General features: G+C 47.8%; 1 pseudogene across 1 annotated transcript; it reads left to right on the top strand.

Annotated features, from left to right (window-relative positions):
* Window positions 1-19,815: 19,815 nt before the first annotated feature.
* Window positions 19,816-71,136, top strand: LOC144278208 (uncharacterized; annotated as a pseudogene). Its single transcript, XR_013348543.1, has 4 exons — window positions 19,816-21,977; window positions 46,764-46,781; window positions 61,658-61,762; window positions 62,124-71,136. The product of XR_013348543.1 is annotated as an uncharacterized LOC144278208 (transcript).
* Window positions 71,137-72,089: the final 953 nt, after the last annotated feature.

Below are 72,089 nucleotides of genomic sequence, written 5' to 3'. Positions count from 1 at the left end.
CCTATACATTGTATTGTACTTTGGAGGTCGCATGAGAGATGGAGGATCTTGTCCTTTCTTCCACCAGGGAGTGAGCAGCCAGAAACTTCTAGCTCCCAGGGAGTGGTGGGAAGCACAAGCTGCCATGAGAAGTGCCCTCCGTATGTATGAGTCACAGATGGAGCATCCCCAGGGCCGGAGCAACCACTAGGCGGTCACCTAGGGTGCCAAGTGGTTGGGGGCGGCCAAAAGCACGCTCCGGAGAGGCAGTGGAGCGGAGGTGAGCTGAGGCAGGGGGGCGTGGGGAGGGCCGCCTGCAGCAAGTAACGGGGGGGTGGGGCGCGCAGGGTGGCACACTCTGCTTCTCTGCCTCCCAGGCTTGCAGCGCCAAACAGCTGATTGGCGCCGCAAGCCTGGGAGGCAGGAGAAGCGGAGCTGCGAGGCAGAGCCGAGGTGAACTGGGTGGGGAGCTGCTGCATGGTGGGGAGCTGCTGCATGGTGGGGAGCTGCTGCATGGTGGGGAGTTGCCGCGTGCGGCTCCCTGGGCTGAGGGGAAGGGAGGAGGTGGTGGGGAGTTGCTGCACGGCTCCCCTGCCCCAGGGGAGGGAGGGGGAGTGGCGGCTGGGAGCTAGCGGGGGGGGGCCTCAGGGCAGGGGGCGGAGCTGCCACAGGGCTCCCGGGTGGAGGGGCGGGCGCAAGGTGGAAGTTTTGCCGAGCGTGCAAAACATACTTGCACCGGCCCTGAGCATCCCTGAGCTGTGTTGCCGCTGGGGTGACCCCTTCCAGGACTGGGGACAGTAGGTTACAGTGGAGTACCCTTACCCACCCCCTCATCAACTCTGCTTCTCCTTCCTGGCCTACATGCCTCAGTTTCCACCTCTTAAACCACTTCACTTCATCTCCTGCTCCCCTAACTCAGGCACTCACACCCTCCCCCAATCACCTAGATAAAGCCCCCTAATCCCTCTCATTCCCTTCCCCCAGGGCACCTGCCCCCGAATCCTCCTTATCCAAAAATCCTCTCATCTCCCCGATCCCCAGCATCCCTCCTGCTCCTGCCCATTCCCATATCCCCTGAGCGGGTCCTAAAGCAACCTGTCTCCACTTCAACCCAGATGGGCCTAGCCACAACCCAACATCCTGAAACTGCCAGGAGCCCCAATCCCTCTGCTTATCTCCCATCTGCCCCCCAATTGACCGTCAGCCTAAATCCTCCTCTGGACGCCCCCCTCCGTAAGCCAGCAATCCTCGGCGTCCATCCACAGCCCCCACTATTGCCATGTGCCCAGCTAAGGCTCGCTGGGGGTGGGAAGGAGGTGGAGGGAAGAAATGAAGCAGTGCCTTGTGGGAGATGGAATGTGCCCCGGCCTACATCTCCCATCAGCCACCACAGAGCCTTCGGCACCAATGGGAGAGGCAGTGTCCGGTGCTGAGTGCCTTGTGTTGGGCAGGAGGCGCTTATGGTATTACAGCTTCTGTTTGCAGGGCGGAGCCAGAAATGGAAGTAGCGGGAAGAGGAAGTGATATCAGCGGTCTGGAAACCAACCGCGGTCCACTAGGGGACTCGGCTTCGTTCTGCGCAAGTCGCTTCCATCAAGTGTGAGGTACCCTGGGAGTTGTTGTTTTCAAAGTGCTGCCTCCTGGGTATGTTGGGTACCGGCACGTCTCAGCCAGTGCCCCCAGCCCGCCACAACCGTCCCCAGCCCGCACCCCACACCCCCGCAACCTTCCCCAGCCTGCGACCCTGTCCCCCGCCACGTCCTAGTCCGTCGCAACCTGGAATGGGAGAGGGAGGCAGGGATGAGGGCAAGATTAAACGCACCGATAGAGCTCTATGTAGTGATGGTTCTTGCTTCACTTTATTAGTTTGCAGAGGAATCGTCCAGGAGCCTTAGCTGGACGAGAATATGGCAGAAGTGGACCTGAGCAGCCTGGACATCCTTCTAAGAAGACATGAACAGTCCTTATGTTTCTGCCTTCTGCATAACTGGCTGTGAGTAGGAGGTCAGTGCTTTCAGTTCCTCATCTGTACTTGCTGTAGTACTCTTCACAGGCTGTGTGCTTCCTTGTTGGGTACAAGGCTCTGAAATTAAGGCTGAGGAAGTGACAAGAGTCTCCTGAACAAAGTGACCTTTTTGGGTGCCGTTACTGTGAGTGCCTTCTAGTTGCAGTTGTAAAGTAGTAAAGGGAGATGGGTTGAGGGCGGAACCGTGGGATACGGGAGATGTGAAATGAAGAGACGATGTGACATTGCAGATGGGGATGCAAATATTTTTTGCTTTCCCCCCACTCTGCTGGGTTTTATACCAAGGAAAAAGAAGTCACGCATCAGAGTCTACTAACCTCATGCGATGGAAAGCGAGCGAGAGCGATGAGATCCTGACCATTGTTGATGCCAAGCAAAAGCCACCAAACTGGGAGCGAAACAGTTGCTACTGTCAGTGAGATAAGTGTCTGTTTTAGTGATTGCTCTGCTCACGGCCCACCTTGCTCTTGGTAGGGAAGCCCCATAAGGTAGGGCTGGGTTTCTAAGAAAAGGTTCCCGACTAGCTGTGGTTACGAGGGAGACAAGATCCCCAATTTTAGGGGCTTATAATTTCTCTGGCCAGGAGAAGTGTGTCCTATACAGCAGAAGGTTGCATCTAGGAGGATGACTCCAGGTGTTGATTTGCTTGTCTTCCTCCCATGTTTTTCTCTGTCTCTCTCTCTCTCTCTTCTCTAGTGTGTTGGCCAACTTTCTCGCTCTCTCTCTCTCCTCTCCTGTCTTTGTGCCGTCTCCCTTCATAGGACACGGGTAGCTTCCCACAGGTGAGGTCTCGAGAGCCAGGGAGAAGTAGGAGGGGACGAAAATCATGCAGGGCAGTGGGTGCGAGAGTGGAGCAGTGACTGTCTGTGTTAACTCAGTCTCTGTTCATCAAGTGGGGCTGATGCAGATGGGATGGAAGAGGGAGGCAGGGCTGAGAGCAAGATTTCAAGGACCAATAGAGCTTTGTTGAGTGATGGCTCATGCTTAGTTTTTGCAGCTGCTCTCACAGAGGAATTGTCCAGGAGCGCTAGCCGGAGGAGAAATGGCAGCGGTGTACCTAAGCAGCTTGGCCATCCTTCTAAGGAAACATGAACTGTCGTCAGCTTTCTGCCTCCCGCTTAACTGGCTGTGAATAAGCGGTCAGTGCTTTGAATTCCTCGTTGGTACTTGCTGTAGTATTCTTCACGGGCCATGTACTTTCCTGTTTGGTACAGGGCTTTGTGGCATTAAGGCTGGAGAAGGGACCAGAGTTGTGCTGTGCAGAGTGACTAGTTCGGTTGCCGTTGCAAGGGGCTGCTTTTTGGTAGTAATGCTAAAGGTGTAATGAGAGGACGGTTGAGGGCGGAGCCCCGCTGTGTGGGAGAGACAAAAAGAAGAGCCAATGTGATGTTGCCGATTGAGATGCTAACTTATTTGTTTTTTCCCCTTGTGTTGGGTTTAGTACAAAGGGAAAAGAAGTCACGCGTCAGAGTCTACTGCCCTCATGCGATGGAAAGCGAGCGAGAGCGACCAGACACTGAGCATTGTTGATGCCAGCAAAAGCCGTCCATTTGGGAACAGAACAGCTGCCACTGTCAGTGAAATAAGTGTCTGTTTTGGTGATTGGTCTGCTTGCGGCCCACCTTGCTTCTGGTAGCGACATCCCGTTAGCTGGGGTGGCTTTGTAAGAAAATGTTCCTGACTAGCCGTAGTTACGAGGGAGACAAGGTCCCCGTTTTCAGGGGCTGCTCATTTCTCTGGCCAGGAGCAGTGTATTCTCTGCACCAGAAGGTTAGATCGAGGAGGGTGACTCCAGGTGGTGAGTTGCTTGCTTTCCTCCCATGTTTTTTTTTCTCTCTGTCTCTCTTCTCTAGTCTGGCCAACTCTCTCTCTCCTCTCCTCGTGCTGTCTCCCTTTGTCAAGGTTCCTTCCCCACTCTTAACTCTAGGGTACAGATGTGGGGACCTGCATGAAAACCTCCTAAGCTTACTTTTACCAGCTTAGGTTAAAACTTCCCCAAGGTACGAACTATTTTACCTTTGGCCCTTGGACTTTTGCTGCCACCACCAAACGTCTAACCGGTATTATTATTATTAGGAAAGAGTTCCTTTTGGAAACATCTTCCCCCCCAAAGTCCTCCCAAACGTTACCCCCCACCTTTCTGGGGAAGGTTTGATTAAAAATCCTCACCAATTTGCATAGGTGACCGCAGACCCAAACCCTTGGATCTTAAGAACAATGAAAAAGCATTCAGTTTCTTAAAAAAAGAATTTTAATAGAAGAAAACGTAAAAAGAATCATCTCTGTAAAATCAGGATGGTAAATACCTTACAGGGTAATTAGATTCAAAACATAGAGAATCCCTCTAGGCAAAACCTTAAGTTACAAAAAGACACAAAAACAGGAATATCCATTCCCTCCAGCACAGCTTATTTTCTCAGCCATTTAAAGAAATCAGAATCTAACGCATCTCTGGCTAGATTACTTACTAAGTTCTAAGACTCCATTCCTGTTCTGTCCCCAGCAAAAGCGTCACATAGACAGAGAGAGAGAGAGAGGCTTTGTTTCTCCCTCCCCCCAGCTTTTGAATGTATCTTGTCTCCTCGTTGGTCATTTTGGTCAGGCGCCAGCGAGGTTATCCTAGCTTCTTAACCCTTTACAGGTGAAAGGGTTTTTCCTCTGGCCAGGAGGGATTTTAAAGGTGTTTACCCTTCCCTTTATATTTATGACACCCTTTGTAAGACAGGGGCAGGCATGCTAAGTGTTCATCCCCACAGGCTATGTCTCGGGAGCCACGGAGAAGCAGGACGGTACAAAAACCATGCAGGGCAGTGGGCAGCAGAGTGGAGCGGTGACTCTCTGTGTTACCTCGGTCTCTGTTCATTGAGTGGGGCCGATGTAGATGGCATGGAAGAGGGAGGCCTGGATGAGGGCAAGATTTCCAGCGCCAAGAGAGCTCTGTATAATGATAGCTCATGCTTGGCTTTTGCAGCTACTCTCACAGAGGAATTGTCCAGGAGCCCTAGCTGGAGGAGAAAGTGGCAGAGGTGTACCTGAGCAGCTTGGACATCCTTATAAGCAGACATGAAGAGTCCTCCGCTTTCTACCTCCTGCTTAACTGGCTGCGAGTAAGCGGTAAGTGCTTTGAATTCCTCATCTGTACTCTCTTTAGTATTCTTCACAGTATGTGTGCTTCCTTGTTGGGCACAGGGCTCTGTGAGATTACAGCTGGGGAGGGGCCATAGTCTGTTGTCCAGAATGATTATTTCGGGTGCAGGTGCAAGGGGTGCTTTTTAGTTGGAGTATTAAAGGCATAATGGGGAGGAGGGTTCAGGACGGAGCGCCGCCGTGTCAGAGACGCAAAAAGAGGAGCCTATGAGACGTTCCTGACTGAGATGGTAACTTATTTGTTTTTCCTTCTTGTGCTGGGTTTAGAAATCAAACGTCAGAATTTACTCCCCTATTTGGATGGAAAGCGAGTGAGAGCGGTGAGCCTGCAAGCATTGTTGATGCAAGGCAGGAGCCGTCCAGTTGGCAGTGAGCAGTCACTACTGTCATTGAGAAGTGTCTGGTTTGGTGAGGTCTCTGCTCACAGCCCGCCTGGCTCCAGGTAGGCATGCTCCATTAGCTGGGGCTGGGTTTGTAAGAAATGGTTCCTGACCAGCTGTGGTTACGAGAGAGACAAGGGCCCCATTTTCAGAGACTGCTCATTTCTCTGGCCAGGAGCAGTGTGTCCTCTGCAGCAGAAGGTTGCATCAAGGAGGATGACTCCAGGTGGTGAGTTGCTTGCCTTCCTCCTATGTTTTTCTCTCTGTCTCTTTCTCTTCCCTAGTGTGTTGGCCAACTTTCTCTCTCCTGTTTTTGTGCCATCTCCCTTCATAGGACATGGGTAGGTGTGCGTTCCCACAAGTGAGGTCTCGGGAGCCATGGCGAAGTAGGAGTGGATGGCAATGATGCAGGGCAGCGGGTGCGAGCGTGGAGCAGTGACTGTCTGTGTTAACTCGATCTCTGTTCATCGAGTGGGGCCAATGCGTGGATGAGGGCAAGATTTCCAGCACCGCTTTGTTTAATGATAGCTCATGCTTGGCTTTTGCAGCTACTCTCGCAGAGGAATTGTCCAGGAGCCCGAGCCGGAGGAGAAATGGCCGAGGTGTACCTGAGCAGCTTGGACATCCTTCTAAGCAGACATGAAGAGACCTCAGCTTTCTTCCTCCTGCTTAATTGGCTCTGAGTAAGCGGTCAGTGCTTTGAATTCCTCATCTGTACTCGCTGTAGTATTCTTCACAGGCCGTGTGCTTCCTCGTTGGGTATGGGGCTCTGTGGTATTAAGGCTTGGGAGGGGCCATAGTCTGCTGTGCAGAGTGACTATGTCGGGTGCCAAAACAAGGGGTGGTTTTTGGCTATAATGCAAAAAGTGTAATGGAAGAGGGTTGAGGGCGGAGCACCGCCATGTCGGAGAGGCGAAAAGAGGAGCCTACAAGATGTTTCCGACTGAGATGGTAACTTACTTGTTTTTTTTTCCCCTTGTGCTGGGTTTAGTACCAAGGAAAAAGAAGTTAAGCATCAGAGTCTACTGCTCTCATGCGATGGAAAGTGAGTGAGAGCAGCGAGCCTGTGATCATTGTTGATGCCAGGCAAGAGCTGTCTGTCTGGGAGCCGAGCAGCCGCCACTGTCAGTGAGGTAAATGCATGGTTTGGTGAGGTATCTGCTCAAGCCCCACCTGAGTCCAGGTAGGGAAGCCTCGTAAGGTAGGGCTGGGTTTGTAAAAAAGGGTTCCTGACTAGCTGTGGTCACGAGGGAGAAAAGGTACTCCTTTTCAGAGGCTGCTCATTTCTCTGGTCAGGACCGGTGTTGCATCCGCAGCAGAAGATTGCATCTAGGAGGATGACTCCAGGTGGTGAGTTGCTTTTTTTTTTTTTTCTCTCTCTGTTTCCTCCAGTATGTTGGCCAACACACACTCTCCCCCTCCCCCTTTCCTTGCGCTGTCTCCCTTCACAGGACATGGGCAGGCACTCGAGGTGTGCATCCCCACAGGCTATGTCTCGGGAGGCATGGAGGAGTAGGAGGGGACAAAAACCATGCAGGGCAGTGCGTGTGAGAGTGGAGCGGTGACTGTCAATGTTAACTCGGTCTCTGTTCGTTGAGTGGGGCCAGTGTATTTACTCCCCTCATCGGATGGAAAGCGAGTGACAGCAGTGAGCCCATGAGCATTGTTGATGCAAGCCAGGAGCTGTCCAGTTGTCAGTGGAGCAGTCGCTACTGTCAGTGAGATAAGTGTCTGGTTTGGTGAAGGCTTTGCTCATGGCCCGCCTGGCTCCAGGTAGGGGTGCCCCGTTAGCTGGGGCTCGGTTTGTAAGAAATGGTTCCAGAGTTGCATGCCTTCCTCCCATGTTTTTCTCTCTTCTCTAGTCCCTGTTGCTCCATGAGGGAAATACTTAGTGACACTGGGTGCCCGCTCAGGTTAATGCAGAAAGTAGTTCCCTTATGGAGAGCAAGGACACAGGGTGGTCACTCAGGGTAATGCACAGTTGCTCCATGAAGGAAATGCTTTGTGCGTTACCACGAGTTACCACCCAGTGTTACTCTTGTGCTATGTGGAAAATGCTTTGTGCATTGCCCCAAGTGGCCACCCAGTGTCACTGTTCCTCATTCAGGGAAATACTGGGTGGCCATTTGGTGTAATGCACAAAGCGTCACTGTTGCTCTATGAGGAAAATACTTCGTGCATTACTCAGAGTGGCCACCCATTGTTACTGTCCCTTGACGAGGAAACTTTTGTGCATTTTGTGCATTGTGCATGACGAGGTTTGTGCATTATCTGGATTGTCCACTCAGTTTCACTGTTGCTCCATGAGGGAAATACTTAATGGCACTGGGTCGCCCCTTGTGGTAATGCACACTTGCTCCACGAAGTAAATGCTTTCTGCATTACCCCGAGTGGCCACCTAGTGTCACTGTTGCTGCATTCTGGAAGTACCAAGTGCATTAGCTGGATTGGGCATCTGGTGTCACTGTCTCTCCACGAGAGAAATGATCACTCAGCCTCTGTTCATAGAGCCAGTGATGTGGACGGGATGGGAGAGGGAGGCAGGGATGAGGGCAAGATTTCCAGCACCAATAAAGCTTTGTGTAGTGATGGCTCATGCAGCCCTAGCTGGAGGAGAAGCTGGCAGAAGTGGACATGAGCAGATTGGACATCCTTCTCAGCAGACATGAACAGTCATCAGCTCTCTGCCTCCCACATAATAGGCTGTGAGTAAGTGGTCAGTGCTTTGAATTCCTCATCTGTACTCGCTCTAGTATTCTTCACAGTATATGTGTGCTTCCTCGTTACGGCTCGGGAGGGGCCAGAGTCTCCTGTGCAGAGTGATTATTTCAGGTGCGGTTGCAAGGGGTGCTTTTTAGTTGGAGTATTAAAGGCGTAATGGGGGGAGGGTTTGGGACGGAGCGCCACCGTGTGGCAGACGCATAAAGAATAGCCTACGTGACGTTGCCCACTGAGATGGTAACTTATTTGTTTTTCCTCCTTGTGCTCGGTTTAGAACCAAGGAAAAAAATCAGACTTCAGAATTTCCTCCCCTCATCAGATGGAAAGTGAGCGAGAGCGACCAGACACTGAGCATTATTGATGCCACTCAAAAGCCGTCCAATTGGGAAAGGAACAGCCACCATCGTCAGTGAGATAAGTGTCTGTTTTGGTGATTGCTCTGCTCATGGCCCACCTTGCTCCTGGTAGGGACATCCTGTTAGCTGGGGCTGGCTTTGTAAGAAAATGTTCCTGACTAGCTGGGGTTACGAGGGAGACAAGGTCCCCATTTTCAGGGGCTGGTCATTTCTCTGGCCAGGAGCAGTGTATCCTCTGCAGCAGAAGGTTAGATCGAGGAGGATGACTCCAGGTGATGAGATGCTTACCTTCCTCCCATGTTTCTTCTTTCTGTCTCTCTCTCTTCTCTAGTGTGTTGGCCAACTCTCTGACTCTCTCTCCTCTCCTCTCCTCTCCTTTCTTTGTGCTGTCTCCCTTCTTAAGACATGGGCAGGCGTGCTAGGTGTTCATCCCCACATGCTATGTCTCGGGAGCCACGGAGAAATAGGAGGGGATGAAAATCATGCAGGGCAGTGAATGCAAGAGTGGAGCGGTGACTGTTGGTGTTAACTCGGTCTCTGTTCTTCAAGTGGGGCCGATATAGATGGGATGGAAGAGTGAGGCAGGGCTGAGGGAAAGATTTCCAGCACCAAGAGAGCTTTGTGTTGTGATGGCTCATGCTTGGTTTTTGCAGCTGCTCTTGCAGAGGACTTGTGCAGGAGCTCTAGCCGGAGGAGAAAGTGGCAGAGGTGGACCTGAGCAGCTCGCGCATCCTTCCGAGGAGACACAAACAGTCCTCATGTTTCTGCCTTCTGCATAACTGGCTGTGAGTAGGAGGTCAGTGCTTTGAATTCCTCATCTATACTCGCTGTTGTTTCCTTCACAGGCCGTGTGCTTCCTTGTTGGGTACGAGGCTCTGGGATTAAGGCTGAGGAAGGGACAAGAGTCTCCTGAGCAAAGTGACTATTTTGGGTGCTGTTACAATGGGCACCTTCTAGTTGCAGTTGTAAAGTAGTAACAGGAGATGGGTTGAGGGCAGAGCCATGGGATACGGGAGATGTGAAATGAAGAGACTATGTGACACTGCAGACGGAGATGCTAATTTTTTTTGTCCCGTCCCCCTGTCTCCCCCCCCCCCCCCAATCGGGTTTCGTACCAAGGAAAAAGAAGTCAAGCCTCAGAGTCTACTGCCTTCATGCGATGGAAAGTGAGTGAGAGCAGCGAGCCTGTGATCGTTGTTTATGCCAGGCAAGAGCTGTCCATCTGGGAGCCGAGCAGCCGTCACTCTCAGTGAGATAAGTGTCTGGTTCGGTGAGGTCTCTGCTCACGCCCCACCTGAGTCCAGGTAGGGAAGCCCCGTAAGGTAGGGCTGGGTTTGTAAGAAAAGCTTCCTGACTAGCTGTGGTTACAAGGGAGAAAAGGTCCCCATTTGCAGAGGCTGCTCATTTCTCTGGTCAGGAACGGTGTTGCATCCGCAGCAGAAGGTTGCATCTAGGAGGATGACTCCAGGTGGTGAGTTGCTTGCTATTCTACCATGGTTTTTTTTCTTTCTCTCTCTCTCTCGTGTATGTTGGCCAGCATGCGCGCGCGCGTGCTCTCTCTCTCTCTCTCTCTGTGCTTGCCTATCCTTGCGCTGTCTCCCTTCACAGGACATGGGCAGGCACTCGAGGTGTGCATCCCCACAGGCTATGTCTCGGGAGGCATGGAGAAGTAGGAGGGGACGAAAACCATGCAGGGCAGTGCGTGCGAGAGTGGAGCGGTGACTGTCGGTGTTAACTCGGTCTCTGTTCATTGAGTGGGGCCAATGTATTCACTCCCTCATCGGATGGAAAGCGAGCGAGAGCAGTGAGCCCGTGAGCATTGTTGATGCAAGCCAGGAGCCGTCCAGTTGTCAGTGGACCAGTTGCTACTGTCAGTGAGATAAGTGTCTGGTTGGTGAAGGCTTTGCTCACGGCCCGCCTGGCTCCAGGTAGGGACGCCCCGTTAGCTGGGGCTGGGTTTGTAAGAAATGGTTCCTGACCAGCTGTGGTTACGAGAGAGACAAGGTCCTCATTTTCAGGGCCTGCTCGTTTCTCTGTCCAGGAACGGTGTCTCCTCCGCAGCAGAAGGTTTCATCGAAGAGGATGACTCCAGCTGGTGAGTTGCTTGCTTTCCTCCCATGTTTTTCTCTCTTCTCTCGTGTGTTGGCCAACTTGCTCTCTCTCTCCTCTTGTCTTGCTGTCTCCCTTTGTAGGACATGGGTAGGTGTGCATTCCCACAAGTGAGGTCTTGGGTGCCATGGAGAAGTAGGAGCGGACGAAAATCATGCAGGGCAGTAGAAAGGGTGCTGAAGGTACCTGAAGAGACAAAGGAACTGAGAAGGAGGAAGTCCAGGGCTGAGTCCAGACTAAGACAGGAGTCTAGTCTGTGAAGAGAAACAACTGGAAGTCTAAGCTGCAGAAACTCTTCACCTTGCCTAAAGACATTTAGGATGGGAAATTACTTCTTAAATCCAGTCTCTTTAAGATCTTTGGCTTAGTATGCATGTGTATTTGTATTTGCTTAGTAATCTGCCTTCTTCTGTTTGCTATCCCTTATAATCACTTAAAATCTACCTTTTTTTCTTTATTATTATTATTATTCAACCCAGTTTGTGCAACTTTCAATGGGGGGGTGAGGTCAAGTTGTGCATATCTTCCTCCACGTTGAATTTATGAGCGTATGTTGTATAGATTTTGCAACAGCTCAAGACAGTATTATTTTGGGTGTACTTTCCAGAGGGAAACTGCATTTGAGTGCTGGGTGATTTCCTAGCAGAGTCTTCTTGTAGAGAGCTGTTTACAGACTCAGTGTGATTCTACAGCTGCTGCGTCCCTGCTTACGTGCGTGTGCTGCCAGAGGCTGGAGAGCCTAAGTGCGCAAAACACAGAGAGGGAGTCCAGGCTAGTGGAGCAGTCAGGCTCAGTGAAATCCCAGTACATCAGGTGGCATCCCAGCAGGGGGTCAAACCTCTCCCAGGGTGGGGCCCCTGAGAAAAGACCTCTGCATCTAACTGGGGCACGATAAACGTGCGGGAATCCTTTGTTGCCCTTCCAAGGAATTGTCAGGTGCTATGGAATCTTCCTGAAGTCCAGTAACTTCGTGGAGAGCAACTTGACTGTAACAAGAGATGCTTAGTCCTCAAGTGTCTCTTCCTTCTGTATCACTGGGTGAGCTTCCTTGGTCATGCCAGTCTCGTCGTCCTCTCTAAAGCAGGCCACATTCAGCAGAGGACGTGAGCAGGCGTCTGAGAGTAGCCCTCGGCCTTTGTCTGCCCTCACCAGGTAGCACCACCCACGGCATGTGGAGGGTCCAGGACTCTGCACAGCACTCCAGACTGACCTGCTACAGCTCAGGCTCCTGGGTCCTAACCCTGCACTCACTGCCCCCAGAGGGCTCTCTCTGTACGTTACCCCCCACTGGCCACCGGGTGTCACTCCTGCTCCAAGGCAGACACCCCCTGCATTGCTCCAGATGGCCACCGAATGTCACAGCAGTGCTGTGAGAGAAAGGTTTTGTGCATTACTTTGACAGGTCACCATGTGTTACCATTGCTCTGAGGGAAATGCTTTGTGCATAACTGGGATTCAGCACCCATCCTCACTGTCCCTTCATAAAGGAAACGGTTTGTGCATTAGTGGATTGGCTACCCGGTGTCACTGTTCCTTGACGGAAATGCTTTGTGCAATACCTGGATTGGCCTCACAGTGTCAGTGTTGCTGCCTGAGGGAAATTCTTTGTGCAATACCCTGAGTGGCCACCTAGTGTCACTCTTGCTCCTTGAGGGAAATTTTTTCTTGATTACACTGAGTGGCCACAGAGTGTCACTGTTTCAAGCAACGCAACAAACTACACCGTCACACACACACACACAACCCAAGACACCGATACACATGACATTGACACACACACAACATGACACACCACGTTGCGCGTCGCACTGCACATTGTACATAGCACGCCGCACACGCACAACACATTGCACACAACACATCACACACACACAACACAATCTGTCACATGACACACAAAATGGCGCACAAAACGTCACACGACACAGACACACAACACTCAAGGAAACACACATCATATGACACAGAACGCGACACAAAAATTACCCACTAATCTCACACAAAACATGATACTGACACATAGACACACAACATGACACAAAACATCACACACAACACGTTACACACACACCACAAAACTCAAGACAACACACAGCATGACATACAACACGTCTCACATACACAAAACACGTCACACGCACATGATACCGACACACACACACACACACACCTTGACACACAACACTCAAGGAAACACACACAACACCGAGACACACACACACACACACCTTGACACACAACACTCAAGGAAACACACACAACACCGAGACACACACACACACACACCTTGACACACAACACTCAAGGAAACACACACAACACCGAGACACACACACACACACACCTTGACACACAACACTCAAGGAAACACACACAACACCGAGACACACACACACACACACACCTCACATGACGCAAAACGGCATGAAATGCAACACACACAACACGACAGGGAAAGCATCACACACAAAAAATCACACGGACGACACTGACACCCACACATGACACTTTGCACGTCACAAATTGCACACACAGCATCTCACATGTTGCTCACACAACACGACACACACAACACTACACAAAAGATCACACAGAAGACACCACACACGACACCGACACACAACACGCAAAAGTCACACGACACGCAAAACGTCACCCAACAGAACGCACACACAAAACATGAGACACGACACCAACACACACACGGCATGTCGCAAATGGCACACACAGCATTGCACGTCAAGCACAACACGTTGCATGTCACACTCGGCACATTGCGTGTTGCACGTCATGCACAATACGGACGAAACACAACAGGACACACCACACAAGTCACATGCAACACCCGACACTGACACAAACACACAAGATCTCACACAACGGCACACCACACCCACACAAGACGACACAAAAAATCACACACGACCCCGAAACACACACAGAACATGACACACAACACCTCACATGACACACAATGGTACACAACACACACACAACATCACACACGGCACGTCGCACGTCATGCACAAGTCACACTTTGCACCAACACACACAACATGACACACAACACCGAAAATGGTACACAATACCACACACCCTCAACACAAAACACAGAGCATTACACACAAAATGTCACACACACGACACTGACACACACACAACACACATGAGATGTCGCATGTCGCAAATGGCACATGCAGCACGTCGCACCTCGCACGTCACGCACAAGATGTTGCATGTCACGCGCACAACGCATTGCACACCCAGCATGTCGCACATCACACCTCGCACGTCACGCACAAGACGTCACACGTTGCATGTCATGCGCACAACGCATCGCACACCCAGCACGTCGCACATCACACCTCACACGTCACACACAACACGTTGCATGTCACGCACACAATGCGTTGCACACCCAGCATATCGCAAATCGCACCTCGTACGTCACGCACAACACGTCACACGTCTTATGTCACGCACACAAAGCGTCGCACACCCAGCACGTCGCACGTCACGCAGAACACGTCACATGAAACACAAAACAGCACACAACACACACAAGTCACACACAACACAGGGCACCAACACAAACACACAATACCTCACCCGACACACACAATGGCACACACACAACACGACACAAAGTATCACACACAAAACATTACACGCGCAACATACGGCACCGACACACACAAACAACCCACGGCACTGACACACACAACACGTGACACGACACACAAAGTGGCACACGATGCACAAAAATCACACATGACACCGACACACACATAACATGACACATAACACGTTACACACACACTCAACACAACACTCAAGACAACACAAAATGACACGTCACACATGCTACGCACGTGAGATATGCACACACACGACACCGACACACACCTCACAAGAGAGACAGAATTGCACACAAAACATCACACAGAAAACATCACACGACCAACACACACGACACGTTGCACGTCATGCAGAAGTCAGACTTCGCACACCTACAACAAGTTGCACAACCTGTCATACACGACACACAACACTCATGACACAAAATGTACACAACACGACACACAAAATGACACACAAAACATCACACACACGGCTCGTCGCACATCATACACAAGTCACACTTTGCACCGACACACACAACACCTCAAATGACAGAAAATGGTACACAATACAACACACCCACAACACAAAACACAAAGCATCACACACAATGTTACACACAACACACGACTCTGACGCACACACAACACACATGAGACGTCGCATGTCGCAAATGGCACACAGCACGTCGTACGTCGCACATATGTCACGCGTCGCACTTTGCGCGTCGCATGTCATACATCACGCACAATACGTCGCACGTTGCATGCAACAACACAGAGCATGTCGCATGCACGGTGCATGGAGCACGTCGCACATTGTATGTCACACACATAACACGTTGCACTTCACACGTCGCAAGGTGCACATCATGAACAACATGTCGCATGAAATACGAAACGGCACACAACAGAACACACAAAGGTCACACACAATACATGACACCAACACACAAACACAACGGCACAACATGACACAAAACATCACACACACCACACACAACGCAACACAGAACACTCAAGGAAACACAACACACAGAACACGACACACACAACACGTCTCACGACACACAAAGCAGCACACAACACGACACACACAAATCACACCGACACACATGACCCAACACACAACACGTCACACACACACAACCCTCAAGACAACACACAACACACGACCCGATACACACAACAGGACACACAATATCTCATACCACACACAAAATGGCACACAACACAATACACACACAACAGGACATGGAAAGCATCACATACAACACACACACACACCAAACACACATGACATGTCACACTTCGCAAATGGCACACGTCATGCGTCACGTCAACCAAAACACGTCGCACGAAACACAAAATGGCACACGACACACAAGTCACAAACAACACCCGACACTGACGCACAAGCACACATCTCACACGACACACAAAATGGCACACAATACGACACACACAAGTCACAAACAACACCCGACACCAAAACAGACGCACAAGCACACATCTCACACGACGCTTAAGGCAACACGCAACATGACATACAACACGTCTCACAAAGAACATGACACACATCACGTCTCTCACACACACACATCAGGTGACACCGACACACAACACTCAAGGAAACACAACACGACACACAAATCGTCACACAACACTACACACAAATCACACGACACAAACACACACAACACGTCACACAAATTCAACACAATACTCAAGACAACACACAACATGTAGAACACGACACACCTCACACACAATGCACACATCTCACACGACGCTTAAGGCAACACACAACATGACACACAACACGTCTCACAAAGAACATGACACACATCACGTCTCTCTCACACACACACATCAGGTGACACCGACACACAACACTCAAGGAAACACAACACACAACCCGACACACAAAATGACACACAACTTCACACACAACACACGACACCAACACACACAACACGTCTCAAACACAATGTGACATGTCACACATACAGAAACACATCTCACACATGACACGGACACACTCAAGGAAACACACAACATGACACACAACATGGCACACAACACGTCACACACACACTTGAGACACAACGGCACACAAGACACATTGACACACAAACTCACAACACGACACAAAACGGCACGCAAGACATGCTGACACACAAACTCACAAGACGACACTCAAGACAACACACACAACACACAACCTGTCATGTGAATGGTGGGGTTGTCACTGGGCAGCAGGTGCAGAGTGGGGGACTCTTGCTCTTTCAGGAGCCGGTGACTTTCGAGGGGGTGGCTGTGTATTTAATGGAGGAAGAGTAGGCTCTGCTGGACCCCGCCGTCTACAGAGACGTCATGCAGGAGAACTATGAGAATGTCACCTCGCTGGGTAAGGATTCTTGTTCCCTCGGTTCTTAGAAGGGGAAATGAAGAGTTAAGGTTCACATTGCACCCTCAGTTTTGCCTTGTTTCAGCAACACCCCTACAGGCCAATGACACACAGACTTCGCACTCGACCCTCCCCGCTACAGAACGCTTTGGGAGCAGAGCACAGGCACAGGACAGCACAAACGCTAACACCGTCTCTATGCTAAGGCAAAACTTGGGATTCGGTCCGATGTAGGGAACAGAAGCTGCCTACCCCTGGCCTGCACTCAGACACTGAGCCTACTGCGCACAGTCCATCTCAGATTTCCATAATGTCACCAACCCTTTTCCCTTCCAGTGAGGATTCCTTCCGAGTCAGTGCCTTCACTTACCCCTTACTGAGCCCCGGAGACCCCTAGCATGTACGGCACCAGCCTGCTGACGATCCTTGTGGAAAGAACACGCCTTTGTGCGCCTTTATTGATGCTACCTACACCGCTCAGCACTGAAATGAGGAATACCTGTTCCTTACAGTTTCACGTGCTCCTCTCTTCGTGGCACAGCTCTGCCCAGCTGCTCCAACTAGTCCCTCCACCGTTCATTTAAAGCTGCAGCTGGCACAGTGCACACTGCTGGAGTGAATGGGGAGAAATGCTGGTATTCAAATCTGAGGAACGTAAAACACCCAATGGCATGTTCTTAGTCCTTCTTTCTGTTAATAAATTTTTAGGCTGGGGGAGACTATTAGGTTATCTAGTTTGACCTCCTGTGTTATACAGGCTGTGGAGTTCCATCCAGTTACCACTGTAGTGTGCAGAATTCTTTGTGTTTGACAAAAACATCTTCCAGAAAGGCATCCTGTCCTGACTTGAAGACTGCAAGAGATGGAAAATTTGCCCCTTCCTTGGGTAGTTTGGTAACCTTGGCACCACCCTTCCTGAGCTATTCCCAGTGATATTTTCCAGCTCCAGGGCTAGGGGGTAGGGGTGGAGTTAAGGTTACATTGCAGGGGTGGTGTGTAGTTTAATTCTTCATTTCCTGGTTTTCAGAGGTTTTATTTTTCACCACTATCCACATGCTGGAAGGGCACGAGGTAGCACTAGGCATCCTTAACTCTGCTTAATGTACTTTATGGGCCTTTAATTTCCTTGTTTTTCTGTTTCATGTACTTTTTTGCCACTGTAATTATGTTGACACTACAGTTTTTGCTGCAATTTATGTCAGGTAGGGATGCAATTTTTGACATCGCTAACTGACAGAGCAATGGGCTCAGAGGTAGTTCCAGCACCTCAGGTGACAGGAGGGTCTCTGTGACCCAGCCCATCACAGGGGGGTCTGGTGAGGGGTAGGAAGGGAAGCATTCAGGGAGTCAGAGATTGTAGCACTTCACTGAGGCTGCTTTTGCTGAAGTCTCTAATGACCAGTCCCTAGGCGAAGCTCAGAACCAGCACTCCATCCTCCTTCTCCTCCTTGACCTGTCAGCTGTCTGATACCACTGACCATTGTCCTCGTCTTGAAATTTGATCTTCCCTTATCCTCTTCTGCTTAGGGTTAGGGTAGGGAGAAGTAGTAACTGGCTTGTTCTGCAGCATGGGATGTTTATTTTGGATATTAGGAAAAACTTTCCAACTGCGCATATAGATAAGTACCGGAATACGTTACCAAGAGAGGTTGTGGAATCTTGGTCACTGGAGGTTTTTAAGAAGAGGTTAGACCAATGGTCTATGTATACTCGGCCCTGTTTCAGGGCTGGAGGATGGACTAGCTGACATCTTGAGGTCCTTTTACCCCGTGCGTTTCTGTGATTTTATGGTTCATTATCCTAGCCCTTCACTTTGACCTTGTCTCCCTCTGGAGAATGGCGGCTTTATTTAGTAGGGGTTTTTTTAATGAAAAATATGCATGGGTCAGCTTCCCTCTCAATCTGCTTTGTTAGCCACTGAGTGTGAAGGAATGAATTCCTCTTCTGGGATGGGGATGTGATTCCTGTTGAAGTAGCATAGGCCTGTTTCCATTTACATGGAAACATTATCAAGGACTAACCACATATGTATGAAGCACACTGGACAATGGAAGTTTCCTGGAGGTTAATGTGTAATGACTGGGTCCAAGGGAAGCAGAACACGGGAACACAACTGCACTGCACTTTGGGACACAGGTACTAGGGTACAGACTGGGCTTAAATTTGCTGCTATCCAGGGCAAAAAAACAAGGCAACACAGAGAGAGAGAGAGAGGTTGCAGATTGGTCTGGAGCTCAGTCTCTTAAGCCTGAGCTGCAGTGTCTACACCAGTGGTCTGTGTACCCCTGGGGTACGCAGAGGTCTTCCAGAGTTGCTATGGAAAAATCACTCGCTAAGTCAGTACAAAGTAAAATTTCATACGACTTGCTTATGCTGATCTATATACTATGCTGTCATAAGAATAAAGGGAAGGGTAAGCACCTTTCTGTATACAGTGCTATAAAATCCCTCCTGACCAGAGGCAAAACCCTTTCACCTGTAAAGGGTTGTTAAGCTAAAATAACCTCACTGGCACCTGACCAAAATGACCAGTGAGGAGACAAGATACTTTCAAAGCTGGAGGGAGGGAAACAAAGGGTTTCTCTATCTGTGTGATGCTTTTGCCGGGAACGGATCAGGAATGCAGTCTCAGAACTTCTGTTAGTTAGTAAGTAACCTAGCTAGAAATGTGTTAGATTTCCTTTTGTTTAATGGCTGGTAAAATAAGCTGTGCTGAATGGGATGTATATTCCTGTTTTTGTGTCTTTTTGTAACTTAAGGTTTTGCCTACAGGGATTCTCTATGTTTTGAATCTGATTACCCTGTAAGGTATTTACCATCCTGATTTTACAGTGGTGATTCTTTTACCTTTTTTTTAATAAAAATTCTTCTTTTAAGAACCTGATTGCTTTTTCATTGTTCTTAAGATCCAAGGGTTTGGGTCTGTGTTCCCCTGTACAAATTGGTGAGGATTTTTATCAAGCCTTCCCCAAGAAAGGGGGTGTAGGGCTTGGGGGATATTTTGGGGGAAGACGTCTCTAAGTGGACTCTTTCCCTGTTCTTTGTTTAGCACACTTGGTGGTGGCAGCATAGGGTTCAAGGTCAAGGCAAAGTTTATACCTTGGGGAAGTTTTTTACCTAAGCTGGTAAGAATAAGCTTAGGGGGTCTTTTATGCAGGTCTCCACATCTGAACCCTAGAGTACAGAGTGGGGAAGGAACCTTGACATATGCACTGAAATGTAAGTACAATATTTATATTTAGATTATTTATTTTATAATTATATGGTAAAAATGAGCAAGTTAGTAATTCATGGTGTGCAGTGACACTTTTTTGTATTTTTATGTCTGATTTTATAAGCAAGTAGTTTTTAAATGAGGTGTAACTTGGAGGTACGCAAGACAAATCGGACTCGTGGAAGGGGCACAGTAGTGTGGAAAGACACCGGTCTACACAGCTGTTTTTAATGGGCTAGCACCTACAGTGGAGCACCATAGGGAGGCACATCTCAAAGAACCATCATTGATGCACAAGTTGAGTAATTTCTTCTTTTGCTGTTACCTGATCTCACTGGTCGTCTTTCCCCTGGGCAGGGTTTCCAGTTTCCAAACCCGATGTCATCTCCCAGCTGAAACGAGGGGAAGAGCCGTGGGTCCCAGATCTCTGGGGCTCAGAGGAAAGAGAGATCCTGAGAGGCAGCCGCGTGGGTGAGGGATGATTAAACCTACTCAGTGCTTGAAGGAAACAGCTGGGATTCCCAACAAAGACCTTGTGAGGTCTCTGGGTTCAGGATGGTCCCCAGCAGGTGTCATATCCTCAGGGCAGATACTGTTCATGGCTCCCTACCCATCCTAACTCCTGGCAGTAGTTCCCTCCCGAAGCTCCTTTCTCCCTGGGGCGTGTTTGGATGGGAACTGGATTCAGAATTGATCCCCTCCTCTCGCCCCTTTGGGGAAGAGTTTGGGGAAATTCAGTCCCTGGTTTTTTTCCATCTTCAGCTATTCTCTTGGTTTGTTCCCCCCTTTTCACTTCTGGTTTCTGAGGTTTTTCTTTCTCTATCCTAGCAGGTGATAGGATGGTGAGAGAGACCATGGTGCAGAATCCTCAGCAGGAAGATGAGCAAGTGGAACTGCATGAGGCATTATTGCAAAGATGCACAGGGAGTGTGTCTAGGAGTTGTGTGCAGGGAAAAGGCTCTCAGGGGCAGCACAGGCCAGAAAAGCAGCAAGGAAACCAGCCAGTCCAGAAAGTTGGAATATCTGTTAACTATCAGGGAACTCACAAAGGCCTCAAGGAAACCACGGCCCAGCAGAGAATCCTGACGGGAGAGAGAGATAATACAGGCTTTGAGTGCGGGAAAAAGTTCAGGAGGCACTCACACCTTATTTGCTATCAGAGAATCCACACCAGATTAAGATCCTATGGATGCTGTGAGTGCAGGAAAAAGTTCAGGAGGCGCTCACACCTTATTACACATCAGAGGAGCCACACAGGAGAGAAACCCTATGAATGCTGTGAGTGAGGGAAAACCTTCACTGAGCGCTCAACCCTTATTCGCCGTTAGTGGATCCACACTGGAGAGAGACCCTATGAATGCTGTGAGTGCGGGAAAACTTTTACTCTGAGCTCAGGCCTTATTACACATCAGAGGAGCCACACAGGAGAGAAACCTTATGAATGCTGCAAGTGCGGGAAAACCTTCACTGAGCGCTCAACCCTTATTCACCACCAGAGAATCCACACGGGGAGAAACCCTATGAATGCTGTGAGTGCGGGAAAACCTTTGCTTTGAGCTCAGGCCTTATTACACATCAGAGGAGCCACACAGGGGAGAAACCCTATGAATGCTGTGAGTGCGGGAAAACCTTCACTCGGAGCTCAGGCCTTATCGTCCATCAGAGGATCCACACAGGGCAGAAACCTTATGAATGCTGTGAGTGTGGGAAAACCTTCTCTCAGAGCTCAGGCCTTATCGTCCATCAGAGGATTCACACAGGGCAGAAACCTTATGAATGCTGTGAGTGCGGGAAAACCTTTGCTCGGAGCTCACACCTTATTCACCATCAGAGGATCCACACAGGGCAGAAGCCTTATGAATGCTGTGAGTGTGGGAAAACCTTCTCTCAGAGCTCAGGCCTTATCATACATCAGAGGATCCACACAGGAGAGAGACCCTATGAATGCTGTGAGTGTGGAAAAACCTTTGCTCAGAGCTCAGGCCTTATTACACATCAGAGGAGCCATACAGGAGAGAAAACGCAATGAATGCTGTGAGTGTGGGAAATTCTTCCATCACAGCTCTTCTCTTATTTATCACCAGAGAAGCTGCAAGGGAGATAAACACCATGAAAATCTTGTCTAGGGCTCAGAAAAGATTTTTTTTTTCCTTTTCCTAATTCCCAAGTAGTGAACTTTAAGGCAGCACTTGTGGCGTCTCAGCTCCTTCAGGTGAGTTGTCTGCTTTTCCCTTTTGCAGCTCACCCTTCCTTGGAGTGAAGCCCACAATGTCTTTCATCAGCTCCTTTGTTCTGTGTCATGGAAATGTGCATCCCTCCAACAAGAATGCCCATCAGTCCCAGGTGGGGAAACCAGGAGTGACCTTTACTAGGTATATGGAGGTTAAATCTACCTGGGCCTTGACTCCACTAGGCTTTTCCATGGAGTTAGCTAGATTGAATTACCAATCCTGATGTAAAAACGCAACTATGTTTTCAATAAAGAAAATAGCCCATGTAGTGGCCAGGGTAATGCAGCAAATTTCCTAGCGGGGGAGCTTTTCTTGACCTGCTGCTCACAAACCAGGAAGAATTAGTAGGGGAAGCAAAAGTGGATGGGAATCTGGGAGGCAGTGACCATGAGTTGGTTGAGTTCAGGATCCTGACACAGGAAAGAAAGGTAAGCAGCAGGATACAGACCCTGGACTTCAGGAAAGCAGACTTCGACTCCCTCAGGGAACGGATGGGTAGGATCCCCTGGGGGACTAACATGAAGGGGAAAGGAGTCCAGGAGAGCTTGCTGTATTTCAAGGAATCCCTGTTGAGGTTACAGGGACAAACCATCCCGATGTGTCGAAAGAATAGTAAATATGGCAGGCGACCAGCTTGGCTTAACGGTGAAATCCTAGCGGATCTTAAACATAAAAAAGAAGCTTACAAGAAGTGGAAGGTTGGACATATGACCAGGGAAGAGTATAAAAATATTGCTCGGGCATGTAGGAATGAAATCAGGAGGGCCAAATCGCACCTGGAGCTGCAGCTAGCGAGAAATGTTAAGAGTAACAAGAAGGGTTTCTTCAGGTATGTTGGCAACAAGAAGAAAGACAAGGAAATTGTGGGCCCCTTAATGAATGAGGGAGGCAACCTAGTGACAGAGGATGTGGAAAAAGCTAATGTACTCAATGCTTTTTTTGCCTCTGTCTTCAGGAACAAGGTCAGCTCCCAGACTGCTGCGCTGGGCATCACAACATGGGGAATAGATGGCCAGCCCTCTGTGGAGAAAGAGGTGGTTAGGGACTATTTAGAAAAGCTGGACGTACACAAGTCCATGGGGCCGGACGAGTTGCATCTGAGAGTGCTAAAGGAACTGGTGGCTGTTATTGCAGAGCCATTGGCCATTATCTTTGAAAACTCGTGGCGAACGGGGGAAGTCCCTGATGACTGGAAAAAGGCTAATGTAGTGCCAATCTTTAAAAAAGGGAAGAAGGAGGATCCTGGGAACTACAGGCCAGTCAGCCTCACTTCAGTCCCCGGAAAAATCATGGAGCAGGTCCTCAAGAATCAATCCTGAAGCACTTACATGAGAGGAAAGTGATCAGGAACAGTCAGCATGGATTCACCAAGGGAAGGTCATGCCTGACTAATCTAATCGCCTTTTATGATGAGATTACTGGTTCTGTGGATGAAAGGAAAGCAGTGGATGTATTGTTCCTTGACTTTAGCAAAGCTTCTGACACGGTCTCCCACAGTATTCTTGTCAGCAAGTTAAAGAAGTATCGGCTGGATGAATGCACTATAAGGTGGGTAGAAAGTTGGCTAGATTGTCGGGCTCAACGGGTAGTGATCAATGGCTCCATGTCTAGTTGGCAGCCGGTGTCAAGTGGAGTGCCCCAGGGGTCGGTCCTGGGGCCGGTTTTGTTCAATGTCTTCATAAATGATCTGGAGGATGGTGTGGATTGCACTCTCAGCAAATTTGCGGATGATACTAAACTGGGAGGAGTGGTAGATACGCTGGAGGGGAGGGATAGGATACAGAAGGACCTAGACAAATTGGAGGATTGGGCCAAAAGAAATCTGATGAGATTCAATAAAGATAAGTGCAAGGTCCTGCACTTAGGACGGAAGAACCCAATGCACAGCTACAGACTAGGGACCGAATGGCTAGGCAGCAGCTCTGCGGAAAAGGACCTAGGGGTGACAGTGGACAAGGAGCTGGATATGAGTCAGCAGTGTGCCCTTGTTGCCAAGAAGGCCAATGGCATTTTGGGATGTATAAGTAGGGGCATAGCGAGCAGATCGAGGGACGTGATCGTCCCCCTCTATTCGATATTGGTGAGGCCTCATCTGGAGTACTGTGTCCAGTTTTGGGCCCCACACTACAAGAAGGATGTGGATAAATTGGAAAGAGTCCAGCGAAGGGCAACCAAAATGATTAGGGGTCTGGAACACATGACTTATGAGGAGAGGCTGAGGGAACTGGGATTTTTTTAGTCTGCAGAAGAGAAGAATGAGGGAGGATTTGATAGCTGCTTTCAACTACCTGCGAGGTGGTTCCAGAGAGGATGGTTCTAGACTATTCTCAGTGGTGGAAGAGGACAGGACAAGGAGTAATGGTCTCAAGTTGCAGTGGGGGAGGTTTAGGTTGGATATTAGGAAAAACTTTTTCACTAGGAGGGTGATGAAACACTGGAATGCGTTGCCTAGGGAGGTGGTGGAATCTCCTTCCTTAGAAGTTTTTAAGGTCAGGCTTGACAAAGCCCTGGCTGGGATGATTTAATTGGGGATTGGTCCTGCTTTTGAGCAGGGGGTTGGACTAGATGACCTCCTGAGGTCCCTTCCAACCCTGGTATTCTATGATTCTATGATTCCTCAGCACTGGACACAGTCTCCATCACTTTTCCTAGTCTAACCAAATTTGGAGCATCACATTTATACTTTTCCTCCTACTACAAAGTGATGGTTAGTCTTCAGGTTCACCCATTAGGGACAGATTGCCTCATTCCCAGTTCCCACATTGCACTGGGTTCTGCTCAATAGCAGATGGGTTTTGTACCATTTTTCTCAATATAAATATAACAGAGAAGTTGCAGGGATAGAGGGTGTGACTAAGAGGGGATTTTCCCTTATGTTGTTTGTGAGTCTTACTGTCGAGCCTATGTGAGTTTTACTGTTTTTCATGAATACTGTGTGCGCTTCAGTTTTCCTGTGTGCTGCACCCATACCTCAGTGGTGGAAATAGGGGTATATGACTTTGGCTGAGACGTCTGAGGCTGGTGAGGCTGTGTGATGTTGCAGTCCATATGCTTTATGGAAATATGCTTATGTATATGACAGAACTGGAATTTGCTTTATACTAAATACCCCTTGTGTGGTGTCATTAGAAAGCTCGTAAGCTACAAAGTGTTCATCCTATTTGTTTGCATGTATTATCTCTATATCTGGAGCTAGGAGAATAAGATATAAACTTGTATCACTGATGTAAACATATTAAGAGGAGGCCATTAAGGGTGCTCCAGAAACAATCAGTTGTAAATGACCTAAGTTACTTGAAAGACCTCCTGTGTATGTGTGGGCCAGCCCATGGGGAATGGAGACTAGGGGTCTTACAGTGACATGTGACTGTCACCTGAAAATGAAATCCATATTAAAGCTGGTACTTTTCCATTTAGAAGGAGGGGTGGGGATGCAGAGAGACAAAAGATTCCTGCCTTGTGCCAAAGCTATAAAAGTGGGTGGAGCAGGACAAAGGGGGCCAGTCATGAGAAATCCCCTGCTTACCACCTGAGATGTCTGCTGGAACTAACACTACCTGGTGAAAGGATCGGGCCCGGACTAGAAAGGAGTCTAATCTGTGAAAGAAGTTTATTGGAACATCTCTGAGGGTGAGATATTACCTGTAATCAGTTTCTTAACGTATTAGGCTTAGACTTGCGTGTTTTTGCTTTATTTTACTTTGTGACTGACTTTGTTCTGTCTGTTATTACTTGAAACCACTTAAATCCTGATTTTTATACTTAACGTCATTTTTGTTTACTAATAAACCTAGAGTAAGTGATGAATACCTGGGGGAGCAAACAGCTGTGCATATCTGGGGGAGGGATAGCTCAGTGGTTTGAGCATTGGCCTGCCAAACCCAGGGTTGTGAGTTCAGTCCTTAAGGAGGCCATTTAGGGATCTGGGGCAAAAAAAATTGGGGATTGGTCCTGCTTTGAGCAGTGGGTTGGATTATATGATCTCCTGAGGTCCCTTCCAACTCTGATATTCTATGATCTCTCTATTAGTGTTACAGAAGGTGGACAATTTATGAATTTACTCTGTATAAGCTTTATACAGAGTAAAATGGATTTATTTGGGGGTTGGATCCCATTGGGAACTTGGTGTCTGGGTGCTGGAGACAAGTAAGCTGCTGAGCTGTTTTCACTTAAAGCCTGCAGCTTTGGGGGCATGCTTCAGACCCTGTGGCTGTGTTGCAGCAGGCTAGCATGTCTGGCTCAACAAGACAGGGTTTTGGAAGTCCCAAGCTGGTAGGTAAAACGGGCTCAGAGGTCATTTCAGCACATCACGTAACAGTCCCAAGGGGGTCTCTGTGACTGAACCTGTCACACGGTGCCCTTCGTAACCTGAGACCCAGGAATGGGGTGCGACCAGGTGACTCTTTGCCCAGAAAGCGAGACAAAGACAAGGAGGAGGAGCAATGGGGGTGTCTGAATTTGGGTTGCTGGAAGCTGGCAGTGTGCTTGGGGGAACTGGAAGAGAGGGAGTCCAGGGCATCTGGCCCACGGCTCCCCAAGATGGATTTGATCGAAAGTCACTGATTTATGTGCTAACAAGTTCTGTTGTACGCCATGCTCCTGTTGAATAATAAACCTTCTTTTTACCGGCTGGCTGAGAGTCACTGGGGGGCAGGGCCCTCTGGCTTCCCCAGGAGCCCCATCCGGGCGGACTCGCTGCGGGAAGCACACGGTGTGGAAGGGGATGCTGAATACTTAGAGGTCAGACCCAGGAAGGTCGAAGCTGTGTAAGCTTCTTGCCCTGGTGACAGTGTGCTGAGAGAGAGGAGACATGCTCCCCCAGAGTCCTGACTGGCTTCATATGGAGTAGTTCCAGAGCATCGCCTGGTGACTCTGTGACTTGGGGGGTGGGGGGAAGAGTGTGTGTTTTCAACCTCTGTGACAAGTGAAGTGATGAGTCGGAGGGATTCCCACCTGCCGAATTACCCCAGCAGCGTTTCCTCTTTTTAAGCCATGTAGAATTGATCTTCTCCACTTTCTACAGTTCCAGCGCTCAATGTGTCCTATGATTCAGGGTTCTCAGCCCTTTGTTTGTGGATCACAGTTTGTTTTCTTTGCTCCTAAAACAGTAATTTAGGGTCTGAGATGAAAGTATCACAGACCTGGATGGGGAATTTGAATGGTTCTGAAATACAGTGAGATCATTTGGAGTTTAAATCCCAGTTTCCAAATGTTGGCAAAGCCTGTTGTAGGACTTTTCCTACTGAGATGGGATTGTTTGCAGATGGGGAGGCTGGCTGGTTTGTTTGTTTTTTGGTTTTTTCCGTTACGACAATACTAGAACTTTTGTAAATAATATGACTCAAAACTAATGAGTGAAGGAGGTTTGAATGGCTCAGAGGAGAATGCAATGGGAGAATCTCTTGTCCTGATTCTGAGTCGTGTAGCTTATAGGAATATTTTTTTTGTATATGTTTAAGTATTTGGTTTATTGTAATAGGTTTAGAGATTTATATTAAAGTAAGCTTGGCTGTAATGCAAGAGACCTAAAGGCCATATGCTGTATGTTAAGCTAAGGACAGTTAACATATCTATATTAAGACCATTTACCCAGAAAAATAAAGTTAACCTATATCTTGCTACCTAAATAAATAAGTATTCACACATAAGTCTAGACCAACAGATAATGAAGAATGGCATAGGGGTTTTTTTTAAGGTGGTACCCACAGGCTTAACAGGAACATCACAAGGAAACTTAACGTGCGTATATATGTGTCATCAGTACACACAATTGTGGGTGAGGAATAAAATATAGGCATAGGAGGAAGGATTTCCGGCACTTGTGCCCTATAAAAAAGGTGACCCACCTCGCTAGAGCACTTCACTCCCCCCCACCCCCACTCAACATGCTATAAAAACTCCAGGACCCAGCTGGGGTAGGGGGGCAGCTCTGGGGTTCTGCCCTGAGGAGTGGGGAGCATTGGGGCTCCGGGCTTTTGCCCTGAGGGAGGTGTGGGGGCTCTGTGCTTCAGCTGTGGGGTCCTGCAGACCCCCTGAAACCAGCTCACAGGCCCCCGAGGTCACGCTGCCCTACACACTATTGCAGTAATGTTTGTACAAGGTGTGATGCTGGCAGAGCAGCTTATGTCAGAGTGTATTCAGGCCAATTGATGTGTGTATTAGTATAGAGCAAAATAATTGATAAATGTTCAAATGTATTGGGTGTTTAAACCTCCTGAAAACTAGTGGAATGTTATTTGCACTGTTTTCACTTATCTGTGTTCTGTTACAATGTTATAGCAAAGAGTTGCATTGTGTATACCCCTGTAACTAAATAACCCATCAAATGAGAATGAAGGTTTGTGGAATGCAAATGAAAAAAAAGTTAATTTCGAAACAAGTGGTGGTAAGAAGCAGGATTCCTGGGCGGGGGGGGTAGGAAGGTGTGGTTTGTACTGTTGTTCCACAGGGTGGGAATGGGGAACTGGGCTCTCGCTTAAAGTGGTGTCAGGCTTAGAGGGGCTGGGTTCAGAGCTGGAGGTTAGGGTTGGGGTGAGGATTGGGCTACAGTTTTGGTTCAGGGGTTTAGAGTTGGGGACCAGGTTATAGGGTAAGGGTTCCAGTTGGGTTCAGGGTAGGGGGTGGGGTATAGATTTTGGGGAGAGGGTTTGGCCAGCAGCAGCATAGAAGTGCTGGTGGCAATTGGGTGCCAACCAATAGTGATAAGTTGGGGGCCTTTAAGTCGCTTTAGTGTCAGTAACACCCTAGGGAGGGGGTAGGGTCATGTTTACGAGCGGGCTAAAGTGTTGGGGAAGGGGGTGGCAAGTTGATTCATCACACTTCGCACTTCCCACACGGACATGCACAACAGATCGCACACGTGGACGCGCACACACGACACATGACACACACAAAACGGCACACAACCCGACACAAAAATCACACACAACACATACCGACACACACACACAACACGACACCTCACATGACACACAAAATGGCACACAACACGACACCTCACATGACACACAACACGACACACGACACAAAAATCACACACGACACACGATACCGACACACAAAATGACACACGACACAAAAATCACACACGACACACGATCCCGACACACAAAACGACACACGACACAACACCTCACATGACATATCGCACATACGTGTCGCACGTACGTGGCACACGCACGCAACACGACACACACAACACGTCACATGACAGAAAACAGCACATAAAACATCACACACAACACACACAACACAAGTCGCATGTGGCACACGTTGCATGTACGTCGCACACACACACCACGTTGCACACAGCATGTTGCAGATGGCACACCCAGCACATAACAGGTTGTACACCACATGTCGTATATCGCACAAGACATCGCACGTCTCACACACAGCGCATCGCAGGCATGTTGCGCATCTCACGTCGCACATACACAAACATGTCACACAACACAACGGCAGACAACACGTCACACACAAAATGGCACACAACAGCAGACAACACGACACCGACACACAACACCTCACATGGCACATGACACCGGCACATGATACCGACACACAACACGTCACACACACAGCACGTCACATGACACACAAAACAGCACACAACATGACACAAATCACACATGACAGCGACACAACATGACACACCGCCTCACACGACACAACACGACACACAAAAACGGCACACACGACAGCGACACACACAACGCGACATACTGCCTCACACGACACACAACGCGACACTGCCTCACATGACACAACGCAACACACACGACAGCGACACACACAACGCGACACACCGCCTCACACAACGCGACACACAAAAATGGCGCACACAACACGACACACAACACAGCACATCTCACACAAACACAACACGTCACACGACCCACAAAATGGCACACAACAGGACACACAAATCACACACACACACGACACACTCACACATGACATACATGACATACTCACACGACTCACAAAACGGCACCACTCTCACGACATATGCCTCACACGACACATCTCACACAAACACAAGACGTCAGACGACCCACAAAACGGCACACAACAGGACACACAAATCACACACAACTCACAAAATGGCACCACACTCTCACCGGACACGTCACACACACACTAAACAGAACACTCAACACGACACGTCACGTCACATGACCCAGACACACGACATGTCACGTCACACATGACACGACACCGACACACACACACAGACACAAGACGTTGCACGTGGCACAGCACGTTTCACGTACATCACACACACGCAACAAAACACAGACCACGTCAAATGGCATGCAAAATGACACACAAAAAGCGCGCACGGCGCACAAAAAGCACGCACGGAGCGCCCAAGGCGCGCCCACACATGGCCCAAGGAGCGCTCACACATGGCCCAAGGCGCGCTCACACATCGCCTACACATGGCCCAAGGCGCGCTCACACATGGCCCAAGGCGCGCCCACACATGGCCCAAGGCGCGCCCACACATGGCCCAAGGCGCGCCCACACATGGCCCAAGGCGCGCCCACACATGGCCCAAGGCGCGCCCACACATGGCCCAAGGCGCGCCCACACATGGCCCAAGGCGCGCCCACACATCGCCTACACATGGCCCAAGGCGCGCTCACACATGGCCCAAGGCGCGCTCACACATCGCCCACACATGGCCCACGGCGCGCCCACACATGGCCCACGGCGCGCCCGCAAGTCACGCACAAATCGCCCACGGTGCGCGCACTCCCCCACGGCGCACACTAATCGCCCACAAATCGCCCACGGCGCACACTAATCGCCCACAAATCGCCCACGGCGCACACTAATCGCCCACGGCGCACAAAAATCATACATGGCTTTCTCTGTCTTCTCTAGTGTGTTCGCTAACTCTGTCTTTCTCTCATTTTCTCTTCTCTCCTTGTGCTGTCTCCCTTCATAGGACACGGGTAGGTGTGCATTCCCACAAGTGAGGTCTCAGGAGCCATGGAGGAGTAGGAGCGGACAAAAGTCATGCAGGGAAGTCCATGCTAGTGTGGGACACTGTTAACACTGTCGGTGTTAATCCTATCTCTGTTCATCGAGTGGGGCCAATGCATGGATGAGGGCAGGATTTCCAGCACCAATTGAGCTTTGTTTAATGATAGCTCATGGTTGGCTTTTGCAGCTACTCTCGTAGAGGAATTGTCCAGGAGCCCTAGCCAGAGGGGAAGTGGCTAAGGTGTAGCTAAGCAGCTTGGAACTCCTTCTAAGCAGACATGAAGAGTCATCAGCTTTCTGTCTCCCGCATAACTGGCTGTGAGTAAGGGCTCAGTGCTTTGAATTCCTCATCTGTGCTCGCTGCAGTATTTTTCAGAGGCCGTTTGCTTCCTCTTTGTGTATGGGGCTCTGTGAGATTACGGCTGATGAGGGGCCAGAGTCTGCTGTGCAGAGTGATTATTTCAGTTACCTTTCCAAGGGGTGCTTTCTAGTTGTAGTACTAAAGGCCTAATGGGGGGGAGGTTGGGGCGGAATGCTGCCATGTGGGAGAGGAGAAAAGAATAGCCTACGCGATGTTGCCTACTGAGATGGTAACTTATTTCTTTTTCCTCCTTGGTCTGGGTTTAGTACAAAGAGTTTCCTCCCACATCGGATGGAAAGCGAGCGAGAGCAGTGAGCCCACGAGCATTGTTAATGCAAGCCAGGAGTCATCCAGTTGGCAGTGGAGCAGTCGCTAATGTCAGTGAGATAAGTGTCTGGTTTGGTTAAGGCTTTGCTCATGGCCCGCCTGGCTCCAGGTAGGAACGCCCCGTTATCTGGGGCTTGATTTGTAAGAAATGGTTCCTGACGAGTGTTAGGGGGCTTATTCCTTCACCCACTTACTTTACTGGTCCTTTTCGCATGAACAGAGAGCAACAATACCCGAAGTCCAAAGGTGCAAACAATTCGATGTTTATTGGGGTGAACTTCCAGCAAGCATGATTCCAGTTTCCTTCCTTAGTATCCTCCTTCCGAGCTCTGACACCACAGAGCCTTACACCTGTGTCCCTGTTCCCATTCCTACCCTTAGCCAAACATGATTCCAACTTCCTTACTCCCATTCCCTGTTCCCATTTCCCCCTTTAGCAAAACATGATTCCAATTTTCTTACCCCCATTCCCTGCTCCCATCTCCCTCACCCACATGCCCACGCCCACCCCCACCCACACCCACTCACTTCCTCATTGACTACAGATTATATAGTAAAACTTGAGTTCTGCTTAGCTATACCTTAACCAATCATTTTCCTGAAATTTAACTAACCAATCCTAACATATTGTAACATGATTATGTAACCGATTATATCCCACCACCTCAATTAGTTTACACCCAGCAAAATTAATTATACAGCAGACAGGAACAATCACAGAACCAGACAGAGATTATACAGACAAACGACAGCAAAGTGGGAACTATAATGACAAAACAATACAGAAGTGAGGATTTCACATCCCAGCTATTGATAAGTGAGTTCTTGCCAGACAGGATGCTATCAAACTAAGTTTCCTTTTACATTTTCTAGGCACTTCCCTTTCTCTGGAGGTGATAGGAATACAATCCTGTCCTGATAGTGCCTAACAGCCCAATAGCACCTTATTTCAATGTGACTAGTTTGGGATGTGAGGAGGTGACCAGTCGCTTCCCAGCTTATGGCTGCCTCTGCTGCTTAGCCAAAGGCCTGAGCCTAAGCACAGGGCCACAAACTGTCACAGTAAGAGAAGGCCCTTACACTGGCAGACAGTGGTTTTGATTCTTTCTTTTATACCTCTATCACTAGCCAAGTGATAAGAATACACCTACATTCTTAGAGTATAGGCCTTTACAGACAGGCCTGAATATCTTTACGAGAGAGACAAGGTCCCCATTTTCAGGGGCTGCTCATTTCTCTGGCCAGGAACGCTGTCTCCTCCGCAGCAGAAGGTTGCACCTCGGAGGATGACTCCAGCTGGTGAGTTGCTTGCCTTCCTCCTATGTTTTTCTCTCTTCTCTAGTGTGTTGGCCAACTTTCTCAGTTTCTCTCTCCTTTCCTCTCCTGGTGCCGTCTCCCTTTGTAGGATAGGGGTACGTGTGTGTTCCAAGAGGTGAGGTCTTGGGAGCCATGAAGAAGTTGGAGCGGACGAAAATCATGCAGGGCAGTAGAAAGGCTGCTGAAAGTACCTGAAGAGATAAAGGAACTGAGAAGGGGGAAGTCCAGGGCTGAGTCCAGACTAAGACAGGGGTCTAGTCTATAAAGAGAAACAACTGAAAGTCTAAGCTGCAGAAACTCTTCAACTTTCCAAAAGAAATTTAGGATGAGAAATTACTGCTTGAATCCAGTCTCTTTAAGATCTTAGGCTTAGTATGCGTGTGTATTTGTATTTGCTTAGTAATCTGCCTTCTTCTGTTTGCTATCCCTTATAATTACTTAAAATCTATCTTTTATAGTGAAACTTTTTTTTGTTTATTATTATTATTGTACCCAGTTTGTGCAACTTTGAACGGGGGAGGTCAAGAAGTTGTGCATATCTTCCTCCACATTGAATTTATGAGCTTATGTTGTATAGATTTTGCTACAGTTCAAGACAGTATTATTTTGGGTGTGCTTTCCAGAGGGGAACTGCATTTGAGTGCTGGGTGATTTCCTAGCAGAGTCATCTTGTAGAGAGCTGTTTACAGACTCCGTGTGATTCTACAGCTGCTGCGTCCCTGCTTATGTGCGTGTGCTGCCAGAGGCTGGAGAGCCTAAGTGAGCAAAACACGGAGAGGGAGTCCAGGCTAGTGGAGCAGTCAGGCACAGTGAAATCCCAGTACATCAGATGGCATCCAGCAGGGAGTCAAACCTCTCCCAGGGTGGGGCCCCTGAGAAAAGACCTCTGCATCTAACTGGGGCACGATAAACGTGGGGGAATCCTTTGTTGCCCTCTCAAGGAATTGTCAGGTGCTGTGGAATCTTCATGAAGTCCAGTAACTTCGTGGAGAGCAACTTGACTGTAACGAGATGCTTAGTCCTCAAGTGTCTCTTCCTTCTGTATCACTGGGTGAGCTTCCCTGGTCATGCCAGTCTAGTCCTCCTCTCTAAAGCAGGCCACATTCAGCAGAGGACGTGAGCAGGCGTCTGAGAGTAGCCCTCGGCCTGTGTCTGCACTCCCCAGGTAGCACCACCCACGGCATGTGGAGGGTCCAGGACTCTGCACAGCACTCCAGACTGACCTGCTACAGCTCAGGCTCCTGGGTCCTAACCGCTGCACTCACTGCCCCCAGAGAGCTCTCTCTGTACGTTACCCCCCACTGGCCACCGGGTGTCACTCCTGCTCCAAGGCAGACACCCCCTCCATTGCTCCAAATGGCCACCGAATGTCACAGCAGTGCTGTGAGAGAGAGGTTTTGTGCATTACTTTGACAGGTCACCATGTGTTACCATTGCTCTGCGGGAAATGCTTTGTGCATAACTGGGATTCAGCACCCATCCTCACTGTCCCTTCATAAAGGAAACGCTTTGTGCATTAGTAGATTGGCTACCCGGTGTCACTGTTCCTTGACGGAAATGCTTTGTGCAATACTTGGATTGGCCACATGGTGTCAGTGTTGTTCCATGAGGCAAAACGTTTTGTGCATTACCCTGAGTGGCCACCCAGTGTCACTGTTGCTCCGTGAGGGAAATGCTTTGTGCATTAGTGCAAGTGCCCACGTGGCGTCACATTTGCTCCATGAGGGAAATTATTTGTGTTGTTAAGGAAAAGTTAGCATATGTGACTCCATTTTGGTTTGGGGCCCACCATTGTCTAAAAACAAGCACATCATGCACCAGGAGGAGTGTTCCTTTGATACTGCATTCCTGTGAAAACCCTCCCCCTTGTTTCCAGCCTGTCTCGACTCCCTGTTTCTGTTCTTTGTCTGTTCCTAACTCCCTGCCTCCTGGTCTTGAGGTGAGCCTCCCATCCTGAGAACAAAGGCTACTGGTGCATTGCTTTAGGACCATGTTGTGTAGCTGAAGTAATGGTCTAGCACGGGGAATATACCTAGCAGGGATAGGTGGTAGATAAGGGAAGGGTTTGTCTATTGGCTAAGGTTTCCGATGCACGAGGGCAACATGCTTTGCTAAAAGGTATATAATCTCTGTATAACCTGCATTCGGGGTCCCCTCCTGACTAGCAGGGGGGCACCACCCTTGAGTGTAATAAACTTAGTATCTTTGGAAACTCTGCAGTTGTGGACTTTGTTCGTGTGCCTCAGCCGAGACTCGAACTGTGCGTGACCTGTCCTGTATAATTCGCAGTAGTTCCTGTGCGTGACCTGTCGGGTATAATTCGCAGTAGTTCCTGTGCGTGACCTGTCCTGTATAATTCGCAGTAGTTCCTGTGCGTGACCTGTCGGGTATAATTCGCAGTAGTTCCTGTGCGTGACCTGTCGGGTATAATTCGCAGTAGTTCCTGTGCGTGACCTGTCCTGTATAATTCGCAGTAGTTCCTGTGCGTGACCTGTCCGGTATGATTCGCAGTAGTTCCGGCCGTGACCTGTCGGATATCATTCGCAGTAGTTCCTGTCCGTGACCTGTCGGGTATAATTCCCGGCAGTTCCTGTCCGTGACCTGTCGGGTATAATTCCCGGCAGTTCCTGTCCGTGACCTGTCGGGTATAATTCCCGGCAGTTCCTGTCCGTGACCTGTCGGGTATAATTCCCGGCAGTTCCTGTCCGTGACCTCTCCTGTATAATTCGCGGCAGTTCCTCTGCGTGACCTGTCGGGTATAATTCCCGGCAGTTCCTCTGCGTGACCTGTCGGGTATAATTCCCGGCAGTTCCTCTGCGTGACCTGTCGGGTATAATTCCCGGCAGTTCCTCTGCGTGACCTGTCGGGTATAATTCCCGGCAGTTCCTCTGCGTGACCTGTCGGGTATAATTCCCGGCAGTTCCTCTGCGTGACCTGTCCTGTATAATTCCCGGCAGTTCCTCTGCGTGACCTGTCCTGTATAATTCCCGGTAGTTCCTGTGCGTGACCCGTCGGGTATCATTCGCAGTAGTTCCTGTGCGTGATCTGTCGGGTATCATTCGCGGCAGTTCCTGTGCGTGACCTGTCCTGTATAATTCGCGGCAGTTCCTGTGCGTGACCTGTCGGGTATAATTCGCGGCAGTTCCTGTGCGTGACCTGTCGGGTATAATTCGCGGCAGTTCCTGTGCGTGACCTGTCCTGTATAATTCGCGGCAGTTCCTCTGCGTGACCTGTCCTGTATAATTCGCGGCAGTTCCTCTGCGTGACCTGTCGGGTATAATTCCCGGCAGTTCCTCTGCGTGACCTGTCGGGTATAATTCCCGGCAGTTCCTCTGCGTGACCTGTCCGGTATAATTCCCGGCAGTTCCTCTGCGTGACCTGTCGGGTATCATTCCCGGCAGTTCCTCTGCGTGACCTGTCGGGTATCATTCCCGGCAGTTCCTCTGCGTGACCTGTCGGGTATCATTCCCGGCAGTTCCTCTGCGTGACCTGTCCTGTATAATTCGCGGCAGGTCCTGTCCGTGACCTGTCGGGTATCATTCGCGGCAGGTCCTGTCCGTGACCTGTCGGGTATCATTCGTAACAGTGTATTACTCTGAGTGGCCACCCAGTGCCACTGTTGCTCCGTGAGGCGAATGCTTTGTGCATTACCCTGCATGGCCACGTAGTGTCACTGTTGCTCCGTTAGGGAAATTGTTTGTACATTACCTTGGGAGGCCAACGAGTGTCACTCTTGCTCCATGGGGGAAATACTTTGTGCAATACCTTGATTAGCCATCCAGTCTCACTGTTGCTCCATGAGGGAAATTGTTCATGCATTACCCTGAGTGGCCACGTAGTGTCACTGTTGCTCCATGAGGGAAATGCTTTGTGCAATACCCTGCGTGGCCACCTAGTGTCACTATTTCTCCATGAGGTAAAGTGTTTATGCATTACACTGACTGGCCACCCGGTGTCACACACAGAATGCGTCAGGCACACAACACGTCACACGTCGCTCTCGAAGATCACTCGCACGTCACACACCGCATGTCGTACGTCACACAACAGGTCGCATGTTGCATGTCACAAACACAACACGTCACGCGCACGTTGTACGTCGCTCGTCATGCAAATGACGTCGCACGTTGCATGTCACACATACAACACGTCTCACACACAGCATGCCGCACGTCGCACCCCGCGCGTCACGCACAAAACATCGCATGTTGCATGTCAAACACACAGCAGTTGCACGTCACGCACAAGTCACATTTCGCACCTTCACCCGCACAACACATCACACGTGCACATGCACACACAACACATCACACAGACACATGACACAGACAGCACATCACACGACACACAGAACGGCACACATGACATACAAATCACACACAATACACGACATGTACACACACACGAAATGACGCACGTCACACACACACAGAAACACACACGAAATGACGCACGTCACACATGACACACAACAAGACAGACGGCGCAGACAGCACATTGCACGTCGCACGTAAAGCCCAACATGTCGAACGTTGCATGTCACACGCAGCACATCGCATGGCACACAACACATCGCACACGCAGCACGTCGCATGGCACACAGAACATGTTGCACACGTAGCACGTCACATGTAATGCCCAACATGTCACACGTTGCATGTCACACACACATGTTGCACACGCAGCACGTCACACATCGCATGGCACATGCAGCACGTCGCACACACAGTACGTCGCACATACGTTGTGCATCGCACATGACGCACACCATGTCACACACAGAACACATCGCACGACACACAAAACAGCACAGAACACGACACAAAAATGACACACAACACACATCGACACAAACAACACATCACACATACACAAACACCTCTCACACACACAACACGACACACAATATCTGACACACACAACGTTTCACGACACAAAACAGCACAGAAGACACAAGACCGACACAGAACACGTCACATGACACACAAAATGGCACACAACACAACAGAGAAAATTCACACACAACACGAGACACAAAACGGCACACAACACGACACACAAAAATAACACACAAGACAGGACACTGACACACACACACCACAACACACAACGCCTCACATGACACACAAAATGGTACATGACAGACGCACAAAACATCATAGATGACACACATCGACACACACACGCAACGACACCTCACGCGTCGCACACAGAGTACGTCGTACATCACGCACAACACATCACACGTTGCATGTTGCACACACAACACGTCACACACACAGCACGTCACACAGACAACATTTGGCACTTCGCACGTACACAGCACGTCACATGTGGCACGTTGCAAGCTCAGACCCAAGACTTCGCACGTGGTACACACAGGACGTCGCACAACATCGCATCGCACGTTGTACAGAGCATATCGCACTTCGCACACGCACATAACATCGCACACGCACACAGCACGTCGCACACACAACACACACAACCCGTCTGACACACAGAACACGACACACAACCCATCTCACACAAACATGACACACAACACGACACACGACACACAACACGACACACAACCTGACACACAACACGTCACCCACATACCAACACCTGATCATGACACACAACACAACAGGTCACCCACACAACACGTCACACTTTTCACAAGACATCATACACAACACGTCACAAACAACACATCACACTTTTCACAACACGTCACACAAACACATCATGCTCACACACACAACAGGACACACAACACGTCACACAAACACATCATGCTCACACACACAACAGGACACACAACACGTCACACAAACACATCATGCTCACACACGCAACAGGACACACAACACGCCACACTTTTCACAACACGTCACACACGCAACAGGACACACAACACGCCACACTTTTCACAACACGTCACACACGCAACAGGACACACAACACGCCACACTTTTCACAACACGTCACACACGCAACAGGACACACAACACGCCACACTTTTCACAACACGTCACACACGACACCTCACGAGTCGCACATCGCATGTGGCACACACAGCACGTCGCATGTTGTATGTCACACACACAAAACATGTTGCGTACAACACGTGGCATGTCGCACGTCACCCACAAAATGTGGCATGTCGCACGTCGCACACACAACACGTGGCACATTGCAACCCGGACCCAACACGTCGCACACACAGCACACTGTGCGCCGCACGTTGTCCACAGCACGTCACATGTCGTATGTCATGCGCAGATACAGCACATTGCACTTCGCACGCACATGCAGCATGTCACACACACAAACCCCACACACAACCCGTCTTACACACAACACGTCACACGACACACAAAATTGGACACACAACACGTCACATAAGACGGGACACACAAAACACCACACACAACACGTCACACGACACACAAAACGGGACACACAACACGTCACATAAGATGGGACAGACACACACAACACGTCACACGACACACAAAACGGGACACACAACACGTCACATAAGATGGGACAGACACACACAACACGTCACACGACACACAAAACGGGACACACAACACGTCACATAAGACGGGACGGACACACACAACACGTCACACGACACACAAAACGGGACACACAACACGTCACATAAGACGGGACGGACACACACAACACGTCACACGACACACGTCAGACACAACAGGACAGACAAAGGCACACAACAACTCACACACAACAGGGGACACAACACGTCAGACACACACAACAGGGGACACAAAACATCACACCCACAACACCGACACACACACACAGAGAACACGACCCACAACACGTCACACACACAGAGAACACGACACGGGCACAGACACACGACACACACAGAACACATCATACAGCCTGCCTCACACAATCACACCCACACAACACGTCACACACACAACACAACACACAGACACACAACGACACACAACACGTCATACACACGCTGGACGACGCACACACTACAGCCACACAACCCGTCACACACACACATAACACGGGGGCTGGACTGTCGGTGGGGGGGATTAAAAAAGACCCCCCCAGTCACTCCCTGTGCCGGGTTTCTGACCCCCCGCTTAGCCCCCACTCCCCTGTCCCCGCTTCCAGCTGTTTGACCCCCCCACGCTCTGCACAGTCAGTGTTTGCCCCCTGCCCAGACTCCGCCCCCCCGGCCCGGAGGGGAGTTTCGGGCCAAGTCAGGGCAGAGTGAGGGCGCAGCGGCTTCAGCAGCTAGTACTGAGCATGCGCCCTCCGTGCTCAATGTGCATGTTCAGTCCAAGCCAGCGCGCGCGGGGGCCCATCGCCGGCAAACCCGCCTCCCGGGTCTGATCCTTGTCACGGCGTCTGATAGGCCAGGTACGGCGGGGCGGAGGGGTCTGTATGAAGGGGGCGGTCTGTACGAGCTGGGCCTGAGAGTTCAGCAGCGCCCCAGGGCAGGCTGGGAGATGTAGTTCCTGACGCACCTCAGACTGGAAATGACGTTGCCCGAACCGACGGGCGGAGGCCGTTAACGGTGCGCGTGAGGGCGCCCTACTCGCTGATTGGCGGAGAGACCACAGGGGCAGCCGCGCAGAGAGAGACTCCCGGAGCCGGGGGAGGGGCAGATGGTGAGAAGCAGGGGGTCGTGGGGGGGCTGGAAAATCAGCCGGGGAGGGCAGAGGGTGTGAAGGGCGGGTTAGGTGGGGGGGTGGAAAACTGTTGCTGTGAATCCCTCTCAGCACATGGGGAGCGAGGTTCGATTCCCCGCTGCAATCCGTTTAAAAGGAGTCTGGTCCCCTTCTGCCTGAGCCACGTTTCTGGTCTCGCTGAGACGCGTGTTGATCCGGAGTCACTGCAAGGCAGAACAGGGAGTGACTCCAAATTAACATGGGGGGCAGATACGATCAGGGTGTGTCCCTCTGGGGAGGGGGTTTCAGTTGTTGCGAAAGGGGGGAAAGTTACTCAGTTTCTCTTTTTCTGCTCAGGATATTGGGGTGAGCTTCCTGGTTCAGACGCTGCTGCCTCGACTGTGATCTGGGAGCCCAGGCTGAGCAGCTGCTGCTCCCCCAGCGGGATCGGGGCTGGGGAGTGACCGTGAGTAAAGCTTCCTCTGTGCCCAGCCAAGGTGAGGATTTTCTCCAGCTGTAATTAGCCCCATAGGTCAACCCAAGGCTCTGCCCACAACAACATCTGAGCCAGAGACTCCAGGTGATTGATAGAGACCTCAGGGAATGTGCAGGCAATGGGCATGAAAGTGACTCTGCACAAACAGCCCCTCCTCACCCCATATCTCTCCACCCCTCAGCAGTTGCAGGAGCTGATCCAGCGACAGGAGAGCGAACCCCCAGGATTGGCTGCCAGCCAGAGACAGGGGAAGGGAGACACAAGGAGAAAAAGGAGAGAGAGAGAGAGAGACTGAAAAGGGCAGTGGGAGAAATAATTGGGGAGAGAGATTCCCAGATTTCTGACAGGCCCATGCACACTTATTGCCGCATCCCTGGGCAGATTCACTTTGCTATGAACAAGATGAGGTGCAGGGGGAGGAAAAACCAACTCCTGACTCTCCCTGTACCCCCTGCTGTAGGAGTGTGCTGCCCTTGGGACAATGTCAGGGGGAATCCCCCAATGTCACTCCTTTTGTTCTGCTCTTCTTTCCCATTCGGTTCCCAGACTTTGTTACTGGGAGGGTTTCAAAATGTCTCGGTGGTTTAGTGCTAGTGGGTGGGGCCGGTCAGTGCTGTAATCAAGTGACCAAACATTTCCCTAGCATAGAGTCGTAGACATGAGAGGGCATCTAGTCCAGCCCCCAGCGCTGCGGTGTTTGTCCAACCTGTCCTTAAAAACCTCCAATGATGGGGATTCCACCACCTCTCTTGCTAGTCTATTCCAGTGCTTAATCATATTTTTTTCACAATTGAGTCACGTGGTTGACTCAGATTCAATTTGTGATCCACTATAACCCCCGATCATTTTCAGTAGTACTACCTCGTAACCAGCTATTACCCGCTTCGTAGTTGTGCATTTGGTTTTCCTTCCCTAAGTCTAGTACTTTGCACTCGTCTTTATTGAATTTCATCTCATTCATTCAGCCCACTTCTCTAATTTGTAAATGTTACCTTGAATTCTAATCCTGTCCTCCAATGTGCTTGCAACTGCTATTATCTGCATATTTAAACAGCATGCTCTCCAGTCAGTTATCCAAGTAATTAGTGAAAATATTGAATATATCGGATCCAGGACTGGCCCCTGGACACCCCAATGCATACATCCTCTCAGTTGGATAGTGAACCACTAATGATTCCTATCTGAGTACAGTCTTTCAACAACATTTTCACCCATTTTATATCTCTTTCATGTACACCACATTTCCTTGTTCACTATGAGAATGTCATGGGGGCCTGTGTCAAAAGCCTGACTAAAATCAAGATATGTCGTGTCTACAGTGTCCAGTATCCCTGTGAAAGCAGAACATTAGATTGACTTGGCATTATTTGTTTTTGCAAATCCATGCTGGCTCAGCTAATTCCTTGAGTGCCCTAAAATGAATTTTATGGCTGACTTTAACATATCTAACGTGTACATATTTTTAACTTGTTCTTTCCCTATTGTGGTTTCTGTTTCTTTCTCCTGTTGGTTAATAATAATTAAGACCCTACCTGAATCACAGAATGATCTTCAAATAATTGCAGCTGAGTTTAAAGGAGGCTTGGAAAATTGCAGAAAAGTAATAATGGACCTTTATTAAATGCTGTAATTTGGAAAAGCCACAGCAGACCTATATGTTTAAGAAAAATCTGCTGGAATAATATAAACAATCAACTATTACATTACACCTGTGAATTTTTTTGGTAACCAGACAATTTGGTGCAGCTACAGGGCCATAACTAGGGTGGGGTGAGTGGGACAGAAACCAAAGGTACAAAGTGGGGCTGGGGAGTAGAAAAATGGGGCAGAAAAATGAGTGCGGACATTTGCGTCACAGACCATGAAATCTGGTCTCCGGCTGCCCAGCTCTGAAGGCAGAGTGGAAAGCAGCAGCTGCCGACAGGTTGCCTAGCTCTGAAGGCAGCGCTGCCACAGAACAGAAGTAAGGGTGGCAGTTCTAAGCCACCCCTACTTCTCTGCCTTCAGAGCTGGGCACCGGCCAGCATGCACCGCTCTCTCGCCACCCAGCTCCAGGCAGTACCGCTGCCAGCATCAGCTCAGGAGTAAGGTTTCAGAGTAGCAGCCGTGTTAGTCTGTATTCGCAAAAAGAAAAGGAATGTTATAATTCTTGACGTCTGATTTGTGTCCATTTATTCTTTTACATAGAGACTGTCCAGTTTGCCCAATGTACATGGCAGAGGGGCATTGTTGGCACATGATGGCATATATGCATGATGGTAGATGTGCAGGTGAACGAACCTCTGATAGTGTGGCTGATGTGATTAGGCCCTGTGATGGTGTCCCCTGTATAGCTATGTGGACACAGTTGACAAATTTCAAAAACCAGTTGGAGAACACTTCAATCTGTCTGGTCACTCGATTACAGACCTAAAAGTGGCAATACTTAAACAAAAAAACTTCAGAAACAGACTCCAAAGAGAGACTGCTAAATTGAATTAATTTGCAAACTGGATACAATTAACTGAGGCTTGAAAAGAGACTGGGAGTGGATGGGTCATTACACAAAGTAAAACTATTTCCCCATTGTTTATCCCCCCTGCCTCCCCCCCCCCACTGTTCCTGTTCTTGTCAACTGCTGGAAATGGCCCACCCTGATTATCACTACAAAAGGTCTTCGCCCCCCTCCCCCCCCCCGCCTTCCTGCTGGTAATAGCTCACCTTAAGTGATCACTCTGGTTACAGTGTGTATGATAACACCCATTGTTTCATGTTCTCTATGTATATAAATCTCCCCACTGTATTTTCCACTGAATGCATCCGATGAAGTGAGCTGTAGCTCACGAAAGCTTATGCTCAAATAAATTTGTTAGTCTCTAAGGTGCCACAAGTACTCCTTTTCTTTTTTCAGGAATAAGGGTGGCAATACCATGGTAGGCTTGCAACCCCCTTTTGGGTCTGGGCCCCTAGTTTGAGAAACGCTGTGGAGAAATAACACTTTTTCATGAACATAAGAATGGCCATACTGGGTCAGACCAAAGGTCCATCCAGCCCAGTATCCTGTCTACTGACAGTGGCCAATGCCAGGTGCTCCAGAGGGAGTGAACCTAACAAGTAATGATCAAATGATCTCTCTCCTGCCATCCATCACTCCCTCTGACAAACAGAAGCGAGGGACACAATTCCTTACCCATCCTGGCTAATAGCCATTAATGGACTTAGCCTCCATGAATTTATCCAGTTCTCTTTTAAACCCTGTTATAGTCCTAGCCTTCACAACCTCCTCAGGCAAGGAGTTCCACAGGTTGACTGTGCGCTGTGTGAAGAAGAACTTCCTTTTATTTGTTTTAAGCCTGCTGCCCATTCATTTCATTCTTGTATTTTGGGAACAAGTAAATAACTTTTCCTTATTCATCTGAGAAGTGAGCTGTAGCTCACGAAAGCTTATGCTCTAATAAATTTGTTAGTCTCTAAGGTGTCACAAATACTCCTTTTCTTTTTACGGATACAGACTAACACAGCTGCTGCTCTGAAACTTTTCCTTATTCACTTTCTTCACACGACTGATGATTTTATATACATCTATTATATCCCTCCTTAGTCTCCTCTTTTCCAAGCTGAAAAGTCCTAGCCTCTTTAATCTCTCGTCATATGGGACCTGTTCCAAACCCCTAATCATTTTAATTGCCCTTCTTTGAACCTTTTCTAAGGCCAGTATATCTTTATTGAGATGAGGAGTCCATATCTGTACACAGTATTCCAGATGTGGGCACTCCGTGGATTTATGTAAGGGCAATAAGATATTCTCCATCTTATTCTCTATCTGTTTTTTAATGATTCTTAACATCCTGTTTGCTTTTTTGACTGCCACTGCACACTGTGTGGATGTCTTCAGAGAACTATCCACGATGACTCCAAGATCTCTTTCCTGATTAGTTGTAGCTAAATTAGCCCCCATCATATTGTGTATATAGTTGGGGTTATTTTGTCCAATGTGTGTTACTTTACATTTATCCACATTAAATTTCATTTGCCATTTTGTTGCCCAATCACTTAGTTTTGTGAGATCTTTTTGAAGTTCTTCACAGTCTGCTTTGGTGTTTAGTATCCTCTGCAAACTTTGCCACTTCACTGTTTACCCCTTGCTCCAGATCATTTAAGAATAAGTTGAATAGGACTGGTCCTAGGACTGACCCTTGGGGAACACCACTAGTTACCCCTCTCCATTCTGAAAATTTACCATTTATTTCTACCCTTTTTTCCCTGTCTTTCAGCCAGTTCTCAATCCAAGAAAGGATCTTCCCTCTTATCCCATGATGACTTAATTTATGCAAGAGCCTTTGGTGAGGGACCTTGTCAAAAGCTTTCTGGAAATCTAAGTACACTATGTCCACTGGATCCCCCTTGTCCACATGTTTGTTGACCCCTTCAAAGAACTCTAGTAGATTACATGATTTCCCCTTCCAGAAACCATGTTGACTCTTGCCCAACAATTTATTTTCTTCTATGTGTCTGACAATTTTATTCTTTACTATTGTTTCAACTAATTTGCCCGGTACAGACGTTCGACTTACAGGTCTGTAATTGCCATGATCGCCTCTAGAGCCCTTTTTAAATATTGGCGTTACATTAGCTATCTTCCAGTCACTGGGTGCAGAAGCTGATTTGAAGGACAGATTACAAACCATAGTTAATGGTTCTGGAATTTCACATGGGAGTTCTTTCAGAACTCTTGGGTGAATGCCATCTGGTCCCAGTGACTTGTTACAGTTAAGTTGATCAGTTAATTCCAAAACCTCCTCTAGTGACACTTCAATCTGTGACAATTCCTCAGATTTGTCACCTACAAAAGAAGGCTCAGGTTTGGGAAACTCCCTAACATCCTCAGCCGTGAAGACTGAAGCAAAGAATTCATTTAGTTTCTCCGCAATGACTTTATCATCCTTAAGTGCTCCTTTTGCATCTCGATCGTCCAGGGGCCCCACTGGTCGTTTAGCAGGCTTCCTGCTTCTGATGTACTTAAAAAACATTTTGTTGTTACCTTTTGAGCTTTTGGCTAGCTGTTCTTCAAACTCCTTTTTGGCTTTTCTTATTACTTTTTACACTTAATTTGGCAGTGTTTATGCTCCCTTCTATTTACCTCACTAGGATTTGCCTTCCGCTTTTTAAAAGATGCCTTTTTATCTCTCGCTGCTTCTTTTACATAGTTGTTAATCCACGGTGGCTCTTTTTTTTTTAGTTTTTTTGTTATGTTTTTTATTTTGGGGTATACATTTAAGTTGGACCTCTATTATGGTGTCTTTGAAAAGTGTCCATATAGCTTGCAGGGATTTCACTCTAGTCACTGTACCTTTTAATTTCTGTTTAACTAACCCCCTCATTTTTGCATAGTTCCCCTTTCTGAAATTAAATGCCACAGTATTGGGCTGCTGCGGTGTTCTTCCCACCACCGGAATGTTGTTATATTATGATCACTATTTCCAAGCGGTCCTGTTATAGTTACCTCTTGGACCAGATCCTGTGCTCCACTCAGGACTATATCGAGAGTTGCCTCTCCCCTTGTGGGTTCCTGTACCAGCTGCTCCAAGAAGCAGTCACAAGAAATTTTGTCTCTGCATTTCTTCCTGAGGTGACATGTACCCAGTCAATATGGGGAGAATTGAAATCCCCACCATTATTGAGTTCTTTATTTTCATAGCCTCTCTAATCTCCCTTAGCATTTCATCGTCACTATCACTGCCCTGGTCAGGTGGTCAATAATAGATACCTACTCTTATATTCTTATTAGAGCATGGAATTAGTATCCATAGAGATTCTATGGAACATGTGGTTTCATTTAAGATTTTTACTTCATTTGATTCTACATTTTCTTTAACATACAGTGCCGCTCTTTTCCTCCCTCCCGAGTACGACCTGCTTTGTCCGTCCGATATATTTTGTACCCCGGAATGATTGTGTCCCATTGATTTGTCCTCACTCCACCAGGTTTCTGTGATGCCTATTGTATCAATATCCTTCTTTAACACGAGATGCTCTAATTCACCCATCTTATTATTTAGACTTCTAGCGTTTGTGTACAAGCACTTGAAAAACTTATCACTGTTTATTTGTCTGCCCTTTTTGATGTCAGATTCTTTTATATGTGAATGCTTCTCGTCTGATCTGACCCCTACTTTATCCTCTTCCATCCTCTCCTCCTGACTAAAAACTAGAGAATCTCTATCACTCGACTCTCCTCTAAGAGAGGTCTCTGTCCAATCCACGTGCACCTCTGGAGCCATCGGCTTTCCCCATCTCTTAGTTTAAAAACTGCTCTACAGCCTTTTTAAAGTTTAGTGCCAGCAGCAGTCTGGTTCCACTTAGGTTTAGGTGGAGCCCATCCTTCCTTTGTAGGCTCCCCCTATCCCAAAAGTTTCCCAAGTTCCTAATAAATCTAATCCCCTCCTCTCTACACTATCGTCTCATCCACGCATTGAGACTCTGAAGCTCTGCCTGCCTACCTGGCCCTGCACGTGGAACTGGAAGCATTTCTGAGAATGCCACCATAGAGATCCTGGATTTCAGTCTCTTTCCTAGCTGCCTAAATTTGGCCTCCAGGACGTCTCGCCTACCCTTCCGTATGTCATTGGTACCTACATGTACCAAGACCACCGGCTCCTCTCCAGCACTACACACAAGTCTAATCTAGATGCTTTGAGAGATCCGCAACCTTCGCACCAGGCAGGCAAGTCACCATACGGTTCTCCTGGTCATCACAAACCCAGCTGTCTATGTTTCTAATGATCGAATCTCCCATTACTAACACCTGCCTTTTCTTGATGACTGGAGTTCCCTCCCACGGCGAGGCAACCTCAGTGCAAGAGGATACCCCAACACTATCTGGGAGGAGGGTCCCAACTGTGGGAAGGTTTCCCTCTCCTCCTGTTGACTGCTCTCCTTCCTTGGGCCTTTCATCCTCCTCAGCAGCACAGAGGCTGTCTGACCAGAGGTGGGACAAATGTACAGTGTCCCGGAAAGCCTCATTAACATACCTCTCTGTCTCCCTTAGCTCCTCCAGTTCCACCACCCTGGCCTCCAAAGCCTGTACGCGGTCTCTGAGGGCCAGGAGCTCCTTGCACTGAATGCACACATACGCCACCTGCCCACCTGGGTAGCATATGGGTTACTCACTACATAAGTAGCACATTTTTGCTGGTGTGTAACACATCCATGAAGTTCACTATTTATGCCATGACCAACCCTTGAAAATTGTATGATTCCCCCTCTCCCCACCCCCATGATTTAAGTAGTATCCTACTTATTGCCTTCTATGTCCCTTGTTGTCAGACGCTACCAGTGTAGTGCTCTGCTCTTATTGGATGATGATAACAGTCGGCCGTGTGTGTTTGTGTTCCCTCTGTGTGCTGCCCCGGCTCTGCTCAAATAGCTGACACAGCAGACCCTGAGAGAACCCCCAATGACCACAGATTCTGATAAGGCATGAAGGCACCCAGCCAGGTTTATTGTCAAATGAAGCACAGTAATTTCCCGCAGACTCTATAGGACATACTACGAATATGTGCCCCCTGACATTGACCAGCTTAGTCAGTGGCAGGACTCTCCACTGCCCCCTAGGCCGGACAAAGATGTCCACTCAGGGATGCATTCTTATGCATAGGTACAAGCAGGTTACACATCGCTCCTGACACAGTGAGGTACAGTCCCTCAACGCATTAGGATGCTGCCTCGCCCCGGTGCGTGTTCGTTTGAACAAACAAGTCTATCCATCATATTGTCCTTTTGACCCTGTCTTTAGGATGGCTCTGCCTGTTCCTTATTATCTCTGTGGAATGTTCTAGTACAGGGGGTTCTGGTGCCATCCTGGCACATGTACATATTATTAGTGTTTATATGTGTTTACGTGCTTTTAGCAGCTTCTCCTTGCCAATTTCTGTGAGCAGAGCCTGCCTCTAACTCACAGCACAACTTTGCTTCATGTTAGCGAGGTCTTGACCATTCCTTTAGTTCAGGCCTTAGGCCTCAAACCGGGCCTCTGATACAAGGATTTGTGTGTCAGGGACCCATCTTACTACATTCCTTGCTAGGTGTAACTTATTTTGAGAGTTAATCTTTCTGATTTTGTCCCCACATGCTCACGGTGCTCAATGAGAGTGTGTGTGTGTGTGTTTGGTGGCGGGGAGGAACAGTAACAGAAAATGTGGAAATGGCAGAAGTGCTAAATAGCTTTTGTTTCAGTGTTCATCCAAAAGTTTAGTAGCAATTGGACATCTAACTTAATGAATGCCAATGAAAATGAGGTAGGGACAGAGGCTAAAATAGGGAAAGAACAAGTTAAAAATTACTTGGGTTAGATGTCTTCAAGTCACCAGGGCCTGATGAAATGCACCCTAGAATGCTGAAGGAGCTGACTGAGGAGATATCTGAGCCATTAGCGATTATCTTCAAAAAGTCATGGAAGATGGGAGAGATTCCAGAGAACTGGAAAAGGGCAAATCTAGTGCCCATCTATAAAAAGGGGAGTAGGGACAACCCAGGGAATTACAGACCAATCAGCTTATTTTAATTCCCCGGAAAGATAATGGAACAAACAAATAGGCAATCAGTTAGCAAACATCTAGGCGATGATAAATAACAGCATGGATTTGTCAAGAGCAAATCATGTCAAACCACCCTAAAAGCTTTTTTTTTTTTTTTGACAGGGTAACAAGCTTGTGGATAGATTGGAAGCGGTAGATGTGGTGTATCTTGACTTTAGTAAGGCTTTTGATACTGTCTTGCATGACCTTCTCATAAACAAACTAGAAAAAAAACCCTGAGATTGAAGTACCATTGGGGGGGTGCATAGCTGGTTGGAAAACTTTCCCCAGAGAGTAGTTATCAGTGGTTCACAGTCAAGCTGGAAGGGCATATCAAGTGGGGTCCCACCAAGATCAGTTCTGGGTCCTGTTCTGTTCAATATCTTCATCAGTGATTTAGATAACGGCATAGCGAATACACTTATAAAGTTTGTGGACGACACCAAGCTGGGAGGGGTTGGAAATGCTTTGGAAGATAGGATTAAAATTCAAAATGATCTGGACAAAATGGTCTGAAGTAAACAGGATGAAATTTAATAAGGACCAATGCAAAGTACTCCACTTAGGAAGGAACAATGAGTTGCACACACACAAAATAGGAAATGACTGCCTAGGGAGGAGAACTGTGGAAAGAGATCTGGGGGTCATAGTGGATCACAAGCTAAATGAGAGTCAAAAGTGTAACCCTGTTGTAAAAGAAGCTTACTATTCTTTCTGTCTTTCCTTCCCATTGGGATAGTTTGCTGTTTCTCATAGACAGCATTAACGGAGCAACGGCCAGCTCTCCTGAGCTTTAGTCTTCTTAGAATCTTATTCCCATGGGACTTCACTGTGACAGGTTTGGGTCGTTTGGGGTGTCACCTGATGTGCTGGGGTGCCACTGAGGCAGCCTATTCTACCAGCCTCGGTGTCCTTTACCTTGGTGGGTTAGGCTCACAAGCCTCTTCCAGCCAAGCACATGGGCAGGGCCATGCCCAGCTGCACAGAAAGACAGAGATCCACTCTGGAAATACTCAGCCTTAGGGGCTTGCCCCAGCACTCTGGTGCCCACTCCCTTTAAGCTGTACAGACTCAAAGGTTTTATGAAATTTGCCCCCTCTCTCAATGTGGAGGGATATATGCACAATTTCTTGCCCCCTGTAGGTAGAAATGACATAAACTGGGTTAAATTATAAACAAGAATAAGTTTATTAACTACAAAAGGTGAATTTTAAGTGAATATAAGAGATAGAACAAATCAGATTACTGACCAAATAAAGCAAAATACGCAAGCTAAGCTCAATATACTTAAAAAACAGGTTACACAATGTAATTTCTTACTCTCAATGTTATTTTAGGCACGTTGCAATGTTTCTGTGTTTCAGAGTTCCAGTTATATTTCTTTTCAGACTGGACCCCTGTCTCAGTCTGGACTGCTCCCCCCTTCCGTCCCCCCCAGTCTTCTCTTCAGGTGGCTTTAACAGTCTTTCTTCTTGGGTAGACAGGCCTTGGAGAGGAGTCGTTTTATTTGCCTACCTCCCCACTCTTAAATAGGATTCACATAAGGTGGGAATCCTTTGTTTCCCAAACTTGATCCCCCCTTCCCTTCCAGTGGACAGTTACAAGAAGTCCCAGGTAATGTTGAGAATCCGGTGACAAGACCACCTGACTCTGTAGTATCACAGCGTCCAGGAGTCAGTGGCAGTATGGAGCCTTTTCACAGTCCATTGTTCTTGCTGATGGCCCATCCGCCCTGTCTGGGTTTCCATTGTTGTACCTGAAGTGTTAGCAGTGGGCGTTACCCAAAGTAGCATAGTTGAAATACAGATACATAGTCAATATTCCCAACTTCAGATACAGAAATGATACGTGCACACAAATTGGATAATCATAGTCAAGATGGGTCTTGCCAATGATATCTTACAAGACCCATCTTGCACAGAGTACATCTCAGTTATCTCCTATTCATTTCATAAGCATGTTTTCATAAAGAATATGGAGGGAAATGTCACACTCACATACCAGTTTTCACAGTTTGTTGAAGTCTGCTTTTTTGAAGTCCGTTGTCCTTATTTTCCTGCTCTAACGCCTTCCTTCTCTTAGAATCACGAAATCAGCATTTCGTGAATACTTTCGCCCATGTTGCTTTCCACCTTCCATTTCCTAACTAACTCCCGATTGTTAGTCAGAATCAACCCTAAAATGCCCGTGTGACGTCAATGACATAATCTGGGACTGTATAGATCATAGTTGCAACCAAAGTCCTGTAGTGGAACCAAATCTTATATAAAAGGGGTCAAATCAGGTCTCTAAGACAAGGTTATGGCTTGCTGATTATGATTATGCTGTCTATATGTGTGTATCATTTTTGTAATTGAAGTTATGAATATTGGCTCTGTACTGTCTGTAGTTCAAACTTGTGCTATGCTTCTGGGTGACACCACAGAGAAGTTGGTGTCAGCTCTACCTAGCCTGCTTGATGGCCCATTAAGGACCATCAGCTATACAACTGACCTACTGAGAGAAGGCAGACACGCCTTGGGACTCAGCAAGATATGCAGGGACATGCCTATGGACAGAACTCTGAGGTGTTTCCGTGCCATGTGATGGACAGCTTGTCTTTGGAACAAAGAAAGAAAGACCACATTTCAAGAGAATATAAAAAGCTGCTGCAGCTCCTCCATCTTGTCTTCAATCCTGCTTCTTACCTCTGGAGGGACTTTGCTACACTGAAGCTTTGAACCAAGGACTGAAAGACCCATCTGAGCTGTGGATGTACTCCAGAGACTTGATTTGAACCTGCAGTTTATTCTATCGTTGCTCCAAGCCTGAACCAAGAACTTTGCCGTTACTGTATGTCATTGATTCCATTTAACCAATTCTAGCTCTCATCTCTATCTTTTTCCTTTTATGAATAAACCTTTAGATTTTAGATTCTAAAAGATTGGCAACAGCATGATTTGTGGGTAAGATCTAACTTGTTTATTGACCTGGATCTGGGGTTTGGTCCTTTGGGATCGAGAAAACCTTTTTTCTTTTACTGGGATATTGGTTTTCATAACAATTTGTCCCCATAACGAGTGGCACTGGTGGTGATATTGGGAAACTGGAGTGTCTAAGGGAATTGCCTGTGTGATTTGTGGTTAGCCAGTGGGGTAAAACCAAAGTCTTCTCTGTTTGGCTAGTTTGGTTTGCCTTGGGCTGTAACTGCCCTGCTTGAAGCAATTTGTCCTGAATTGGCACTCTCAGTTGGGTCCCGCCAGAACCAGCGTCGTTACAGCCCGTCCCTCCGGTTACTACATCCCATCTTCTGAAGCAAACAGATGTCCCCAACACATTCCAAGAACTTATTGGACACTTTGAGTTTGTTTTGAATTCCTTTTCTAACAGGTGTCTGGGAAGTTAAAGTCCCCTCCCCATTACTAATAGTGTTTTGAATATTTCTGTTGTTTGCATGGTAGAGTCGAGATCATCAGTCTGCGGGGAAAGAGCCGGGAGGAATTGTGATGTGACGTTACTGTCCTGTTCTGATACGTCCCCTTCTTGCCCTGACAGGCTGCAGAGTTATGTCCCGTCCTTCCAGGAACCAGGGAAAGGAAATGGCTGCCATGGATCCTGTTCAGGTAGGGGTCATTGGGGAGTTGCTGGTGGGGCTCCTGCTGGCAGGAGAAGGGCAGTAAATACATAGGAGATGGGTGCTTCTGGGGTGGTCGGGAGGTGGGAGGGGCCAAGAAATACACAGGGTGGAGAAAGGGAGGAAGACAGGGTGTGACAAACCTGCTGGGATTTGTTTACGGTGGGGCCTAGATTCGAGCAACAGACCCATGGGGTTTGTGAGTGGAAATTCCCTAATTTGTCAAGCAGAAAACACCCCCCCCCGGACTGGGCTGGGGAAATGTACCAGACTCCAGTACTGGAGTCTGAACCTACTAGCCAGAGGGCAACCCCTAGTGAGGCCTGGGGAAGACACCCCATCCCTTCCCATCCAACTGCTGGCACTGGGGAGGGGGTTGGGATTCCTACCAGGGGACTGGCTGTCCCTGGACCCTCCTGGGGGCTCTATCTCCTGTATCCACTTCTGACTGGTAGGTGAAGACCCTAGCCATCTCTGTCTGGTAGAAGGGGTTGGGGCTCTCTCTCTTTCTCTCCTCACCCTGATGCCTCCTGGCTGCTCTGATGTGGAGGGGGTGGTTTCCTGCCTGCCTCCCAGAGATTCCATGTGATTGACCCTCCTCCCCTGTGAATGGTGGGGTTGTCACTAGGCAGCAGGTGCAGAGTTGGGGTCTCTTGCTCTTTCAGGGGCCGGTGACTTTCGAGGAGGTGGCTGTGTATTTCACCGAGGAAGAGTGGGCTCTGCTGGACCCCACTCAGAGAGCCCTCTATGGAGAAGTCATGCAGGAGAACTATGAGAATGTCACCTCGCTGGGTAAGGATTCTTGTCCCCTCGGTTCTTAGAAGGGGAAATGAAGAGTTAAGGTTCACATTGCACCCTCAGTTTTGCCTTGTTTCAGCAACACCCCTACAGGCCAATGACACACAGACTTCGCACTCGACCCTCCCCACTACAGAACATTTTGGGAGCAGAGCACAGGCGCAGGACAGCACAAACGCTAACACCGTCTCTTTGCTAAAACAAAACTTGGGGTTAGGTCTGATGTAGGGAACAGAAGCTGCCTACCCCTGGCCTGCACTCAGACACTGAGTCTACAGCACATCTCAGACTTTCATAATGTCACCAACCCTTTATCCTTCCGATGAGGATTCCTTCTGAGTTGTTGCCTTCATTGAGCCCTGGAGACCCCCTAGCATGTACGGCACCAGCCTGTTGACAATCCTTGTGGCAAGAACACGCCCTTGTGCACCTTTATTGACGCTGCCTACACCACTCAGCACTGAAATGAGGACTACCTGTTCCTTCCAGTTTCACGTGCACCTCTCTTCAGGTCATAGCTCTGCCAGGTTGCTTCAACTAGTCCCTCCACCGTTCATTTAAAGCTACAGCTGGCACAGTGCACGCTGTTGGAGTGCCTGCGGAGAAATGCTGCTGTTCAAATCTGAGGAACATAAAACACACAGTGGCATGTTCTTAGTCCTTACTTCTTGTTAGGGGCTTATTCCTTCACCCACTTACTTCCCTGGTCTTTTTCGCATGAACAGAGAGCAACAATACCCAAAGTCCAAAGGTGCAAACAATTCAATGTTTATTGGGGTGAACTTCCAGCAAGCATGATTCCAGTTTCCTTCCTTAGTGTCCCCCTTCCCAGCTCTGACATCATAGAGCCTTACCTGTGTCCCTGTTCCCATTCCCCTCCCCCCTTAGCAAAACATGATTCCAATTTCCCCACCCCTATTCCCTGTTCCCTTTTCCCCCACCCACTCACTTCCTGATTGACTGCAGACTATATAGTAAAACTTGAGTTCTGCTTAGCTATATCTTAACCAATCATTTTCCTGAAATTTAACTAACCAATCCTAACATATTGTAACATGATTATTTAACCAATTATATCCCACCAGCTTAATTGGTTTATACCCAGCAAAATTAATTATACAGCAGACAGGAACAATCACAGAACCAGACAGAGATTATGCAGACAAACAATAGGGAAATGGGGACTACAGTGATGGAACAAAGACAGAAATGAGGATTTCACATCCCAGCTATTGATAAGTGAGATCTTGCCAGACAAGATGCTATCAAACTAAGTTTTCTTTTACGTCTTCAAGGCACTTTCCTTTCTCTGGAGGCGATAGGCATGATCAGGACAGGATTGTATTCCTAACAGCCCAATAGCACCTTATTTCAATGTGACTAGTTTGGAATGTGAGGGTGTGACCGTTTACTTCCCAGCTTATGGCTGCCTCTGCTGCTTAGCCAAAGGCCTTAGCCTAAGAACAGGGCCTCAGACTGTCACAGAAAGAGAAGGCTCTTACACCGGCAGACAGTGATTTTGATTCTTTCTTTTATATCTCTATAACTAGCCAAGTGATAAGAACAGACCTAAATTCTTAGAGTATAGGCCTTTACAGATAGCCCTGAACATCTATATCCTAACACTTCTGTCAATCAATAAATTTTAAGGCCAGGGGAGACTATTAGGTCATCTAGTCTGACCACCTGTGTACCACGGACCATGGAGTTTCATCCAGTTACCATTGTAGAGCGCTGAATACCTTGTGTTTGATGAGAACATCTTCCAGAAAGGCATCGTGTCCTGACTTGAAGCCTTCAAGAGATGGAAAACTGGCCCCTTCCTTGCGTAGTTGGTTAACCTTTGCCCCACCCTTACTGACCTATTTCCAGTGACGTTTGCCAGCTCCAGAGCTCGGGGGTAAGGGCAGAGTTCAGGTTGCGTTGCAAGGGTGGCGTGCAGTGTTTTCCCCAGGAATTGAAATTAGAGGGGGTGTTGGAATATTCGGGAGGGTAAGGGCTGATGAGGGTTGAGACTGTGAGTGCGAACGTGGGCTGTATGGCACCATAGTAAAAACTGAAAAATGTTTCATGACCATTTTATTAGATTTAACTCCTGTTTTAAAATCATCACACAAATTCAAGTTGTCTATTCAGTCCTGCTACAAAGCACTACATCTGTCTTGGTTTCTTGTGGTAATTTTGCACTCTTTGGTGTCATCTTGTGTGTCTGTTACTTCCAGGCCTTCATGATATGCTCATGGTCAGGCAGAAAGCGACTTCTTTCAGAACACAAACTTTGATTCATTGAGGAAAAAGAACGCTCAACTGTAGCTGTTGTGACTGGGAGTAGCAAGAGATGAATTCCTACTTCTTTTATCCCAGGAAACATAGCACAAAGATGGGGTTGAACCACTAGTGATGAGAAAGAAGTTGAAGTTAAATCTTCATTAATTCATCATATTATATGGCCTTTGCAGTGTGTATAGGAGAGATTAGGGATACACTTTTCCCTGAGCAAAGCTTGTACTCCACCATGTCTTCCAAAGACGTTTGTAGCTCCATCAAATGCACAAGCATCCATCTGTTTGGGGTTCAGTTTACAAGCATTTAACTCTTCTAAGATGTCACAGATGCAGCTGATGAGTCTTCTATAATCTGAACATCTAGAATGCATCGACTGGCCTACCACGGACATCAAGATAACATATGCAATGACCTGATGCCTATTTGCATTGGTGCTTCATCAGCCATGTGTGCACATATTTTGAATATGGTGAGAGAGTTCTTCACTTTTTCAACTGCTGAGTCTTTCACTGTTGCACTGCATGCTTCTAGAGAGTCCGCTGAGTTTTTTCAGAAAGAGAAGCGAGCATTTGCCAGTCTTGTTAATCCTGAAGGTGGACACTGGTTTCAAACAAGTGACAATGCACTTAACACTGGCCTCAAGTTTGTAGTGTGTGGTATCTCTTACTTAAATAGAAAATATGGTGCAACAGCTATGTTGGTTCAAATAAACTGAGTTGTGTCTCGAGCATTCTTAAAAGCCTCATTAAATTCTTCTAAAATTGGCTTTGACAGTAACTGGCTTATAAGGCTTTCTGCATGTTGATGCAGTCCCGAGGCATGGTGTTTTGCAGCCTTTTCATATAGGTTGTCACAATTGGCTTAGCTGATCAGTCTGGCAAACCAGGCTTCTCCACTTTTACTATATAAATCCATGGTATGCCCGTATCTTGAATACCTCATGCAGATCTGGTCACCCCATCTCAAAACAGATATATTGGAATCGGAAAAGGTTCAGAGAAGGGCAACAAAAATGATTAGGAGTATGGAACAGATTCCATGTGAGGAGAGATTAAAAAGACTGGAACTTTTCAGCTTGGAAAAGAGACGACTAAGAGGGGATATGATAGAGGCTTATAAAATCTTGACTGGCGTGGAGAAAATGAATAGGGAAGTGTTATTTATCCCTTCACTTAACACAAGAACCAGGGGTCACCCAATGAAATTAATAGACAGCAAGTTTAAAACAAACACAAGGAAGTATTTCATCACACAGTGCACAGTCACCTGTGGAACTTTTTGCCAGGGACGTTGCGAAGGCCAAAATTATAACATGGTTCTAAAAAGAACTAGATAAGTTCATGGAGGTTAGGTCCATCGATGGCTATTAGCCAGGATGGGATGCTACACCATGCTCCGAGTGTCCCTACCCTCTGTTTGCCAGAAGCTGGGAGTGGACAACAGGGGATGGATCACTCTATGACTCTCTGAAGCACCTGGAATAGTCACTGTTGGAAGACAGAATACTGGGATAGATGGATGATTGGTCTGACCCAGTACTCCATTCTTATATAAAAAATAATTATTATAATCAAAAAGTTTAGTTCAGAAACTCCCCAGATAATGACCTCTTGAGATAATGACCTTGGCAAATAATGCATTTTAAAAATCTTGGCCTACTAGGAAATGTATATTTATATAAGTTTCCCAGTCATAAATCTAGCATTCTGGAACGAAGTCACTAAAATGTAGTCCAATGCTCTGGCCACTGTTTGTTCCACCACTGGTCATTCTACCATTCTGTCTCCAATGGCCCTGCACTGTCACCTTCTGCTGCCATCTGCCACTGTGACCTCTGTGAGTTGGTCTCTCACAGTTCCGCCAGCTCTCAGTGATTTCAGCTCTTAGTGCGGGAACCTTGCTGCTCGTGCAGGCTGGGCTTTCTCTTCTACAGCAGGTCTAAGCACTTCGACCTGATTCTCAATGATTTCAGCTCTAGTGGTCATTTAACAAACCAAAAGACTCTCTATGAAGCCTAATCAGCTCTCTCTCTAAACAGGAGAGAGGGACAGGTCAACTAGTGCCTATAACTCTTAAGCAGAGCCCACTCCACCCAAAACACCTGTCCCCACCCTCTCTCTCTTCACTGGGATCTGGCATCCAAACCTCCTGCTTAGGGAGTGCAGTTCAGTTGAGGGTGACCAGTGCTTAATTTGTAATGAAAGAGGTGCCGGGGCTCAAGCAAGTTTGTTACTTTCATAACGGATGTGACAAGCCCAGAGGTCCCAGGGCTCTGAACAGCCGAGCCTGGAGGTGCTGGGGCTCAGTCCTGGCAAGCCCTAGCACAAATTAAGCACTGAGGGAGACCCCCTCAGTCAGGCAGGCTCAGCACAGGTCTGCTGCCCTTTACTCCTACAATGCGGAGAACAATATTTCATGACCCCCACATTGAATACTACAGGGATTTGTAAGCCAACACCAGCCAAATTGATCAGTTGGGCAGCACAGCTCTGTCTGCTGGATACCTAGGCAGAGTAGGTGTGTTCATGTAAATACAGTCTGGTCCTGAAACCTTTACACCCACCCCTGGCTCATCACTAGCTGTCAGGGGAGAGCTCATTCAGATCTTGCTTACAAATCATAACCTTAAATTATAAGGTAGGCCAACATTGCTGAAACGAATGTGCTGACATTGTCATAAATAATAGCCATGTGAGGAGGCTAGTCTCTGTTCATATTTTCCAAACCCATTATGCTTTCTCAGGGACAAGTATTTTCTCATATACTGTGTATGCTTTTAAAGTGTGTATTAATGTTTGAATTTCAATTCAGATTTCCAACCAACAACTAAGTTGGCAACACTGCATGAAACGGGGGGCGGGGGGTCTAGGGAAATCACTGGTGGTGTGTAGTTTAATTCTTCATTTCCTGGTTTTCAGAGGTTTTATTTTTCACCACCATCCACATGCTGGAAGGGCACAAGATAGTGCTAGGCATCCTTAACTCTGCTTAATGTACTTTATGGGCCTTTAATTTCCTTGTTTTTCTGTTTAATGGACTTCTTTGTCACTATAACTGTGTCGACACTACAGTTTTTGCTGCAATTTATGTCAGGTGGGGATGCGATTTTTCACATCGCTAACTGACAGAGCAATGGGCTCAGAGGTAGTTCCAGCACATCAGGGGACAGTCCCAAGGTGGTCTCTCTGACTCAACCCGTCACAGGAGGATCTGGTGGGGATAGGAAGGGAAGGATTCAGGGAGTCAGAGATTGTAGCACTTCACTGTGGCTGCTTTTGCTGAAGTCTCTAATCACCTGTCCCTAGGCGAAGCTCAGAACCAGCACTCCATCCCCCTCCTCCTCCTTGACTTGTCAGCTGTCTGACACCACTGACCATGGTCGTCGTCTTGAAATCTGATCTTCCCTTATCCTCTCCTGGTTAGGGTAGGGAGAAGTAGTAACTGGCAGGTTCTACAGCATGGGATGTTCAGGTTGGATTTTAGGAAAAACTGTCCTACTGTGAGTATAGATAAGTACAGGAATATGTTACCAAGAGAGGTTGTGGAACGCTGGTCATTGGAGATTTTTAAGAAGAGGTTAGACCGATGGTCTATGTATACTTGGTCCTGCCTCAGGGCTGGAGGGGATGGACTAGCTGACATCTTGAGGTCCTTTTACCCCTGAGTTTCTGTGATTTTATGATTCATTATCCTAGTCCTTCACTTTGACCTTGTCTCCCTCTGGAGAATGGGGGCTTTATTTAGTAGGGTTTTTTTTTAATGAAAAATATGCATGGGTCAGCTTCCCTCTCAATTTGCTTTGTTAGCCACTGGGTGTGAAGGAATGAATTCCTTTTCTGGGATGGGGATGTAATTCCTGTTGAAGTAACATAGGCCTGTCTCCATTTACATGGAAACACTATCAAGAACTGTCCGCATAGTATGAAGCAGACTGGACGTTAATGTGTAATGACTGGGTCCGAGGGAAGCAGAAAACGGGAACACAACTACACTGCACTTTGGGACACAGGAACTAGGGTATAAACAGACTGGGCTTCAGTTTGCTGCTCTTTGGGGCAAAAAGACTGAGACAAGGCAACAGAGAGAGAGATGAAATCAAGGAGGCTTTGAAAAAGCCAGGCAGATGAAACTTCCAAAATGAATGTAGAGTTCAGTTTTGCTTTCCCAAACTGACCAAGGGATCTGTAAATCCCGTGTTCCCATTGCCTAAGCAATGCAGTCTGATTCTGAAAAGCCTCTCTTGTGTTGCTGAAAATACCTGCTGGCTGCAGCACTCCAGGAGAGACCATGTTTATGAGGAATCTGAAATCAGTGGGACTCGCTGAGGTGTCATCATGACACACACAGATGCTGCCTCCAGAATGGCCTGTCTCAGAGTGGTGGAGCTGTGGGGATCGCCCTTTTGAAAAGCAAAGCCTCGGAAGTAGCACCTATTGGGATGTCTGTGCTGCCTCTGGGAGAGACCCTCCCAGCCTGGGTACCCAGACTGGCCTTGGCGGGCTGTATATTATTGCGTATATGTTGCAGATTGGTCTGGAGCTCAGTCTCTTAAGCCTGAGCTGAAATGTCTACGCCAGCGGTATATGTACCCCTGGGGTATGCAGATGTCTTCCAAAGTTGCTACGGAAAAATCACTAGCCAAGACACTACAAAGTAAAATTTCAAACGATGACTTGCTTATGCTGATCTAAATACTGAAATGTATGTACAATATCTATATTCTGATTATTTATTTTATAATTATATGGTAAAAATGAGCAAGTCAGCAATTCACAGTGTGCTGTGACACTTTTGTATTTTTATGTCTGATTTTATAAGCAAGTAGTTTTTAAATGAGGTGTAACTTGGTGTAATTTGCAAGACAAATCGGACTCGTGGAAGGGGCACAGTAGTGTGGAAAGACACCGATCTACACAGCTGTGTTTAATCGGCTAGTACCTACAGTGGAGCACCATAGGGAGGCACATCTCAAAGAAGCATCGTTGGTGCACAAGTTGAGTAATTTCTTCTTTTGCTGTTACCTGATCTCACTGGTCGTCTTTCCCCTGAGCAGGGTTCCCAGTTTCCAAACCCGATGTCATCTCCCAGCTGGAACGAGGGGAAGAGACGTGGGCCCCAGATCTCTGGGGCTCAGAGGAAAGAGAGATCCTGAGAGGCAGCCGCATGGGTGAGGGATGATTAAACCTACTCAGTGCTTGAAGGAAACAGCTGGGATTCCCAACAAAGACCTTGTGAGGTCTCTGGGTTCAGGATGGTCCCCAGCAGGTGTCATATCCTCAGGGCAGATACTGTTCATGGCTCCCTACCCATCCTAACTCCTGGCAGTAGTTCCCTCCCGAAACTCCCTTCTCCCTGGGGAGTGTTTGGATGGGAACTGGATTCAGAATTGATCCCCTCTTCTCGCCCCTTTGGGGAAGAGTTTGGGTAAATTCGGTACCTAGTTTTTTTCCATCTTCAGCTATTCTCTTGGTTTGTTCTCCTCTTTTTCCCTTCCGGTTTCTGAGGTTTTTCTTTCTCTGTCCTTGCAGGTGATGGGATGGTGAGAGAGACCGTGGAACAGAATCCTCAGCAGGAAGATGAGCAAGCGGAACTGCATGAGGCGTTATTGCAAAGATGCACAGGGAGTGTGTCCAGGAGTTGTGAGCAGGGAAAAGGTTCTCAGGGGCAGCACAGGCCAGAGGAGCAGCAGGGAAACCAGCCAGTCCAGAAAGTTGGAATATCTGTTAACTATCTGGTAACTCTCAAAGGCCTCAAGGAAACCACGGCCCAGCAGAGAATCCTGATGGGAGAGAGAGATAATACAGGCTTTGAGTGTGGGAAAAAGTTCAGGAGGCACTCACGCCTTATTCGCCATCAGAGAATCCACACCGGATTAAGATCCTATGCATGCTGTGAGTGTGGGAAAAAGTTCAGGAGGCGCTCACACCTTATTACACATCAGAGGAGCCACACAGGAGAGAAACCCTATAAATGCTATGAGTGCGGGAAAACCTTCGCTCGGAGCTCAGCCCTTATTCGCCATCAGAGGAGCCACACAGGAGAGAAACCCTATAAATGCTGTGAGTGCGGGAAAACCTTTGCTCGGAGCTCAGACCTTATTACACATCAGAGGAGCCACACAGGAGAGAAACCCTATGAGTGCTGTGAGTGCGGGAAAACCTTCACTGAGCGCTCAACCCTTATTCACCATCAATGGATCCACACTGGAGAGAAACCCTATGAATGCTGTGAGTGCGGGAAAACTTTTACTCGGAGCTCAGGCCTTATTACACATCAGAGGAGCCACACAGGAGAGAAACCTTATGAATGCTGCAAGTGCGGGAAAACCTTCACTGAGCGCTCAACCCTTATTCGCCACCAGAGAATCCACACAGGGGAGAAACCCTATGAATGCTGTGAGTGCGGGAAAGCCTTTGCTTGGAGCTCAGACCTAATTACACATCGGAGGAGCCACACAGGGGAGAAACCCTATGAATGCTGTGAGTGCGGAAAAACCTTCACTCGGAGCTCAGGCCTTATTAAACATCAGAGGAGCCACACAGGAGAGAAACCCTATGAATGCTGTGAGTGCGGGAAAACCTTTGCTTGGAACTCAGGCCTTATTACACATCAGAGGAGCCACACAGGGGAGAAACCCTATGAATGCTGTGATTGCGCGAAAACCTTCGCTCGGAGCTCAGACCTTATTCGCCATCAGAGAATCCACACAGGGGAGAAACCCTTTGAATGCTGTGAGTGTTGGAAAACCTTCGCTCGGAGGTCAGAGCTTATTACACATCAGAGGAGCCACACAGATGAGAAAACCCTATGAATGCTGTGAGTGCGGGAAATTCTTCCATCGCAGCTCTTCTCTTATTTATCACCAGAGAAGCTGCAAGGGAGATAAACACCATGAAAATCTTGTCTAGGGCTCAGAAAAAATTGTTTTTTCCTTTTCCTAATTCCCAAGTAGCGAACTTTAGGGCAGCATTTGTGACATCTCAGCTCCTTCAGGTGAGTTGTCTGCTTTTCCCTTTTGCAGCTCACCCTTCCTTGGAGTTGAAGCACAGTGTTTTTCATCAACTCCTTTGTCCTGTGTCATGGACGTGTGCGTCCCTCCAACAGGAGTGCCCATCAGTACCAGGTGGGGGAACCAGGAGTGACCTCTACTCGGTACATGGAGGTTAAAGCTACCTGGGCTTTGACTCCACTAGGGTTTTTCATGGAGTTAACTAAATTGAGTTAGTGATCCTGATATAAACACAACTATGCTTTCAATAAAGAAAATAGCCCATATAGCGTCCAAGGTAACGCAGCAAATTTCCTCACCACTGGACACAACCTCCATCGCTTTTCCTAGTCTAACCAAATTTGGAGCATCACTTTTATACTTTTCCTCCCACTGCAAAAGGAGGGGGCTGATTTTTGGGGGGAAGGATAGCTCAGTGGTTTGAGCGTTGGCCTGCTAAACCTAGGGTTGTGAGTTCAATCCTTGAGGGGGCCATTTAGGGATCTGGGGCAAAAATTGGGGATTGGTCCTGCTTTGAGCAGGGGGTTGGACTAGATGACCTCCTGAGGTCCCTTCCAACCCTGATATTCTGATTCTATGATTGTTAGTCACCAGGTTCCCCCATTAGGGACCGATTGCCTTGTTCCCAGTTGTTCCTACGTTGCCCTGGGTTCTGCTGAATAGCAGTTGGGTTTTGTACCATTTTTCTCATAAGAACATAAGAATGGCCAAACTGGGTCAGACCAAAGGTCCATCCAGCCCAGTATCCTGTCTGCTGACAGTGGCCAATGCCAGGTGCCCCAAAGGGAGTGATCCTAACATGTAAGGATCAAGTGATTTCTTGCCTGCCATCCATCTCCACCCTCTGACAAACAGAGGCCAGGGACACCATTCCTTACCTCATAGCCATTAATGGACTTAACCTCCATGAATTTATCTAGTTGTCGTTTAAACCCTGTTATAACCCTCTCCTTCACAACCTCCTCAGGCAAGGAGTTCCACAAGTTGACTGTGCGCTGTGTGAAGAACTACCTTTTATTTTTGTTTTTAAACCTGCTGCCCATTAATTTCATTTGGTGGCCCCTAGTTCTTATATTATGGGAACAGGTAAATAATTTTTCTTTATTCACTTTCTCCACACCACTCATGATTTTAAATACCTCTGTCATATCCCCCCTTAGTCTCCTCTTTTCCAAGTTTAAAAGTCCTAGTCTCTTTAATCTCTCCTCATATGGGACCCGTTCCAAACCCCTAATCATTTTAGTTGCCCTTCGCTGAACCTTTTCTAATGCCAGTGTATCTTTTTTGAGATGAGGAGACCACATCTGTATGCAGTATTCTAGTGTGGGCGTACCATGTATATAGGGGCAATAAGATATTTTCTGTCTTATTCTCTATCCCTTTTTAAATGATTCCAACATCCTGATTGCTTTTTTGACTGCTGCTGCACACTGCATGGACATCTTCGTAGAACTATCCACGATGATTCCAAGATCTTCCTGATTAGTTGTAGCTAAATTAGCCCCCATCATATTGAATGTAAAGTTGGGGTTATTTTTTCCAGTGTGCATTACTTTACACTTATCCACATTAAATTTCATTTGCCATTTTGCTGCCTAATCACTTGGTTTTGTGAGATCTTTTTGAAGTTCTTCACAGTCTGCTTGGGTCTGTACTTTCTTGAGCAGTTTGTATTGTATTGTGACGAAGTGGGACAGTTCTTAATGTTTCCTCTGAATATTGTGGGGGTGCCTCAGTTTCCCCTATGCAGTTCTTAAGTATCTAGGTGGTGGGATAAGGGTGTATGATCATTGCAGAGCCCTAGAGGTGTGTGCAGGGGTGTGTCCCTGTTTCCTGGCAACTGGTGGCCTGGCCCTTCCCCCCTGCAAGGTGAGAGCTAAAGGGTTGAAGACAAAGAGATCAGGTGACCTCCTGGCCCGGGAAAGGGACAAAGAGGAGGAGGGGCTGGAGAGAGTTTCAGTTTGGGCAGGCTGGGAACATGGAGTGAAGTGCAGACGGGGTTGTCTGGCTCACTGCCCCCCAAAATGGACCCGGCTGAGGGATCCTGTTCTCTGTACCTACAAGCTCTGTTTTAGACCATGTTCCTGTCATCTAATAAACCTCTGTTTTACTGGCTGGCTGAGAGTCACGTCTGACTGTGAAGTTGGGGTGCAGGACCCTCTGGCTTCCCCAGGACCCTGCCTGGGCGGACTCGCTGTGGGAAGCACACAGAGAGGCAGAGGATGCTGAATGCTCCGAGGTCAGACCCAGGAAGGTGGAAGCCATGTGAGCTTCTTGCCCTTCAGACAGGCTGCTCACAGAGGGGAGACTTCACCCAAGTCCTGACTGGCTTCGTAGGGAGCAGTTCCAGAGCATCGCCCCTGGACTCCATGACAAGTATCCTCTGCAAACTTTGCCACCTCACCGTTTACTCCTTGCTCCAGATCATTTAAGAATAAGTTGAATAGGATTGGTCCTAGGACTGACCCTTGGGGAACACCACTAGTTACCCCTCTCCATTCTGAAAATTTACCATCTATTCCTATCCTTTGTTCCCTGTCTTTTAACCAGTTCTCAACCCATAAAAGGATCTTCCCTCTTATCCCATGACAGCTTAATTTACGTAAGAGCCTTTGGTGAGAAACCTTGTCAAAGGCTGTCTGGAAATCTAAGTACACTATGTCCACTGGATCCCCCTTGTCTACATGTTTGTTGAGCCTTCAAAGAACTCTAATAGATTAGTACAGGGGTGGCCAACCTGTGGCTCCGGAGCCGCATGCGGCTCTTCAGAAGTTAATACGCGGCTCCTTGTCTAGGCACCGACTCTGGGGCTGGAGCTACAGGCGCCAACTTTCCAATGTGCCCCCACTCCACCCCTACCCATGAGCCTGCTATGCCCTCGCTCCTCTCCCTCCCCCTCCGAGCCTCCTGCATGCCACAAAACAGCTGATCGGGAGGGATGGGGAGGCGCTGATGGGCAGGGTAGCCGGTGGGCAGGAGGCACTGGGAGCAGGCGGGAGCTGATGGCGGGGCTGCTGACATATTACTGTGGCTCTTTGGCAATGTACATTAGTAAATTCAGTCTCCCCCTCAGGCTCAGGTTGACCCCTTCAAAGAACTCTAGTAGATTAGTTTCAGAGTAGCAGCTGTGTTAGTCTGTATTCGCAAAAAGAAGAGTACTTGTGGCACCTGAGAGACTCACAAATTTATTTGAGCATAAGCTTTCGTGATTTCCCTTTACAGAAACTATGTTGACTTTTGCCCAACAATTTATGTCCTTCTATGTGTCTTACAATTTTATTCTTTACTATTGTTTCAACTAATTTGCCCGGTACTGACATTAGACTTACTGGTCTGTAATTGCAAGGATCACCTGTAGGGCCCTTATTAAATATTGGCGTTATATTAGCTATGTTCTCAATATAAATATATTCTCAATGTAAATATAACAGAGAAGGTGCAGGGATAGAGGGTGTCACGAAGTGTGGATTTTCCCTTGTTATGTTGTATGTGAGTCTTACTGTTGAGCCTATGTGAGTTTTACTGTTTTGCATGAATACTGCATGTACCTCAGTTTTCCTGTGTGCTGCACCAATACCTCGGTGGTGGGAATAGGGATGTGTGACTTTGCTGAGACCTCTGGGGAGGTGAGGCTGCTCCAGCTGCCTGCACCTGTGCTATGACCAGTGTGTGACATTGCAGTCTGTAGGCTTTATGGAAATATGCTTATTAATATGACAACTGGAATATGCTTTACGCTAAATACCTCTTGTATGGTGTCATTAGAAAGCTTGTAATCTACTAAGTGTGTTCATCCTATTTGTTTGCATGTATTATTTCTATATCTGGAGCTAGGAGGATAAGCTATAAAATTGTATCACTGATGTAAACATATTAAGTAGAGGCCATTAAGTGTGTTCCAGAAACAATCAGTTGTAAATGGCCTTAGTTACTTGAAAGCTTTCCTGTGTACGTGTGGGCTAGCCCATGGGGAATGGAGACTAGGGGTCTTACAGTGACATGTGATGTGACCATGTCACCTGGTACTGAAATCCATCTTAAATCTGGTACTTTTCCATTTAGAAGGAGGGGTGGGGACCCAGACAGACAAAAGATTCCTGCCTTGTGCCAAAGCTATAGAAGGGGGTGGAGCAGGACAAAGAGGGCCAGTCATGAGAAATCCCCTGCTTACCACCTGAGATGTCTGCTGGAACTAACACTACCTGTGGAAAGGTTTGAGAGTAGCAGCCGTGTTAGTCTGTATCTGTAAAAAGAAAAGGAGTACTTGTGGCACCTGAGAGACTAACAAATTTATTAGAGCATAAGCTTTTGTGAACTACAGCTCACTTCATCGGGGAGAGAATCTCCCCACTATATTTTCCAATGTATGCATCGGATGAAGTGAGCTGTAGCTCACAAAAGCTTATGCTCTAATGAATTTGTTAGTCTCTAAGGTGCCACCTTTTCTTTTTACCTGGGGAAAGGATTGGGCCCAGACGAGGAAGGAGTCTAATCTGTGAAAGAAGCTTATTGGAACATCTCTGAGGGGGGGAGATTACCTGTCATCAGTTTCTTAGGCCAGGCCTACACTAAGGGGGGGGATCGACCTAAGAATACAGGAATAGCGTAGCTGAAGTTGACGTATTTAGGTTGACTTACCTCGGCGTCTTTATGGGGTGGCAAGTCGACTGCTGTCGCTCCCCCGTCTACTCTGCTTGTGCCTCTTGCGGTGCTGAAGTACCAGAGTTGACGGGAGAGCGCTTGGGGATCGATTTATCGTGTCTAGACTAGACATGATAAATCGACCCCTGATAGATGGATCGCTACCCGCCCTTAATGTATTAGGCTTAGACTTGCATGTTTTTCTTTATTTTGCTGGGTGACTTACTTTGTTCTGTCTGTTGTTACTTGAAACCACTTAAATCCTACTTTTCATACTTAATAACATCACTTTTGTTTTTGTTTTTATATATATATATATATATATATATATATATTTTATATGGCGATATACCTATCTCATAGAGCTGGGAGGGACCTTGAAAGGTCATCGAGTCCAGTCCCCTGCCTTCACTAGCAGGACCAAGTACTGTCCCTGACAGATTTTTTGCCTCAGATCACTAACTGGCCCCCTCGAGGATTGAACTCCCAACCCTGGGTTTAGTAGGCCAATGCTCAAACCACTAAGCTATCATTCCCCCCCGTTTTCACTTAAAACCTGCAGTTTTGGGGCATGGTTCAGACCCTGGGGCTGTGTTGCAGCAGGCTCGCGTGTCTGGCTCAACAGGATAGGGTTCTGGAAGTCCCAAGCTAGCAGGGAAAACAGGCTCTGAGGTAATTTCAGATGTCAGGTGACAGTCCCAAGGGGGCATCTGTGACTGAACCAGTCACACGGTGCCCTTTGTAACCTGAGACCCAGGAATGGGAAGCAACCAGGTGACTCTGCCCAGGAAGAGAGACAAAAACAAGGAGGAGGAGCAATGGGGGTGTCTGACTTTGGGTCGCTGGAAGTTGGCAGTCTGCTTGGGGGGACTGGAAGAGGGGGAGTCCAGGGCATCTGGCCCATGACTCCCCAAGATGGACTTGACTGAAAGTCACTGATTTCTGTGCCAACAAGTTCTGTTCTACGCTGTGTTCCTGTCGAATAATAAACCTTCTGTTTTACCGGCTGGCTGAGCGTCACTGTGGAGCTTGGGTGCAGGGCCCTCTGGCTTCCCCAGGAGCCCCGTCCGGGCAGACTCACTGCGGGAAGCACATGGTGTGGAAGGGGATGCTGAATACTTCACGGTCAGACCTAGGAAGGTCGAAGTTGTGTCAGCTTCTTGCCCTGGTGACAGTGTGCTGAGAGAGAGGAGACATGCTCCCCCAAAGTCCTGATTGGCTTCATATGGAGTAGTTCCAGAGCATCGCCAGGTGACTCTGACTTGAGGGGAGAGTGTGTGTTTTCAAGCTCTGTGACACCTGAAGTGGGGAGTCGGAGGGATTCCCACCTTCCGAATTAGCCCAGCAGCGTTTCCTCTTTCTGAGCCATGTAGAACTGATCTCCACTCTCTACAGTTCCACCGCTCAATGTGTCCTATGATCCAGGGTTCTCAGCCCTCTGTTTGTGGATGACAATTTGTTTTCTTTGCTCCTAAAACAGTAATTTAGGGCCTAAGATGGAAGTATCACAGACCTAGATGGAATAGCAGCCGTGTTAATCTATATTCTCAAAAAGAAAAGGAGTACTTGTGGCACCTTAGCGACTAACAAATTTATTTGAGCATAAGCTTTCGTGAGCTACAGCTCACTTCATCGGATACATTCAGACCTGGATGGGGAATTTGAATGGATCTGAAATACAGTGAGATCATTTGGAGTTTAAATCCCAGTTTCCAACTGTTTGCAAAGCCTGTTGTAGGACTTTTCCTACTGAGATGGGATTGTTTGCAGATGGGGAGGCTGGCTGGTTTGTTTGTTTTTTTGTTTTTTTCCATTACGACAGTACTAGAACTTTTGTAAATAATATGACTGAAAACTAATGAGTGAAGGAGGTTTGAATGGCTCAGAGGAGAATGCAATGGGAGAATCTCTTGTCCTGATTCTGAGTCGTGTAGCTTATAGGACTAACCTGCTTGCTTGCATAGATATATTTTTTTTGTATACGTTTAAGTATTTGGTTTATTGTAATAGGTTTAGAGATTTATATTAAAGTAAGCTTGGCTGTAACGCAAGAGACATAAAGGCCGTATCCTGTATGTTAAGCTAGGGACAGTTAACACATCTATATTAAGATCATTTACCCAGAAAAATAAAGTTAACCTATATCTTGTTACCTAAATAAATAAGTATTCACACATATGTCTATAACCTTCTATCTAGACCAACAGATAATGAAGAATGGCATAGGGTTTTTTTTAATGTACCCACAGACTTAACAGGTACATCACAAGGAAACTTAACATGCGTATATACGTGTCATCAATACGCACAAAACTACTAGCCTATGGGGTAAGTGTACCCTAATATTTGTGGGTGAGGAATAAAATTTGGGCATAGGAGGGAGGATTTCCGGCACTTGTGCCCTGTAAAAGAGGTCACCCACCTCGCTAGAGCACTTCACTCCACTCCACTTCATCATTTTCACTTACTCTGTCTTACACTCACTCTATCTATTCTATCTACAATGGCTACTACTATTGGTAGGCTATACTTGTTCTTTTTAAACTTTTAAGTTTCAAAGGAACTAGGCTAAGCTTGGTTTCCCTAAGCTTTTATTCTTAGTTTTCTTTTATTAGGGTTTAAGTTAGTCAAGTAAACCCTAAGTTAGCTCTTAGCATTAGTTTTTCTAAGTTCTGCATCAAGAATTGAGAAACCTGAACTGCAAGGCTGGACCTGTGTCTCTTACCCCCAGGTTATCAAGGAAGGGTGTGAGTGTATTGACCAAAGATTTGTAGCATATAGTACTATATTATCATATGTATCTTTTGAATAGCAATAATGCAATTGTAACTTTGTAACTCTGGGTATTTTACCAGTTACTTACTATTATAAATTTTAATAAAAGCTCTTTAAGCCTATATCTGTCTCAGTGTGAGCTTTCTGTCATACCCCCGAGTGTCCTTAGTAAATTCCGTGAAGCCTAATTTGGAACAAAAACTTTTATCTTCTATTCAAACAAATTGGCAAGCCTAAAACCAATACTGTTAATATTGTTAATTAATAAGATAAAATAACATTAATTTAATTAATTTCTTTTATATTAGCATACCCTAAATCAGGCCACAGTCATCATGTTTAACCTGCTCTGGAATTTCTAGTTATATGAAACTGGATGTATCTTGTGTGATGTGGGTTTTTCCTCTTCCAGGACATTTGGTCACAAAATCAGATGTTTATTTTATTTGCCAGACTGTAGCTCAGATTTCCTGGGGACTTTGCGAAAGTGACTATTTACTGAAATAGTCATTTCTTATTTTATTTTTGCTTTTTCTCTGCTCCCTCCATGGTGACATGGAGAAACTTCAAGTGCAGTTCAATCAACAGGAGAGACTACTCCAAGCTATTGGACGTGCTACCAACTGTTTTGAAATCTCCAGTCTGAAATGGCGAACTAGACCACACCCCAGCTTGTGCAACTAACTGAAGTGACTGCACACAATCACACTGCTGCTCGATTTGTTTTAGGTCAGTATTGTCTCATGATGTGGGGAGAGAATTCCACAGTAAGTAACAAAGAACTGGGCAAAAGGCCCATGTATTTGTTTCCCAAGGTAGTTTTGAAAGAGGCTCTCGTGACAGACTAACACCCATGTTCACACCCTACACCAGGGGTTCTCAACCTCTTTCTTTCTGAGCCCCCCCTAACGTGCTATAAAAACTCCAAGGCCCAGCTGGGGTAGGCAGGCAGCTCGGGTCTCTGGGCTACAGCTGCTGGGTCGTGGAGGCTCGGGGCTTTTGCCCTGTGGAGAGCATTGGGACTCCAGGCTTCTTTCCTGCGGGAGGCGTGGGGGCTCTGGGCTTCAGC

This window comes from Eretmochelys imbricata, chromosome 21 (genome assembly GCF_965152235.1).
Source record: "Eretmochelys imbricata isolate rEreImb1 chromosome 21, rEreImb1.hap1, whole genome shotgun sequence".
NCBI lineage: Eukaryota > Metazoa > Chordata > Testudines > Cheloniidae > Eretmochelys > Eretmochelys imbricata.
The sequence above is the reverse complement of the archived record's forward strand: the minus strand, read 5'-3'. Positions and strand labels throughout refer to the sequence as shown.